The sequence below is a fragment of the Euleptes europaea genome, chromosome 3 (genome assembly GCF_029931775.1).
Source record: "Euleptes europaea isolate rEulEur1 chromosome 3, rEulEur1.hap1, whole genome shotgun sequence".
Classification (NCBI taxonomy): domain Eukaryota; kingdom Metazoa; phylum Chordata; class Lepidosauria; order Squamata; family Sphaerodactylidae; genus Euleptes; species Euleptes europaea.
The window spans coordinates 23,707,340-23,778,011 of NC_079314.1; the positions used below are offsets into that span (position 1 = coordinate 23,707,340).

General features: G+C 46.6%; 2 protein-coding genes across 4 annotated transcripts; both read left to right on the forward strand.

The window, feature by feature from the left end:
* The first annotated feature begins 7,056 nt into the window (after window positions 1-7,056).
* On the forward strand, window positions 7,057-44,490 carry ZDHHC18 (zinc finger DHHC-type palmitoyltransferase 18). 3 transcript variants are annotated; one of them, XR_008933250.1, is made up of 10 exons: window positions 7,184-7,331; window positions 16,790-16,950; window positions 19,904-20,053; window positions 28,738-28,875; window positions 29,253-29,301; window positions 30,647-30,749; window positions 33,459-33,568; window positions 36,124-36,223; window positions 40,171-40,267; window positions 44,386-44,479. XR_008933250.1 is itself a non-coding variant. In XM_056847674.1 (9 exons), exons 1-9 carry the CDS (start codon window positions 7,057-7,059, stop codon window positions 44,473-44,475), a joined length of 1,176 nt encoding a protein of 391 aa, XP_056703652.1. In that variant the 3' UTR covers window positions 44,476-44,490. The 3 variants fall into 3 exon arrangements, 2 of the variants coding, with proteins under 2 accessions (XP_056703652.1, XP_056703653.1); XM_056847674.1 differs by lacking the exon at window positions 40,171-40,267 and having other exon boundaries at window positions 7,057-7,331; window positions 44,386-44,490; XM_056847675.1 differs by lacking the exons at window positions 40,171-40,267; window positions 44,386-44,479 and having other exon boundaries at window positions 7,057-7,331; window positions 36,124-36,342.
* Window positions 44,491-62,755: 18,265 nt separating this feature from the next.
* SFN (stratifin) lies at window positions 62,756-63,669 on the forward strand. Its single transcript, XM_056847680.1, has one exon. It carries the CDS (start codon window positions 62,887-62,889, stop codon window positions 63,625-63,627), a length of 741 nt encoding a protein of 246 aa, XP_056703658.1. The 5' UTR covers window positions 62,756-62,886; the 3' UTR covers window positions 63,628-63,669.
* Window positions 63,670-70,672: the final 7,003 nt, after the last annotated feature.

Here is a 70,672-nt window from a genome sequence, read left to right on the forward strand (position 1 = left end):
ACCTAGTATTTCTATCTAGTTACAATTAATCTTTCCCTCCCTTGACATCCCAGCCACCCTGGCGTCTTGGTCTGTTTGTTACAACCCTGGCCAACCTTGGGAAGAACAAGCAATATTGTATAGCTATCTCTTCTTGAATTCTTTTCTGTCTGTCTTCTAAATATATCTGTCCAGAAGCCCTCTGATTTTGGAGCTTTTTAATAATAATTTTCAATTTTTAACTCTCACAGTCCTCAGTAGGTTGGCTGGGTGAGTGGTTTGCAAGGATGGGTTTTTTTTTAAAAAAAAAACCCTGGTTGCAACTGTAGCTCTTTTGGTTTTGATATGTGTATTGTTGCCATGTATGCTGCCTTTGATATGTAAATTGTGGCGGGCTGCACTGGAAAGGATGGTAGAGCGGAAAACTGCAACTGCCCTCGTGTTTTTGCATGGCTATGAGGGGGGCCAGAGTGATAATCAAGTCCTGCTTCAGGATGTGTATCAAAGGGGGGAATGAGACGGGAGGGGAAAAGCCTGAATTGATACGGGCAGCTCCATGAGCTTGGGCAGTGAGGGAAAGGTCGGGTTCAGCACAAAACATCTTCGTGTGCTGAGACGGGAGAGGAAAAGGGTGAAGGATGGAGGGAACTGGATGGGGCTGGAGGCAGCTTTCTGTGTAAGGTTGGAGACAGCCTTCTGTGTGTCTTTGTTTTGGTAATGTGAAACTAACCAAATAAGCTATGAAGGCACTGAATGTTAACGTGCCACTACTAACTTGAAACTAAGATAAAAGTCATTGCACCGAATTGCTCGGGGCTCAGTCTTTGTGCCTGCTAAGGCGGGCTGAGTCGCAGCTGCAAATAAATCACTGTTTTTCTCGACTCGGGTCTCTCTCCGCCTCAAACCCCCGTTTTTCTGCAACACTCTTTCAGCCCTTAAAAAAATTTGTTTCACAGCTGAGTCATGGCAATTTGAACACCATTGGTCAGCTGTGAAGGGGGAAAGGGCTGTGAGGAAGACTGTGGGAGATTATTGGCACCTCCGTGCTAATGTGATGGAGGGGGAAAGAGAGGTGGGGCGACAAGGGTTGCGAGCTGCCCGGAGACCAGACATGCAGGCACCAGCCCTGGCAGCTCCTACTCTGCCCTCGGGAGCTTTTTGTGCAAGCAGCCATAGATGTCTATGGAAAAACCCAGTAAAATCTTTGCCAAGTTGGTTGCGCTTGGTCTAATGTGTACAGCGAGCCTATTTCCAACGCCAATTGCACTCTGGTGTGGCCAAGAAACAGAACTCAAGATGGGGCAACCGTGGATAAAACAGGGTTAGTCCCCACGCCAATGGGGTCTCGGAGTGTTTCTTGTATATGATTGGTGAATATCTGTTGATTCCTGTGGGGAAAAGTAGAATACTGCACTTGGGAAATAACGATGGCAGGATCTACCTACCTGGGGGTTCACTACCTGGGGTGCTACAGGATATGCAGAGTGTGCACACGCACAGAACATATAGAGATCTCCTGCGTTCTCACCCATGCAAGGGAATCATTTCCACATACAAGCTTTCCTTATTGCCATGCCGCATCCCGAGAGCCATTTTGCTAGTAGAGAAATACAAGACGGTGTAACTGGGTAATTCTGCTCCTTAGTGAGCATTTCAAGTGGACCGGCTTGAGTGTGTATAATTCAGAAGTCAAAGCCATTTGTCTCTCTTTTGACCACATCTTTAACTGTTTACTAATGGGGCAATCCGTTTTTTATTGCTCTCTGTAAGGGGGAATTCTGTACCAGTTCCCTTAGATCTGTTTTTCAGAGTGGTGTGAACATTTTTTTTTTTTGCTTTGAAGGGGTAAAGCTTTGTTCCATTTAACCTAAAATAGTCATTTTTATTAGGGCAAACCATAAATCGATAATTGCTTCCCTTAAGTTAAATTCAAAGCAGTCATTTAGTAACGTTCCATGGTAAAAGGAATACTTACAGTATCTTAAAGAAGGTCCAGATGATAGATTTATGTTGCATGGTCTACATGTTAATATCAATAAACCTTTTGTTTTATATTCTGGGGGGCAGAGTTTTGCCTTCATTAATCTTAACACAGTTCATGTAGTTGTATTTTAATTTGGTTCAGCCGTTCCAGTTTTATTTAAATGTATTACCCGTGTTCAGCAATTCAAGTTGTGTTCTAATTTATTACTTGGATCCATTAAGCACCTCTGTTCAGTAGGCAAGCGTTATCTTTTAAGCAACAAATAATGTTTTCTCAATTGTACCTAAGTGGGCGTATTTGCTAAGGCATTCTCCATGCAGATTGGTAGAATATCCAGTCACATTATTTTTTTGCATATCCTACAATTCAGTCCCTTGCAATTACCTCTCTTGTGCAGATTTTCCTGAAGGCTAGATTAGGGTCTGCCCTATGTTCAGTTGTGTTGGCATGTAAAATCTATTTCAGACATTGTTTTAAGTAGACTTCCCAGCTATTTATACAAACTTGTGCCATTTTGTTCTAAGGAGAGCCAGAGTGGTGTAGTGGTTAAGAGCAGTGGTTTGGAGCTGTGGACTCTAATCTGGAGAGCCGAGTTTGATTCCCCACTCCTCCACATGAGCGACGGACGCTAATCTGGTGAACCCAGTTGGTTTCCCCACTCCTCCACATGTAGCCTGCTGGGTGAACTTGGGCTGGTCACAGCTCTCAGAGCTCTCTCAGCCCCATCTACCTCGCAGGGTGTCTGTTGAGGGGAAGGGAAGGTGATTGTAAGCCGGTTTGAGCCTTCCTTAAGTGGTAGAGAAAGTCGACATATAAAAACCAACTCTTCCTCCTCCTCTTCTTCGCAACAGCTTTTCAGACTCTCCAACCAAGATGCATTCTTCAGTCCTGCTACCTGTATTCCTAGAGGTGTCAGCAATTGAAATTTGGGGCCTTTTGCAAGCAAAATAGTACTCTCCCCTCCTTTCATATTGATTTGTACATTAGAGCTCTGTCGCTGTTATCATTGCCACTTAACCTCTGAATGCCTTACATGAATATTTTAAAAGCACATGAGAGAACGGGAACCTATAAAGAAATTGAGTTTCTTGGAATACTCCAGGAAACTTTCCCCCCTTTACCACTTTGCTAATAAGAGAACAACTGTGCAGTTGTGTAGCGGAAGTGTTTGTTAAGAATGAAGAAGAAGAGTTGGTTTATATATGCCGACTTTCTCTGCCACTTAAGGGATTCACTGGCTCAGCAGCTCTTGAATCTCAGCTTCTGCCCTTCCCAAATATATATGAAGCCTCTGGAACTCTGAAAGTGCTATATAAATGCCAAAATAGAAGTGTTCTGTAACCACCAATCAATAGGTGGCTCATAGGGGAAAGCAAGTTCCTGGCAGTTGATCTGACCGATTGTGACGACCACGTGCTTTCTCAGGACAGTGACCGAGGTGGTTTTTGTTATGGCGTGGATTGCAAGTGGTCAGTAAAGCAATGTTAACAAATAACTGGGCTGGATTATTTGCTGCAGTTATAGAGGAAGCCTGGGGAGGTGGAATAGGGATCTGAAGTGATTTCTGCTACTTCCACCCTCCCCTTCTGGAGTGATTCACACCAACATCTTCCTTTCACAGTGCGCAAAAGAAAGTTTTACTGTCTCTTCCTTAGAAAGGCTCAGTGTTTAGTGGTTTGGTAGATAAGAAAAGGAACGTAGTCAGTTATCAGCTCTGCTTTAGAACATTTGCAACTTTACACACGTACAGCTTTACTGAATTGACAGGGTGTTTCAGACAGAGAAAGAAAAAGAATTATGTCATTTGGAACTCCTCCTTATACCCGCGAATCTCAGCCTATTGAAATAGAGTTAGCTTGTCTCCTGGGGCATTTTCCTCACTCCCTTCACAAGTCCCTAATCTACTATCTCTAAGGTAGCACAGGATACCTGTTCCTTCCTCTCTGTCGGCTCCTGAGCCCTATGTATCCTACAGATTTCTGAGTTCTTTTCCTCCACTGGGTGAAGAGCCAGCATGGTGTGGTGGTTAAGAGCAGTGGTTTAGAGCAGTGGACTCTAATCTGGAGAACCGGGTTTGATTCCCCACTCCTCCACATGAGCGGCAGATGCTAATCTGATGAACCGGGTTAGTTTCCCTGCTCCTCCACATGAAGCCAGCTGGGTGACCTTGGGCTGGTCACAGCTCTCTTAGAGCTCTCAGCCTCACCTACCTCACAGGGTGTCTGTTGTGGGGAAGGATCCCTGCCTATAGGGCAAGTAGGCAGACACTAAATGGCATCAGCCAATGAAAGGCTGTGAAACCTCTGGGAGGAGGAGGAAGAGAGTTGGTTTTTATATGCTGACTTTCTCTAACACTTAAGGAAGAATCAAACCGGCTTACAATCAGGGATTGTGCTGGGATTCCTGGAGGGTGGAACTAGAGGCTGTCCATCACACATATGAAAAGTGCAATTCTTACTTGGGAGTGAGAAGGTGCTGTCTACAAGCAGCTGTGGTCTCCTGGCTGACAGTTGAGTGGACCAGGTTGCCTTTTCCTTCCCATATCTAGCTGCAGTACTGCAGAGGCAGACTGTCTCTCTCCACATCTGGAGAGTGGTTGGGAATATGTCTGCTGCCTGATTGAGATCTAGGCTGAGTTTCCCGCCCTGTTAACCTATTCAAGCCAGCCAAGTGAATCCAGGACCGGCCCAAGAGTTAAGAATTGTATATACATTCTTTTTGTCTACATTTTATTTTTGTGTTTGTAGGCTTGTGAGTCCCCAGTGGAGGAGGAAAAGCAAGATAGAAATACTTAAATTAATATATTAGAGCTGTGTTTCTTAACCTTTAGCCCACATCTGCCCACCACGTATGCACCATTATCTGGGAAAGCGCCCCACCCAGCTGCAAATAAAAGACAAAAGTACTTCAGACAAGGCAACTATTGTTCGTTTAGGAATATTTATGATACATGATATAAAACACAGATCCCCAGGCATTCATTCAATGAGACCCTGGTGCCAGATGATAATTCCAGAAGGGCAGCAGTTTTAGCCTGTTGCAGCAATAATGAACAGGTCCAGGTTAAAGACTTCAGCATAAATTAAGTGCCTCGGATGAAGTGAGATCTGACTCACTGACACTCCAGATGAATTACAACAGGAGTCCTTAACATGGTGCCCATGTGTGCCATGGCACTCGCCAACACCTTTTTTGGCACCTAGGGTTGCCAGGTCCCTCTTCCCCACCGGTGGGAGGTTTTTGGGGCAGAGCCTGAGGAGGGCGGGGTTTGGAGAGGAGAAGGACTTCAATGCCATAGAGTCCAATTGCCAAAGCGACTTTTCTCCAGGTGAACTGATCTCTATCGGCTAGAGATCTCCTGCTAGTAACTGGAGGATGGCAACCCTACTGGAGACCAAGTCCTATGAGAAAGGTTGAAGGAGCTGGGTATGTTTAGCCTGAAGAGAAGACTGAGAAGTGATATGATAACCATCTTCACGTACTTGAAGGGCTGTCATATAGAGGAGGGTGCCGAGTTGTTTTCTGTTGCCCCAGAAGGTCGGACCAGAACCAACGGGTTGAAATTAAAAGAGACTTTAGGAAGAACTTTCCAACAGAGCAGTTCCTCCGTGGAACAGGCTTCCTCGGGAGGTGGTAAGCTCTCCTCCTGTTGAATTTGAATTCTAAATAGATCGTGATCTTGTGGATTATTGTACACACACACACAAAATAAAGGACTCTGAACTTGTAGCTTTCTTTTAACTCCGCAGTTCCCAACCTTTTTTTGACCAGGGACCACTAGGACTTTTTTGTTCGGTGCAGGGACCCCAAGGTTCAAAATAAAAATTCCGAGAATTTGAAAATAAACTTTAATCATAACTGTTAGTTAAACATTAAACTTAGAATAATATTTGAATATATATATTTTTATAATAGAGAACTTTTAATTGAAAATATTAATTTATTATGGGTTTATAACTTTCTTTCGTGGACCTTAATTTAGTTCTCGCGGACCCCTGGGGGTTCACGGACCCCTGGTTGGAAACCAGTGTTTTAACTGAACAAACATTTACTTATTATAGGGAGGTTAAACATGGGATGCATAATAAAAGCTGTCCTGTCGCTTAATAGTTTGAGGAATATGTCCTCTTTCATAGCCAGTCCGTCTCAACAGTTTAACTGCAGCCCGTCAGAACGCAGCAGAATGTCACATACGCTGACTGTGTGCTGCAGCGCTGTTCCCTGAGATCATTCAAATAAATAAATACACTGAACTAGCATTCCTGATCCAGACAAAACTCGTCGTCCCGTTCCCAACACCTTCCCTGGAGGTTTTTAAGCAGAGGTTAGATGGCCGTCTGTCAGCAACGGTGAGTCTATGACCTTGGGCAGATGATGAGAGGGAGGGCACCTTGGCCATCTTCTGGGCATGGAGTAGGGGGTCACTGGGGGAGTGGTGGTGGGGGAGGTAGTTGTGAATGACCTGCGTTGTGCAGGGGGTTGGGCTAGACGACCCTGGGGGTCCCTTCCAACTCTATGAATCAGACCCTTGGCCCGTCAAAGTCAGCACTGTCTACTGAGACCGGCAGAGGCTCTCCTGGGGCCTTCCGCGTGCCAAGCAGAGGCTCTCCCACCGAGCCTCCACCCTTGAACCCCCAACCCTTTTGTGAGGAAAAAAAAGCGTGTTTTTATTTTATTTTATTATTATTTCTGAGCAGCCGCTTTTTGGGAAGTTCGCCGGAAACGTGCTGTTTTTTGGCTGTTGTTTTTTTTTGCTCTCCCATTCCCCCCCCCCTCCCCTCGGAGGAGAATTTGGCGGGAGCGGCAGCGATGGGAGAATTTGGCGGGAGCGGCTGCAATGGGCACTCCCGGCCGGCGAGGCTGAGGGGGGCGCTGCAGCGGGAGGCCTCAGCCGGCGGTGGGAGGCGAGGAGGAGGAGAACGGAGGGGGGCGGGACGAGGGGACGGTTCCCGTTGGCTGCCTCTCCCTCCGCCGGTGGGCCGGGGCGGGGCGACGGAGCCCGGCCCGCCCCCCCGCCCGCTTTCTTGCCTGCCGGGCGGTCCAGGCGGTGCCGCTCGGTGGGGTCTGCAGGGAGGGCCGCCGCCATCGTCGCCATGAAGGAGTGCGAGTACCGGCAGATCCCGCCGGGCACCCCGGCGGCGCCGCCCTCCTCCGCCTCCTCCTCCTCGGCGGAGCCCCCCGGGGCGGCCTCGGGGGCCGCCGCCCCCGCAGCCGCCCCGGCCGGCCTCCAGCGCCGCAAATGGGAGGCCTTCCCCGGGCGCAACCGCTTCTACTGCGGCGGCCGCCTCATGCTGGCCAGGCACAGCGGCGTCTTCCTCCTCACGCTCGGCCTCGTCGTGCTCACCAGCGGCCTCTTCTTCGCCTTCGAGTGAGTGCGGAGGCGGAGGGGGTCTCTCTCTCTCTCTCTCCCCCCCCCCGCCATCATTTCATTTTACATTGTTTTAATTTTGATAGTCCTACCCAGCTTTCCTCCCCAGTGGGCACGCCGGGCGGCTTACAGCATCCGCCTCGATTTTATCATAACGGCAGCCCTGTGAGGTAGGCGAGGAGGAGAGAGAACGTGTGGGGAGGGGCCGTGGCTCAGTGGTAGAGCCTCTGCTTGGCATGCAGAGGGTCCCAGGTTCAATCCTCCTGCGTCTCCAGTTAAAGGGACTAGGCAGGTAGGTAATGTGAAAGACCTCTGCCTGAGACCCTGGAGAGCCGCTGCCGGTCTGAGTAGACAATACTGATGTTGATGGACCAAGGGTCTGGTTCAGTATAAGGCAGCTTCATATGTTCATATGACTTTTGGGGAGGGGCTGTGGCTCAGTGGTAGAGTATCTGCTCGGCATGCAGAAGGTCCCAGGTTCAATCCCCAACATCTCCAGTTAAAGGGACTAGGCAAGTGGGTGATGCGGAAGACCTCTGCCTGAGACCTTGGAGAGCCGCTGCCGGTCTGAGTAGACAATAGTGACTTTGATGGACCAAGGGTCTGATTCAATATAAGGCAGCTTCATGCATTAGGAGGAACTGTGGCTCAGTGCCAGAAGGTCCCAGGTTCAATCCCCAGCGTCTCCAGTTAATGGGACTAGGCAGGTAGGTGATGTGAAAGACCCCTGCCTGAGACCCTGGAAAGCCGTTGCCGGTCCGAGTAGACATACTGCCTTTGATGGACCAAGGGCCTGATTCAGTATAAGGCAGCTTCATGTGTTGGGAGGGACTGTGGCTCAGTGCCAGAAGGTCCCAGGTTCAATCCCCAGCGTCTCCAGTTAAAGGGACTAGGCAGGTAGGTGATGTGAAAGACCCCTGCCTGAGACCCTGGAGAGCCGTTGCCGGTCCGAGTAGACATACTGACTTTGATGGACCAAGGGCCTGATTCAGTATAAGGCAGCTTCATGTGTTGGGAGGGACTGTGGCTCAGTGCCAGAAGGTCCCAGGTTCAATCCCCGGCGTCTCCAGTTAAAGGGACTAGGCAGGTAGGTGATGTGAAAGACGCCTGCCTGAGACCCTGGAAAGCCGTTGCCGGTCCAAGTAGACATACTGACTTTGATGGACCAAGGGCCTGATTCGGTATAAGGCAGCTTCATGTGTTGGGAGGGACTGTGGCTCAGTGCCAGAAGGTCCCAGGTTCAATCCCCGGCATCTCCAGTTAAAGGGACTAGGCAGGTAGGTGATGTGAAAGACCCCTGCCTGAGACCCTGGAGAGCCGCTGCCGGTCTGAGTAGACAGTAGTGACTTTGATGGACCAAGGGCCTGATACAGTATAAGGCAGCTTCATGTGTGTTCATGTGTGTGAGCAGCCTCAAGTCACCCAGTGAGCGTCAAAGTGAGCAAGGGTTGTTATTTGTTGTTTGTTTAGGTTCTAGTCCGACAATATGATTGTTATTTATTTAGGTCATAGTCCGACAGTCTAACAGGCTGGAGGGTGAAAGATTCAAAAGAGATAAAAGGAAGTATTTCTTCACACAACGCATAGTTAAATGGTGGGATTCCCTGCCCCAGGATGTGGTGATGGCTGCCAACTTGGAAGGCTTTAAGAGGGGAGCTGTATTATCCTGAGTCAAGCCAGAGTCATGTTCATGGAGGAGAGGGGTGTTCATAGAGGAGAGGGGTATTTATGGCTATTAGTAAGAATGGCATACCTGTTCTCTCCAGGATCAGAGGAGCATGCCTATGATATTAGGTGCTGTGGAACACAGGCAGGACAATGCTGCTGTAGCCGTCTTGTTTGTGGGCTTCCCGGAGGCACCTGGTTGGGCCACTGTGTGAACAGACTGCTGGACTTGATGACCTTGGTCTGTTCCAGCATGGCCTTTCTTATGTTAACTAATGTTTGTATCCTCCTTCTTAACCTCAATGATTCTCACAAGAATCATAAAAGTGCCGTGGGCACTGGACCTCCTGTATAAATAACAAAATAATCATTATAAGTTGGTTTGATAGTAATCAATAGAACAAAATAATCAAAGAAATGTCAGTAGTAAGGTATTGTTATGAAATATTATTAAAATGTAAAATTGATAGTAAGGGTTATAATAAAATCATTAATGTGTCCTTTTTAACAGCAAAGATGTAAAAAAGTAAAGCCGCTGAATAAAAATATTGGTACTGTGGCAAGTTCCAAAATGTTCAGGATTTAGATCAAACAGGAAAAGGAGCATCAATTGTCATGTGAAGGATTGGGCTCCTCTCCCTCTACCACTGTGTGATACAAAGAATGTTGCAATAAGTTTATGGGGAGTGCTGGGTTCAAATTCTGACTTTGCCATGAACCTTGGTTTAGCCATTCTCTCAACCACTCAAGGTTGCTAGGAGAAAATGGAGGAGATTAGAATCTGATATACCACCCATGTTTCTCTACATTTTTACGGGAGGAGCCGTGGCTCAGTATTAGAGCATCTGCTTTGCATGCAGAGAGGGTCTCTTATACAGTCCATGGCATTTCTAGTTTAAAAGGATAAAGTAGTAAGTGGTGTGAAAGACCTGCACCTGAGACCCTTGAGAGGTTCTGCCAGTCCTAGTAGACAAGACTGATCTTGAAAGACCAAAGCTTTCATGCTGTGCTTTGCTAGGACTCATCTTTCTCCCTTCTCATCTTGCAAAATTGGACCATCAGAAAATTCAGCTTCATTCAGCATCTCACAGCTCAGACTTAGGGGTACATTGTCAGGAAAAGTAAGCCAATAGTTTCCCCTTCTGCCCTGTACCCTCTTTCTCGCTCCCCTCCCCCTGAGAGCCAGCTTGGTGTAGTGGTTAAGAGTGGTGGTTTGGAGCGGTGGAGTCTGATCTGGAGAACCGGCTTGATTCCCCACTCCTCTACATGAGCGGCGGAGGCTAATCTGGTGAACTGGATTTGTTTCCTCTCTCCTACCCACCTTGGGCCAGTCATGCTCTCTCAGCCTCACCTACCTTACAGGGTGTCTGTTGTGGGGAGGGGAAAGGAAGGTGATTGTAAGACAGTTTGATTCTTCCTTAAGTGGTAGAGAAAGTCGGCATATAAAAAGCAACTCTTCTTCTTCTTCCCCTGGTTTATCCTTTATTAGCCACCCCTGGAGGGAAGGTTTGGACTTTGGCCATCCTTGAGTCTGCTTCTGCCTGATTAGGGCATCCAACTAACTGCTCTTTTGGATACAGGAGCCCTAGCTTTTCACCTTGGAAATGGGCCCCAGCCATCCTTGTGGCCCCTTGCTTTCTGGATGTGAAGATTTCATCAGTTTCTTAAGGTTCACAAATTCCTCAGACCTCTGAGAACTGAATGACAGAAGAGCCCTGCAATGTGGGTATGCACTTCGGCAAGGCTCTTGGGGTTCTGGGGGGTAGGAAGAAGAGAGAGCCCTTTTGCACAAAGTGGAAAGAAGGGTGGTGGTGAAATACTTCCTCTTTCCTCCTCCTCCTATATGCCCTGCAAATGGATCTGAAGTAATGTTTCCACAACGAACCCTCTCTGAGATGATGTGAGATGGAGAAAGCTGACCTGCATCTTATCAAGAAATTGATGGTTGTGATGACTTCAGGGGTTATCTTGGGGCAAATGATCAAGCATTCAAGCCGCTAAGTTTAATTGCCAACTTGTGAGTACCTCCAAATCCTCCTTCATATCCCTAGCACCTTGGAAATGCTGCATCTAGCTTGGTGACATAAAGGGCACTCTTTATGTGTTCCTTCTAGATATGGGAATAATCCCCACCACCACCACTGGACATCAGCTCATTCATTATATTGCTCAACAAGGATATTGCAGACCTTGAGAAAATGCAGAAAAGAGCAACCAAAATGATCAGGGGACTGGAGCAGCTGCCCTATGAGTAATGGTTAAAACACTTAGGGCTGTTTAGCTTGGAAAGAAGGTAGCTAAGGGGAGACATGATAGAGGTCTATAAAGTTATGCATGGTATGGAGAGCGTGGACAGGGAGAAGCTTTTCTCCTTCATAATACCAGAATGCAGGGTCATCTGCTGAAGCTGGAGGGTGAGAGATTCAAAACAGACAAAAGGAAGTATTTCTTCACACAACACATAGTTAAATTGTGGAACTCCCTGCCCCAGGGTGTGGTGATGGCTTCCAACTTGGAAAATTCTAAGGGGAGTGGACATGTTCATGGAGGAGAGGGCTATTCTTGGCTACTAGTAAAAATGAATATTAGTCATGATGCGTACCTGTTCTTGCCAGTATCAGAGGAGCATGCCTATTATATTAGGTGCTGTGGTACACAGGCAGGATAATGCTGCTGTAGTCGTCTTGTTTGTGGTCTTCTTAGAGGCACCTGGTTGGCCACTGTGTGAACAGACTGCTGGACTTGATGGACCTTGGTCTGATCCAGCATGACCTTTCTTATGTTCTTATCACTTGAAAGGTTGAAGATCCTCAGCACTCCGAACAGTGGAACAAGTGAATGACTGTGTAACCTTCAACTCATTGTGTGATATAACCTCAGCTTTTCCGAGCCATTTTGAGCTTGTGTGCGTGAGCAGAAGATGTTTTAGGCCATGTTAGCATCCTTGTGGAGGAAATTTGGAGAATTTGGGCTGCTTTTCAATATACGGTGGCTGTGCGGAGGTCACTTGGAACTTCCTGCTCTGTGCCATGTTGCAAGTAACATATGATATGCCGGCTCGTGGTGTTCATCAGCCTGTACTGTATGGTTCAGCTGCTGGAGTTGTTTGGCAGCAATAGAAAGACCAATCAGCGGCTGCATGCCAGGCATTTTCCAGCAGTCTCCATATGGTTACCCTATCATGAGGCTGTTAATTTCTCTCTAGCATACCTCAAAGGCTCATTTTAAGCTTCCTCTACTAGATGCTTTGGTGGTCAACAGGGTGTCTGGTCTTTTTCCAGAAAAATAAAATCAAAGGTCCAGTGTTTTCTGCGATGACAGACTAACACAGCTGTCCCTTTGCAATCATCATGGAAAGCTTCCCCCCCCCCAGAAAGACATCATATTAAAAGCCCCAGTTAATTTTTGCATGTTTTGTTATATGCACGCTCTGACCAGTGGGGCTGCAGCTGCCTTCTGGGATTAGCGCCTCCAGGGAAGGGAACTGATAAGGATGATGGGAAGTAAGAAATTTTAAGGGATGAGTGGGGAAGGCTTTTACTGCATGCCCTTCCTCAGAGGGAAGTCCAGGGAGAGCAGTATTAGGCAGCATGGTGTGGTTTTGCAGCTGAGCTTGAGAGATGCATCAGCTTCCTTTAATCCTCTTGTGTGTGGATATCAGGAAGTATAAGGGCAGCTTGCATGTGAGTGTTGAAGTCTCTGTGATTACTGGTGCTTATAATAGTAAAATCCTTTTGCAGAGTAGGGAGGAGGGGGTCAGTGTTTGGCATTTTCCTTATGTAAACAGCTGCTGGCTCCCTTGCACGTCCAGCTTGCCTTGCCTTTGGTGGTTATTTAATCTTGGGCTTGTAGTGTTGAGGCCCTTGGGTTCGGTGCTTGCAGTTCCTGATAGCAGTTTCCTGTGCAGTAAAGCAGGGCAGCTTCAGCCTGGAAAGTGGAGTCATAGGCTGCGTCTACATTACCAGAGATCCATGGCTGAGGTGTCTTATTGCATGTTTAAGCAATCTATGTGACCTGAATGGTAGGCAGTTACTGGTGTGGTTGTGGTGTTTGTATCTGCACCGTATGTCAGGAGCAGTTCTGTCCCCGTTCTCCCTCCCCACCCCCTGTTGATCGCATAGTGCATACCTTTCTTTCTTTCCCCCTGTTCTTAGACCGGGGTCTTGAACAATAAAACCATAAAACTTAAATAAGACCCATCTCTAAAAACACCTCCCTTTGACTCTTCTTTGCAGCTTCCAAAAAGCAAGCAACAAAATAAGTACGCTGAGGGTCAGGGTCCTTTAAGAGGAACTGAACTTTGTACTCCAAAGTTGCTTGAGAAGATGTGGACCATTTGTTAAAACGAGGTATAATCCATTTTAGCCTAAGTTGGTACACTTAAGGACAATGCAAAAGGATATGTACCAAGGAGTCCGCTGACTGAAGAGGGCAGGGACACAGCCAGTCTGAAAAAGGGATCTTTAGCACACAGCCCAGCAAAACCATTTTAAATGGGTGATTAAATCTTGAATGCTTAAAGATTCTATAGAACTTTGGACTAACCAGAGAATCCAGATAGGAAGGAAGATTACCCTTAGATGACAGGCCCAGGGCAAGTGCTGCTGTCGTCTTCTTCCTGTGGTTGGTTTGTAGCATCTGCACGTGCAACCATCTGTACCACTCTGCTGGTTGCTTGTAATCTTCATAGTTTGCACAACACACCTCATAAATTCTTTCAGCCTCAACGCTGCATCCTAAAAAAAAAAGTTCATTTTGTTTCTGGTGACTTGTTAGCACCCCCTTAAACTGGCTTTGTCTCTGGAATCTCTTCCAGTATTGAGAGGTGGATCGAATGTTGATGCGGGATTGAGTTCTTCCTTTCTGGAATAACCGGGGCTCTGTCCTCTGCTGCTCCTGTCGAAGGGGATGTGATCATGCAGACATGCTTCTGCAGTGATGAAGGACACATTGTGTTCTAAGAACAGTTTCAGCCACCTCCTCTGCTCTCTGTTTCACAGTTAGAATCATAGAGTTGGAAGGGACCACCAGGGTCATCTAGTCCAACCCCCTGCACAATGCAGGAAATTCACAACTACCTCCCCCCCACACACACCCAGTGATCCCTATTCCATGCCCAGAAGATGCCCTCCCTCTCATGATCTGCCTGTCATAGACTCAGCATTGCTGACAGTTGGCCATCTAGCTTCTGCTTAAAAACCTCCAGGGAAGGAGCACTTACCACCTCCCGAGGAAGCCTGTTCCACTGAGGAACTGCTCTAACTGGTAGAAAATTCTTCCTGATGTCTAGATGGAAACTCTTTTGATTTAGTATCAACCGGTCGGTTCTGGTCCGACCTTCTGGGGCAACAGAAAACAACTTGGCACCATCCTCTATATGACAGGAAGTACCTGAAGATGGTTATCATATCACCTCAGTCTTCTCCTCTCCAGGCTAAACAGTTCCTGATTGTCGACTTGGAGAGGAATCTCTACGTCCTCCCGGTTGCAAGGACAGACTGGAGAACGCTAGGCAGTGAAGGTCCTTGTTTGCTGTGGTATCTTGTAGTGTGGCTTGGGGTTGCACGACTTTCACTTCCTCCCCAGTCAAAATATTGGGGTTCAAGAGCGGTAACCTCAGCAACCTTGATTTCTATGTATAAACCATATATTCTGGATTTGAGGCAGTGAGTTCAGAAGTCATCTCAAATTAGCTTTGAGCCACAAGGGAGAGGCAGGGTATAATAAATAAAACAGCCCTGGGCCCCTTTATATAAACAAGACTGGGCACAGCTATTTGGAAGTAATTTTCATTAAAACCAGTAAGGTTTACTTTCAAGTGGTGAGCACTCCTTCCCTGGAAGTTTTAAAGCAGAGGCTACATGGCCATCTGTCAGCAATGCTCATTCTGTGACCTTAGGCAGATCATGAGAGGGAGGGCATCTTGGGCATCTTCTGGGCATGGAGGTGTGTCGGGGAGGTAGTTGTGAATTTCCTGCATTGTGCAGGGGGTTGGACTAGATGACCTTGGTGGTCCCTTCCAATTCTATGATTCTATCATTCTAAGTAAATATGGTTAACACTTGAGCTTCTAGTGTCCAGAAACATTTCAGGAGGGAGGTCTGCTCTGAATTTCCCCCAATCCTTCAATCTTTCAACCATCCTTTGTAGTTACGCCTGTAACAATGTGAAGATAACATTCAACTCCACCCTGTGAATAGCTTCCATCTGATGATTTCTGTAGATTAAACTGTTGCTTAAATGGACAAGGGTGCCCAAGACCATTTATTTTTCTGGTCAGTTGGCAAACTTTTTGGCACTTTTGCTGCAAGCTGCATGGGTATTCACTTATTCCTTGTCTCTTCCACAGCCTAGTGGCTTTCTACTGAAAAAAATCCAACCCTTATGAGCCTGTTCTCTCCTTAGAAGAACAGGACAGAAATAGTATTAATTTCCATCACGACGCACAGCTCACTCCCACTTCTAGACTCAGATCAGCCGCTCGCCCCCTTCTCCTTTCAAAAAGAATTCCATGGTTACCCCGACAACTGTCGAGACCCGGTAACAGGCACTCCGCAATTAATTTCCCCTGCATCCCGAAACGTGGCTGTCATTGGAACATATGATATTGAACTTTAAGTGAGGATTTAAAAACAGTTGCTGGCTCTGGATCCAGATGGAGCTCCTGTTCTTTTAATTTTTTTTCTAATTTTGATTTTGCTTCCTTATTTTGTGTGATCCCCCTGAACACTTTAGAGAGAGTTGCTCTGTGTGGTTGTTTGGGGGAGGGGTTGAGAGTCTGGATCGCTGAAGATTTCACCCTTGAGTTGCACAGTTTTGGCAACGAGTGGAAGTGCTGTACGAAGTTAAACTTTCTCAAATCGATATATTGATTTTGTTCCCCAGTGCCAAGTAATTGGGAACCATTGCAGTCCAATAGATAAGGTTTCACAGCCATATCGTCCCTGGATGGCCTTTGGCAAGGGAGGGGTGGAGAGGAAGGAAAGGGCAGAGGGACTCTTGAAGGAACCACCTTCTCCTGTACTGTCCAGCCTACCAGTTAAGATACTCTTCTCAAGCTGTGCTCCCATCTGCAGACGTGAGGTGGGTTACAACCTGAGATGGTGCTTTTTCAGTGGTGGCCCCTCCTCAATGTTGGGGTGTCCTCCTCCTTGAGGTTCACTTAGCACCTGTTCTACTTTCCTGAAGAAGAAGAGTTGGTTTTTATAGGCTGACTTTCTCCACCATTTAAGGAAGAATCAAACCGACCTACAGTCACCTTCCCTTCCCCACAACAGACGCCCTGTGAGGCAGGTGGGGCTGAGAGAGCTCTAAGAGAGCTGTGACTTGCCCAGGGTTGGCAGTATGGAACTGCCTCTCTTTTCCTTTCCTCCCCACTCCCCAGCAGTTTGTTGCTTCGCCTAAAAATTCTCTATGAAGGCTCTCCTTGATGAATAAAATACACTCCCAGTATGAGGGGGCCATGCTGAGGAGAGGAAGTTGGGAAAAATTGCTGCCTTTCCCCTTCTCCTGCTGTTAGCTTGCACTGGTGGAGGAGGAGAGGATGTCGCCAGATACCCCATTGCAGCCCAACTGGATCCAAACCACTGACTACGTATTGGGCTACAAATGACTACGTTTGCGTAGGATAGCTGCTGCTGACCAAAAAGTATTCATCACGTTCTCTTTAAAGATCCACAGAACATGAGAAAGAGTCAACCTTCACAGTGGGGAAACAAGAATTAAATATCCACTGGATGAAGACCTTGTGCAGTGAATGGAGACCTTATTAACATGCGTTGTTTTCTTTTCAGCTGTCCCTTCCTGGCTCGTAACCTGACCGTGGCCATTCCTATCATCGCTGGCATCTTGTTCTTTTTTGTCATCAGCTGTTTACTGCAGACCAGCTTCAGGGACCCTGGCATCCTGCCCAGAGCCACCCCCAGTGAAGCTGCAGACCTGGAGAAATGGATTGGTGAGGCTCTAGTCCTCATGATCTTTGCTTATGACAATGTGTGTGTGTGTGTTTTGTCAAATGCAATAGTTACCCAGTAGTATTCTACATCCTCGTTTGCATCTTCGTTTCTTAAATAAAGGGAGGCGAGGTAGTAGGATTATCAGATTTCAATTCTTACAAGACCTCTGATATTGTAAGCACTCTGGTGGAAACTGTTTTGGCACTGAGCAACAGCATTAGCCTTTGTGAAGTTGCTTCTGCTGCCTTTCACCCTGTTTCTTGCGTTCCATAGCCTGAGTTCCATGTGCTAGAGCAGAAGGGGAAGGGTGAAAGATGTCCAGACCACGGCAGCATTGTGCCAGGGAGTGCTGATGTTTTGTTTGGCATAAGGTGTCTTCCCCACTGTGAAACTGTGAAAGAGTAGCTGAAGTAATGTTATAGTAATGTTCCTTTGGCTTAGGGAGTGTGGAAGAAGAAGAGTTGGTCTTTGTACCTTGCTTTTCTCTACCTTTAAGGAGTCTCAGAGCGGCTTACAATCACCTTCCCCTCCCCACAACAAACACCTTGTGAGGTAGGTGGGGCTGAGAGAGTTCAGAGAGAACTGTGACTTAGCCCAAGGTCACCCAGCAGGCTTCATGTGTAGGAGTGGGGAAACCAACCCGGTTCACCAGATTAGAGTCCGCTGCTCATATGGAGGAGTGGGGAATCAAACTCGGTTCTCCAGATCAGAGTCCACCGCTCCAAACCACTGCTCTTAACCACTACGCTGGCTCTCGAGAAAGGTTTGTCCTCCTGAGCTTCCACTGCTGGCCCCAAAGGTCATTCTGTCCCCTTGGCTTCTGTGCTCCCAACAGGTTAAAAAAGGGCCCCACACTATTGAGCTTCACTGCGAGGGCCACCATGAGACTGGAGAAGAGCAGGGGTGGGGTGGAAAGGAGATGGGTCCGCCCACAGTCTTAGCTGATGTATTGGAGGGGCAGCTAGGAAGGCCGCATTTAAAACTTCCCTTGGCAGGTGGCCTCAGGCTGAGAATTTAGAGAGAATGTGACTTAGCCCAAGGTCACCCAGCAGGCTTTATGTATAGGAGTGGGGAAACCAACCCAGTTCACCAGATTAGAGTCCACCTCTCATGTGGAGGAGTGGGGAATCAAACCCGGTTCTCCAGATTAGAGTCTGCCGCTCTTAACCTGTACACCATGTAGCAGTGTAGTAGAAAAGCCTGGGGCCCGCTTTTCTTTGCTAGGGAGAGAAGCAGTGCTTTAGGGCCTGAGAATCTTAAAAGTGGGGGATATGAGTCTTCGGTGTGCTGGCTTCAAAGCAGCACAATTAACAAGCACCTGACTTCCTCTATTTAAATTAACCTGTCATAGGTAACAGGAGCAGTTTCTCAGATGACTCAACTGGATAACATTGTCAGTTCCACTTCCTTGCCACAAAGCAAATGTTGTTTTCTTGTGACTTTTTTGCGAGTAAAGCATGTGTCACTTTCTTAGCACTGCCGTTGCAGCTCAGTGAGCAGTGACCAGCTGCAGAATTATCAAGGGAGAAAAGAAATATTAATGACCTGTAAAAGCAATGGAAGTGTGTGCATTCACATATTTGTCCTATTCCTTCCAGTTCTATAATGTGTAGTGCGACAGAGTCTGAACTCTTCTTGCCTTGGAAGTATTGACTGTTAAATCCTTGAATATCCAGGCAAAAGTAGAGTAAAAGAACAAATGCTGTGTTTTCCATTCCTCTGGAGCTGTTTGAAGGGCTGATTGGATGACTTTTGTAGGGCTTGTTAAGCATTCTCTCTCTTATTCTGATCACAGAGAGGAGGTGGCCCCAGACAGCATGTTTTACAATATAGCTTTTGATGGCAAATAACTGCTCAGTGTTTGCTTCTAATGTCCGAGAACCGTTTTCAGTTGATAAGGTAGAGAAACTTTATGAGGTTGGGGCTCTGAGGCCAGCATTTTTTGTGGGATAGTAACTTTTCCAGGCAAACTTACTAGGCTGTTGTGCAATAAGTGCTTTAGGGGAGACAATCTGTTTTTGTGCTTGTAGTTTCTGTTAATCTCTTGGATGTCTTTTTGTTAGAAATGTGAATAATGATGCAAGTTAAAGATTGTGGATCCAGTAAAGCAGATGTATGGGAGATGAAAGTCTGGTTTATTTGAAAATTAACATGGTTCAGTTTCAGCTGCTGAGGAAACTCAGGTGCCAGTCCAGGGCTACTAACCTTGGCATGTTTACTTGGGGAGTGCATCCCATTGGATTAAGTGGATCTTGCTTCTGCATGTGTGTGTGTAGCCTCTACACCACACTGTAGCCAGCATGGTGTTGTGGTTAAAAGTGGTGGTTTGGAGCGGTGGACTCTAATCTGGAGAACCAGGTTTGATTCCCCCGCTCCTCCACATGAGCGCTGGAGGCTAATCTGGTGAACTGGATTTCTTTCCCCACTCCTACACATGAAGCCAGCTGGGTGACCCTGGGCTAGTCACAGCTCTCTCAGCCTCACCTACCTCACAGGGTGTTATGGGGAGGGGAAAACACTTAACTCTTTTATGATGTATTATCATCAAACACATAGCATGTTAACTGTTGCCAGAATTGTTCAGATTCAAACAATAAATATGTCCTTACAATACGCTGTAATTGTCTACAGTATACATAGTGATAATTCCTATTTAATCTTGTAGATCATTTTACATAAAAAAAACATCCTGAACGTGTTGAGTGAGTAAAACCTTACCTTGAAAAGCATTTAGGAGGTCTCCTCCATTCTGTCCCCCACTATTTTTTTTCTGGGTTTCACATCTCTAGTCCAGACGGCGTGCAGTAATCTCAGTCGGGGGCAGTTTGTAATATATGTTGTGTTGTGGTTATTCCCTTTGAACCAAGAACTTAACTAGAAGGTTGCCATCCAGTCCTGGGACTCGATTGGGAGAAGAGCGTAATATGTGGATTTTTGGTTTTGCCTTTGCAGACAACCTGGGCACCTCCACTTATCGGCCACCTGCCCGCACTATGGAAGTTGTTATAAACAAATACGTGGTGAAGTTGAAATACTGCTACACTTGCAAAATGTTCCGTCCTCCCAGGACCTCCCATTGCAGTGTCTGTGACAACTGTGTAGGTAAGTTCAAGGTGAGATTTCCTGTGACCCATCTGAATTGTATGCTGTGCTCCGTAAAAAAAATATTTTCACTTCCCTGAGGGCAAGGCTATGGCTTAGTGGCAGAGCATCTGCTTTGCATGCAGAAGTCCCCAGGTTCAATCCCTGGCATCTCCCATTTACAGAATCAGGTAGAATCAGCATGTAAGTGCCTGAGACCCCGGAGAGTCACTGCAACTCAGTGTAGACAGAACCGACTGTGATAGACCAGTAGTCCGACTCAGTGAAAGTCCTCTTCATGTACATGTTCAGTTGAAGGCAGAGGTTCTTGGGCTTCAAAAATGTGCATCCCTTTAAGCAGTCAGTGTCGGTCATTCCTGATTTTAGGTTATTTAGAGATTTGTACCCCGTCTTTCTTTCCAGTGGGTAACCAAAGTGGCGTATGCCGTCGTCCTCCTTTCTCCCAATGTTATCCTCACAACAACAGCTTTGTGAGGTAGGTTAGGCTGAGAGTGTGAGTGGAAGAGAGCACACCTTGGTTTAATACTCTCTTGATGCTTGGGTGCAAGGCAAGTTGCTCAAAATAGGTACAGCGAAGTGAGTGCCCTAACAATAGAAACTAAGAGCCTATTAACATTTTTTTTCTTTTCATGCTGAGTGTTCCCAGCCTTACTTGGGTATGTTCTCACATCGATATACATAACAGGAGTCATTGCACTTTCCTTGGTTGAACTGGCTTTTTCTCCAGCCTCTACAGTTGCCAGAGGATTGCTGCCAGTCATATCAGTGTTTGCTGGCTTTCCTGCTGTGTTTGTTCATGTAAATTCGTATCTCTGGGTGCTGAAAGGACATGGAGAAAGGATCTGTGGCCAGCAGCAAATGAACTCTGATCTAGGAGGCCCCTGATTCAGATCCCTTGGCCACAAACTTTATTAGGTGGCCTTAGACAAGACTTGCGTAGCCCCTCCCATACAAATACTGGCCTGTCTTACAAGGCAGTTGTAAGGATTACCTGTCTTAACATTTGTAAAGGGATTTGAACTATAACTAGATATTATATTGTATATGCATCCCTTTAGTTATGGGCTTCTGCTGGTCAGCTTGTGAGACTCTGAGAAGAGCTGTGTTTCTTGTGCTTTTCAGTGAGTTTGCTGCTCACGGGTAAGGCCTGGTATGTTATTTGGAATTTACTGCCTTTCGTAGACCTGTTTGTGTGGATACCTTCTACATTTTAATCCCGTCCTCCCTCTAAGATACCCTATGAACCTGTTTCCTAGCTTTCTATCAGATATAATACTTTTAGAAGATGAACAAGAGTTGGTTTTTATACATCAACTTTCTCTACCACTTAAGGGAGACTCAAACGATTGTAAGCCTTTCCCTCCCCACAACAGACACCCTGTGAAGTAGGTGGGGCTGGGAGAGAGCTGTGACTAGCCCAAGGTCACTCAGCAGGCTTCATGTGGAGGAGTGGGGAAACCAACCTGGTTCACCAGATTAGTCTTCGCCACTCATGTGGAGGAAGTGGGGAATCCAACCCAGTTCTCCAGATCAGAGTCCACCGCTCCAAACCACCGCTCTTAACCACTACACCATGCTGGCTCTTTTATTCCCTCCTCCGCCTTCAAAGAACTCAGGGTGTTATGTATAGTTCTATTCTCGTTTTATCCTTAAAGCCATTCTGTGAAGTAGATCAGGCCGAGAGAGAATGACTGGTCCAAAGTCACCCAGTAAGCCTCACAGAAGAATGTTTATTTGAACCTTGTCTTTCCCAGTCCTGTTCTGAAACGCTAGCCAGTGCATAAGATAGAGCCAGTGTGGTGTGGTTAGAGTGCTGGACTAGGATCTGGGAGACCTTGATGTGAATCCCCCATTCTGCTTTGGACTCCTTGCTGGGTGACGTTAGGCCAGTTCTCACATTCTCAGCCTAACCTACCTCACAGGGTTTTGTTGGGGGATAAAATGGAGGAACAGAGCATGATGTGAGCTGCTTTGGGGTGCATATTGGTAAGAAAGGTGAGTTATAAATGAAATAAATAACACTTCTGGAACAGAATACTTCTAACAGGAATGGGTAGTGTTTGGTGCACTCTTGAAACCCAGACCAGGGCGGGGCAGGTGGTTAAACTACATTATCCGAGCAATCAGTCTCCAGTGTGTCTGTTTCTTTACTGCCTATCCCCCCAAAGATCTGTTTTCTGTTTTTGTCTCCCCAACACCCTCCTTTTCAAATTGGAGAGTCTTAGTCTCAGAAGAACAAAGATCTGTTAGTTTTTTAATTTTCCACAAGGCTGCAATTAAAACAGTGATGAATTAATTAGTATGTCTGCCCCTCTGGAATCAAATGCATCTGTGTGTGTATGTATGTGGAATAGCTCAGTTTGCATAATATGGCTTTCTTCATGCAGGATGTTAGTGCCGTAACAGTGACCTGATTGAGGAACATTGATTTGGGTATGGGGCAGACATGTGTGTGGGACCGGTGAATGAATAGTTGGGTGTGTTGGTGTCCCTGGGAGTGCTGCAGTTATGGCACATGCTGGTATCCCTAGGTGCGAGGCAAAAACCAGCACCTATTGTAGGTGTAGAGCCAGTGTGGTGTAGTGGTTAAGAGTAGTGGTTTGGAGCGGTGGACTCTGATCTGGAGAACCGGGTTTGATTCCCCACTCCTCCACGTGAGCAGCGGATGCTAATCTGGGGAACCGGGTTGGTTTTCCCCACTCCTACACATGAAGCCAGCTGGGTGACCTTGAGCTAGTCACAGCTCTCTTAGAGCTCTCTCAGCCTCACCTCTCTCACAAGGTGTCTGTTGTGAGGAGCGGAAGGGAAGGTGATTGTAAGCCCGTTTGATTCTCCCGTAAGTGGAAGAGAAAGTCGGCATATTAAAAGCAACTCTTTGTCTTCTCCTTTGTTGTCTGTCATCTTCTTTTTCTTCTTCTGATGATGATGATGAAAGTAACAGGTTCCTTCCGTTCCTGAGAAGTTTGTTATAGCTTTCCTTTTGTGAAATACTGAGATGGAATATGCCTTAAAGGGCTTACACCCAGCTACTAAACTCTAGCCAAATATGGTGCTTCAGGGGATTGCTTGGTGAGACACTAGCTTCTTGAAGTAGATTCCTGGATTCTTTCTTTCCTGTATCTGTCTAGCTATCTGTCTAGCTTGCTTGCTTGCAGGATGTTAGTGCAAGATGCTGGAGCCTGTGAAAAGTACTTACGGTATGTAAACCTTCAAGAACCCAGCCTGAATACCAATTTCCCTTTCTAGTCGGCCGATTGCGTGTGTGGTCCTGCAAGATGCAGAGAGCAAATACAGTAATTGACCCCCAAGAGCTGACTCAGATGAGGGAGTGCACAAAATGTTGACTGGCACAGAATTGTCATGTTTAGGGCAGCGCTGGCAGGTTGTCAAAGGTGTTTCACAGTGGGTAATGGATGTGATGGGGAACCTTCAGCCTGCTAATCCCTTGTCTGTGGCATAGTGGTTGAGAGCATAGTGGCATAGTGGCTAAGAGTGGAGGTTTGGAGCAGTGGAGTCTGATCTGGAGAACCGGGTTTGATCCCCCACTCCTCCACAGATTAGCGGCAGAGGCTAATCTGGTGAACTGGATTTGTTTCCCCACTCCGACACAGGAAGCCAGCTGGGTGACCTTGAGCAAGTCACATTCTCTCAGAGGTAGAGAAAGTCGGCATATAAAAACCAACTCTTCTTTTTGTGATTGGCATGCTTATAATATTGCTTCAGAATGAAGGATATATAAACTGTAGAAGGCACAGAATATTTAAAAGAGAGCAGCATAACTGGTTTTTAGCTTTAATGTGGAAGGAAGCATAATGACTTTCGGCTGAAGGGTTAGAAAGCAGACAAGAGCTGATCGGCACTTCAGATACTTAAAGAATGTATCATGCCTGCTTCAGACATCCCCTTGTCCATCTTGCATAAACAATTAAGACATATATGGGAGCTTTGGTGCTGCTTAATTTGCCTATTCTTACCATATATGTTCTACAGGCTTGTTTAATTGCCTTCCTTTCTCGACCAGGAGCCCTAAGTCAGTTTGGTGTAGTGGTTAACTGGTGCTGGAAGATCCATTTTCAAATCCTAACTCTGTCATGAACACACATGAATGCATGAAGCTACCTTATACTGAATCAGACCCTTGGTCCATCAAAGTCAGTATTGTCTACTCTGACTGGCAGCGGCTCTCCAGGGTCTCCGGAAGAGGTGCCATCACCTACCTGCCTAGTCCCTTTAACTGGAGATGCCAGGGATTGAACCTGGGACCTTCTGCATACCAAGCAGATGCTCTACCACTGAGCCAGAGGCCCTCCCTGTCATGAAACTTGCTGGGACACCTCGGCCCAGATAGGCGCATTCTCCCTCTCTCTCTTCCATAGCAGATTGTCGATCAGGAAGGTTGCTGGCTCTGTTCCCTTTTTAATGCAGACTTGGCTGTAGGCCTTCTCATTGTGCTTCTTGGGGAAAGTAGTCATTACACTGCATCAGATGCTTATAGCTACTTACAGCGGGCTCTGTCTTATGGGGTTACTTTGTGTTGAGGTATTCCACTCCGGCTTTTGTTACTTTTCTTTTATCCATAGTTTAGGACCAGCATGGTGTCATGGCTAGGATGTTGGATTAGGATTGGGAAGGCTTGAATTCAAATCCCCACTCAGCTGTGAATCTCAAGGGGTCTCCTTGAGCCAGTCCTCTCTCAGGCTTAGCCTACCTCACGGAGTGGTTGTGAGGAAAAAATGCCACGAGAGAATGATGTATTAACCCTGCACTCCTTGCAGGAAAGGGCAAGATGATAGGTGGATCACTTGAGACTGGCAGTCTCTGCTTACGATGTTGTTTTCCTTGGCAACAAAAGGGGAGGGTAACTAATTTCAAAGTGGGTCTTTTTGTTGTGCAGTCTGCAGCACAAACCAGCGGTGTGGAAGAAAGCTAAAAGCAGCCCATGTGTCCCCCCTAAGCTTTCTTTCCAAAACTTATCCTGAAAGAGGGAGGGTTCTTCATGTCATCTGATCTGGTTCTAAATTTCCCAAAAGAAACAAAATGGCATCTGATGCCGTCAAAAAGCAGGAGGGGGCAAAAAGACCTTATGACAGAGGCTTCTGTAAGGTGTCTCTTTGTTGGATGCCTTTTGCTTTGGAACACAGGGCGGTCCACAATAATGCAAGTGTACAGATGATAACAAGGGGGGGAGTACATACAATGGAACAAGTTGTCAAGAGTCATCTGCATTAGGGCCAAAGGAAACACGATGTTGGAGTTCTGTGATTGGAATGTGAGATCAGATGGTAACCCTTAGAAGCAGCACACGGAGGGGGTGTGTGAATCTGAATTGAAGCCCTGGCATTGGAGAGGGGTTTTTTTCTGCATTGTTTCCCATTAAAAATCCTCCATCACCATAGAGATACTTGTCTCTTTCATCCCAGAGCTTAAAGCAATTTGGGTGGGGAATATTTCTGATATGGGAAATGACAAGGGGAGGGGAGAGAAACCTTCCTTCTTCCATGCTGCAATTGTGATCCTTCCCCCACTGCCGCCTTTCACAGCTAAATTACTTGTATAGATCTTCAAGTCGCAGAACTCCCCTACGACAGGTATTTTGTCTCCAAGATAGAGGAGTTGTTTAATAAAGAGTTGCCCCTACTGGCTTAAGGAAGGCCAAAATCCTGTGTGGTCACCAGTCAGTCTAACTGAAGGGGAGTTTCCCTTTTTATTTTACTGCAATAATAATAATAATAGGACTGATAAATAAGTAATCCCGCAGTCGCCTTGCAAAGCATTGTTTTTTTCCATGTAAATATTTTGCAAGATGGATGGGTGGCCTGTGCCTTTTGAGGAGAGCCTTTCTTTCTCACACGGGAGGGAATGGCTCTTCTGACAGGCCCCTGATTTACCTGTGCCTCATCTGAATCCGCCCTGACCTGGTTGGCCCAGGCTAGCCTGATCTCAGAAGCTAAGCAGGGTCAGCCCTGGTTAGTATTTGGATGGGAGACCACTAAGAAAGTCCAGGGTTGCTGTGCAGAGGAAGGCACTGGCAAACCACCTCTGTTAGTCTCTTGCCATGAAAACCCCAAAAAGGGGTCGCCATAAGTCGGCTGTGATTTGACGGCACTTTACACACACACACATCTGAATCCAAAGAGAATGCCTTTTCCTACAAAAGTTTTGTTTTATTTTTATGCAGACTTAAACAGCATGAATCAGTCTCACCATGCATCAATTTTTCTTTAGTAACCCATCAGCCTTATTAATTAGACCTCCCAAGTCATTGTTCTCGACTTCATTTTCTTTGCATATATTTTCTAAGATCAGGAGGTTTGCTTGTCTGAGAACCATGATGGTGAACTGGAAATAATCAGGTGCATCTCTTCCTGCGACTTCCTGAAACACGAATGTGTGCAGGAACATTGACACAAGCAGGTGCCCCGGGTGCTTCAGAAAATCCATTTGTCGGTTTTCCTGGAAAGATGGTAGAAAGGGTGATTCGCCTGACAATTTGTTCCCTCCTCTCTCCCCCACTCCTCCAAGTTAACCTTTTCAGACCGTTCAGGTTGAGCAGGCATCTTCCTGTGTCTTGGCAGTGGTTCAGTGTGACTCACAAAAGTTCACATTGAAGTAAAATTTGTTAGTCTTTAAGGTGTCGCTGGACTTCTGTTTCATTTGCCACAGCAGACTAAATATGGCTTCCTCCTTTGCCGTCATCCACATCACAAGCCAACCAGATGTCCTAATTGCTTAGCTGGAAAAGTCAGAGATATGAATTGGTTTTTTGCCCATCACGTTCAGTACTGCATCTCAAAACTGCGACCAGGAGCAAATGCTCCAGTGAGGCTCCTGAAGGCCATTTATCTAATCCAAGTATATTCTGACTCCCCCCCACCCCCAAACTGATATGGCCACATCCCCCTGTCACGGTCTCTGACATAATTATGGTAATTTGTGTACATGTGCAGAATTAATTCCATGTAGAGCTTGAACACAACATACAAACTGAACCACAAACTGCAGAGGTTTGTGTAATGAAGAGCCTGGCAACAGCTTGCAAAATGCAAATGTCCTTAGAACAGGCTGACTGAATTCTCTCAAGGTCTGAATTCTTTCAAGAGCTAACTAACTTACCCTGGTCTTGTCCTTGAAGGGAGAAGAACAGAGTCATTCTTCACTATGTGCCAGAAAGGTGTATCTGAAATTACCCTTCCTGATTCAGCTGCCAGCTGCTCATATCTCAAGAGCAGAAAAGTCCTGCTATCCTCAAACCTTGAGAAGGTCTACTCAAAGACCTCAAGGCTATAAGTGCAGTAAGCTTCTTGCTTTCTATAACCTTGCCGAAGGCTATGTTTTCTACCAGATCGTTACATGTTACAATGTGAGCAATAATTGTGTTTTATGATTTATATAGTTATATATTGTATTGTAGATTTCTAAATAGTCTCATTTAATGCGTATTGTACTGAAGATGAGAATGGTATGAAAATTGAGTATATGGAGTGATCATGGAGCTCAGAAATGATTGTTTATACTTTAAGCAAAATAGACTGAAAGGAAAGGAAGCCCATATTTGGTCATGGGGAGAAGCTAATAACCTGAACAGCTGCAACTAAGACATTATTGCACTGCTCATGTTATCTGAAAGTGGGGAGGAAGATATCCCTCCTGATGGTAAAATCAACAGTCTTAATGAGTCTGAAACAGTATAAATACAGCCACAGTAAGCCCAGAGAATCAGAACCTTCCAAAGGCTCTCAAGAAAAGACTGACTGGTATGTATGGCTTAAATACATTACTCTAGACTTTATGAATTAGATACTTTGAACTGAATCAGAATAATTTGACTGTTATATTTTAGAAGTTGGATTTTGAAACTAAATAAGTATGTAAGACTTGCTTGCTTTTACTTCATACATTGTAAATACATTCATTGTACTTTGACAAGAGTTTTTATAGAAGTGTTAAAGACTTGATAATCTGCATTTACACATATTTTACTAGAAGTATTTCAATAAAAAGACTTGCTTTTTAAAAGCAGGTAAAGTTGTTGAGTCCTGCTTACTCGATGACTGGCTGAATAAGCTAACTTCACTTCTCAGTAAGTGATACATTCTAAGAGCCTGTCATCTGAACAGCACGATTCGCTTCACCCTCTTCTAGAAGGCTGCACTTGAAAGGACCAAGAGGTACCCGTTGATTTCAAGTTAAAATGACTGGCATCTCTCTCTGCCTTTTTAAAAAAACTCTGTGTCTGTATTAATAGAGAGCTAGTGTGGTGTAGTGGTTAAGAGTGGTGGTTTGGAGTGGTGGACTCTGACCTGGAGAACCGGGTTTGATTCCCCTCTCCCCCACATGAGCAGTGGAGGCTAATCTGGTGAACTTGGTTGGTTTCCCCACTCCTCCACATGAAGCCAGCTGGGTGACCTTGGGCCAGTCACAGCTCTCCTAGAGCTCTCTCAGCCCCACTTACCTCACAGGGTGTCTGTTGTGGGGATGGGAAGGTGATTGTAAGCCGGTTTGACTCTTCCTTAAGTGGTAGAGAAAGTCAGCATATAAAAACCAACTCTTCTTCAGAAAGAAGGCCTCATCCTAAGACTGGCATCTGTTTCGGTCAACCCTGTGTCTTTCTTTGCAGAGCTTCTTCTGTTGGACTGTGTAGTACATAAACCAACATCATCATTTTTGCCTTTTTCTTTTCCCAGAGCGCTTTGATCACCACTGCCCGTGGGTGGGTAACTGCGTGGGGAAGCGCAACTACCGATACTTCTATGCCTTCATCCTCTCTCTCTCCTTCCTGACAGCATTCATCTTTGCCTGTGTTATCACCCATCTTACCCTACGTAAGTAGTGCTTTTTTTGGGGGGGGAAGCTTTCTGGGCAAAAAGGCCTCAGTAAGAACCTGGATAAGCACACTGCAAAAATACCGTGTTGACTTGGAAAACCATGTTACATGGGTAATCTCAAGAGGAGGATTTCGAAGTCCTGGACAGCAGTGATAGGTGGTTGGAGGGCTGTAACAACAATTGGGGAAAACTTGGCAAGGGCTAGTGCAAACTTTGTCTTTGTTTCTGTCCTCCTGAATTCCTGGGTACGAGGAAGGGATTCCGCATGCATGTGTTGTCACTTTGTCATCAGTGCTGTTTTAATATTGTCTTTTTGCCTAGGTAGAGAGAGAAACCAAAGCCTCCTTCAGTTTATTTTGTTCTTTGCTTTGCAGGCTCCCAGGGAAGTGACTTTATCACTACTTTGAAGGCAACACCAGCCAGATATCCTTTCAGTATCTTTTGTCATCTCTTTCCTTTCTCCATCCGCCCCCCCTTCCCCCCCAAAAAAAGAGCAAACAGATTTGGAAGTGCCCCTGAGAAGTGCTCTCTGTGTTCCCTGTAGCAAGGAATAGCCAAACTCTTATAGCCATTCAGGCAGAGAAAGTAGATAACTGGGAGGGGCTGTGGCTCAGTGGTAGAGCATCTTGCTTGGCATGCAGAAGGTCCCAGGTTCAATCCCCAGCATCTCCAGTTAAAGGAACTAGGCAAGTAGGTGATGTGAAAGACCTCTGCCTGAGACCCTGGAGAGCAGCTGCCTGTTTGAGTAGACATTACTGACTTTGATGGACCAAGGGTCTGATTCTGTATAAGGTAGCTTCATGTGTTCATGTGTCCTTGCAGGAACCATAGAAGACCCCTGCTTTGGGCAATGCAGTTTTTTTCAGGGTGTTTTTCCCCTTTGGTAAAAACTTCAACCTTCCTAAGGCTTATGACTGATACAAAAAATAGCACTGCATGGAGACCTATACCAGGCCATTTTGCTGAGCATCCTCAGACTTGTGTGTGTTAAGTGCCGTCAAGTCGCTTCCAACTCACGGCAACCCTGTGAATCAGTCTCCAAAACGTCCTATCGTTAACAGCCTTGCTCAGGTCTTGCAAACGGAGGGCCGTGGGCTTCCTTTATTGAGTCAATCCATCTCATGTAGGGTCTTCCTCTTTTCCTCAGACTTACCTAGTCTCAAAAGTGAGTCTAACCTGAGTGTCTTCAGCCCTGCCATCCAGCATTACTTAATTGGAGATCCCAGAGATTAAAGCCTGGTTATTTTCTGAGTAGAACATGTCTTATTACAGTTGACTGATCACGTCAGTTTCTGAGGTAGGGAAGACTTTCAATGGTTTTGCTAGGCTGTATGCTAAGGCTCCCTTTTTCAGACCGGCTGTGTCCCTGCCCTCTTCAGTCAGTGGACTCCTTGGTACATATCCTTTTGCATTGTCCTTAAGTGTACCAACTTAGGCTAAAATGGATTATACCATGTTTTAACAAACGGTCCTCATTTTCTCGAGCAACTTTGGAGCAAAAGGTCGAGTTCCTCTTAGAGGACCCTGGCCCTCAGCGTAATTCTTTTGTTGTTGGTTTTTTGGAGGCTGCAGAGAAGAGTTGAAGGGAGGTGTTTTTAGAAATGGGTCTTATTTAAGTTTTATGGTTTTCTTGTTCAAGACCTCGGTCTAAGACCATGGGGAAACCAAGAAAGGAAGACTAAGGGAGGGGAGCTTAGTCTTTTGGAACGCAGGAAGAATGAATTTTCACTGATAACACATCTAGGTCCTTCCTTGACTCTCCTCTCACCGTGTTGGAACTGGTGATCTGCTTTTTCTCAGTCTGGTCTATTTTTGGCCTCTCAGGGTTTCACACTTACTTAGTTGCCTCCAACTTGACAACCAATGAAGATGTGAGTATGGATTTTTTTTTTGCCTCCTTCCATAAGTCCAAGGGACCATTTCTAGCACTTTAAACAAATACTTAATGCAAGGTACATTGCTGGTAGCATCATAGAAATTGGATTTGATTTCTGGAGTAATGGGCATTCTTAGGTTCCCATGTAGGGAAGAAAGGAAAGACAAGTCTCTGCAGTGAAATAGATGGTTAGACTTCGGCAGTGCCTGTATGAACAGATAAACCACCTGTAAACATAAGATTCCTGCCTCCAGCTGGTGACTCCCAGCCAATATGTTTTAATCAGGGTGCCACTTGATTAAATAAATTTTAGGTGATTAATTATACAGCTTCTAGTTAGTAAATCAGCCTGAATGTGTTTATGAATAAACAGGTCAGAAGGAACCAAGTCCTTATTTGTGTTTACATGTCTACTCAGTGTTGCACTGTTTCACCTTGTAAGGGAAAGAAGAAGTGACACCGCAGTTGGCAGGGTTTTTTTGGAGGTAAAAGTAAAGGGAGTCCCCTGTGCAAGCACCGAGTCATGCCTGACCCACGGGGTGACGTCACAACCCGACGTTTACCAGGCAGATTGTGTTTACGGGGTGGTTTGCAATGGCCTGCCCCAGTCGTCTACACTTTACCCCCAGCAAGCTGGGTACTCATTTTACCGACCTTGGAAGGATGGAAGGCTGAGTCGACCTTGAGCTGGCTGCCTGAAACTGACTTCCGTTGGGATCAAACTCAGATCGTGAGCAGAGATTTTGACTGCAGTACTGCATCTTACCACTCTGCAAGTACTTACATTTAAAATATTTCTCCTTTAAAAAGATTGCTGCCAGGCTATCTGGGGGCATTTCCCCCCCCCCCACAGATTGTAAAGCAATTAATGTAGCTCACCATTCATCTGAATGTTGAACATGATTTACCATGACTTTGCAAGAGTAAAATCTCATGAAGACTTATTTGCGTTTTTATATATGAATGTAGTGACATTTCTGTTGAAAGCACTCAGAGAAGTTTAAAGTCAGGGGACTTAAAAACAATGAACAATAAAATTCAATATATTAAAAAAAAGTTTAAAGCAATTCTCAATATATTAAACTCAATCTAAATCTACTCAATATATTAAGCTGCAGTACTGCAGTACAAGCTCTGCTCACGACCTGAGTTCGATCCCAGCGGAAGTTGGTTTCAGGCAGCCGGGTCAAGGTCGACTCAGCCTTCCATCCTTCCAAGGTCGGTAAAATGAGTACCCAGCTTGCTGGGGGTAAAGGGAAGATGGTTGGGGAAGGCACTGGCAAACCACCCCGTAAACATAGTCTGCCTAGTAAACGTCGGGATGTGACGTCACCCCACGGGTCAGGAATGACCCTGTGCGTGCACAGGGGACCTTTACCTTTATAAAATGTGAAAAATACCCTGGGCACCAAGGGGTGGTAGGCAAACTCAGTATGTTAAAAAAAAGTTTTAAGCATGTTAAAATCTGAGAGCTAAAATAACTACAGTAGCTAGTGGATAAACCATGGTCAGTAACCACAGAAGGGTGTTGGAAACAGGGAAATTTTCATCTGTGGGTGGAAGTTATATGGTGAGGCAACCTTGCTGTTCTTCTGGGCAGTTTCACAATAGAGAAGGCTACCGCGGTCATTTCGTACACAATTGCTTCCAAGTTTTTTTCCCTAGTGTTGGATTATGATGCTTGTCCAAATGAGTGTATCCCCATCTGTCTCGACAGATATAAAAGAGCAAAACTGGAAAAACAGCAAGGCCTTCATCACCGATTCTTGATTTGGTTACCGGCCTACAGTTCGTTCAGTAACAGTTCGCAGCTGTCCAAATCTAATAGTGTGAAAAATACCCCGTTGAATCTGGGCTCCAAGGGGTGGTAGGCAGACGAGCAATGAAAAACAAGCCGTGTGACGTAATGGGACCCTTTCGGGTGAGGTGGATGTGATTGTGGCTGTTGTCTGTTGGCAACAGGGAAGATAATTCAAGAGAGGTGTGTGTGTCAGAGGAAGCTTACCAGAGAGCAAGCCCAAGTTGGGAGAAGCAAGATGTTTGGTTATCGCAAGAAGCAGCGGTTGCTTCCAACCCTGTCGTTGGCTCAGGAACACCTGAGCTTCTTGCAAGTAAGGCTGCTTAGAATCATAGAGTTGGAAGGGACCACCAGGGTCATCTAGTCCAACCCCCTGCACAATGCAGGAAATTCACAACTACCTCCCCCTACATACCCCCCGTGACCCCCTACTCCATGCCCAGAAGATGCCCAAGATGCCCTCCCTCTCATCATCTGCTTTAGGTCATAGCATCAGCATTGCTGACAGATGGCCATCTAGCCTCTTCTTAAAAACCTCCAGGGAAGGAGAGCTTACCACCTCCTGAGGAAGTCTGTTCCACTGAGTAACCGCTCTAACTGTTAGAAAATTCTTCCTAATGTCTAGACGGAAACTCTTTTGATTTAATTTCAACCCGTTGGTTCTGTATTCTGCGGACAGTCCATTCCCCCCCCCCCCCGCTGTAGAAAGTCTTCTACTGCTGAATTGTCATGTGCTGTCACAATTAATGGGCTCCGTGCATAGGTCCTTGTAAGCCAGAGTTACACAAATACGTCAAGAGGCAATTCCAAAAGGCTCACCTGAGCCAGCTCAGCAAAGGATTATCGTTGACTTCTCCCTCCCATGGACTTTCCTAACCAGTTCCTTTCTTTTTTGGGGGGTTGTAGCTCAAAGGGGCGTGGTCGAACAAGGGAGGCTCCGAATTTACCAATCCATACAGCCATAAAAGCGTCCTCACCAACTGCTGTGCAGTGCTCTGTGGACCCTTCTATCCCAGGTAAGGTCATCTGAATGAACTTTACAGCTAGATACTCGGAGCGTAATTTCGAATGACGTTTGAGTGTAGAGAGGCGATTCTCAATAGCAGCCATTTTCAGCTCTCCCCGTCAGGGAAAGCTGACTCTGAGGCAAGGCCTGTCTTCGGGAGCAGGACAACTATTGCAGAAGCCGGAAAAAGGCATTGCTAACAAAATCTGGGAACCAGTTTGCAAGCCTAGTGGTGGCGGGTTTTGAGGCTGAGACGGGTGTCGCCTCCCTTTTGCAGCAGCCTCCTCCTGCCGTTCTTCCGTGCTGCTGTTGATGCAGAGCAAGCAAAAGAGGAGTTGCTCTCTTAGGCAGTAGGCCCCACCACCCAGAGTGAGGGACAGATGTGCACATGCTCCTAAAAGTGGGTGTTAATTGTAGAAATTGTCCTTGTGGCTTAAGACCGGTGTTGGCTTTCTCTTCCCTGATTAGGAGATGCTGAGAAACATATTGGTAGTCCGGTATCTGGAAAGACAGGGGCAATGGGAAATGAGAGGGAAGAGAGCAAAGTTTAGGACTCTAATCTGGAGGACCGGGTTCGATTCCCCACTCCTCCACATGAGCGGTGGATGCTAATCTGGTGAACCGGGTTAGTTTCCCCACTCCTACACATGAAGCCTGCTGGGTGACCTTGGACTAGTCACAGCTCTCTCAGAACTCTCTCACCCCCATCTACCTCACAGAGTGTCTGTTGTGGGGAGGGGAAGGGAAGGTGATTGTAAGCTGGTTTGATTCTTCCTTAAGTGGTGGAGAAAGTTGGCATATGAAAATCAACTCTTCTTCTGGGGGTGGGCTGGGGAGGCATAACAAGAAATGAAATCTTGAAAAATACAGAACTGAGATTGATTGGGGCCTTCACCAAAAAGAGCCCCAAATCATTTTGACCCCATTGCATTAAAAATACACTAGAAGAAGAAGAGTTGGTTTTTATATGCCGACTTTCTCTACCACTTAAGGGAGAATCAAACCGGCTTACAATCACCTTCCCTTCCCCTTCCCACAACAGACACCCTGTGAGGTAGGTGGGGCTGAGAGAGTGTGACTAGCCCAAGGTCACCCAGCTGGCTTCGTGGGTAGGAGTGGGGAAAGAAATCCAGTTCGCCAGATCTGAGTCCACCACTCATGTAGAGGAGTGGGGAAATCAAACCCAGTTCTCCAGATCAGACTCCACCACTCCAAACCACCTCTCTTAACCACTACACCATGCTGGTGACATGTGCCCTTTTTAATGGCAAGCAAAATCCACAGCCTGAAGCCGCCACGTCACTGTGCATAGTATAACAGAGCTGGGCTTGGAAGGCTGTCTGGCTTTGACGGAGTCCGCAGTAGTCTGAAGTGCTGACGCTAATATGGGCGTTGACATGGTTCAGCAGGTAACATTTCCAGAGAATCCTGTATGTCTGGCTAGTACATGGAGCTCTTATGTTTGCAGGTCTATATTTGAACTTCCTGCTGCCTTAATGATAAACCCTTCATACTTCATGTAGTCACAAGAGGGCAGGCTTGGACAAAACTAAGGCTGATGCCAACGTTAACACTTGGCATTTTATGGGATGACTTCTGGAAGGAATCTCTGAAAGCACATGTGCAGAAAAGCTGCTGGCAGGAGTAGTCCGTCTAACCACTGGGGTGTTGAAATCAATTGTTACAAGGGCCGGATATGACATAAATGTCAGACCCTTAGTCTGTCAAGGTCCGTCCGGCCTACTCTTGACAGGCAGCAGCTCTCCAAGGTCTCATGTCAAGGTCTTTCACTTCATCTGCTTGCCTGATTCTTTGAAGTGGAGGCGCGGGGGGGGGGTTGAATTTGGGACTTCCTGCAAAGCAGAGGCGCTACCACTGAGCCACAACCCCTTGTAAACATCCCTATCAGTTTCATTCCATTCTTAATGCATGACTGCGGAGCAAAGAATTCCCGTGGTGTGCAGATACACAGTGGATAAACATTGTTAAAATGGATCAGTACAGAGCCAAAATTACAATTTTGATACGCTAACCAGAGGTCTCCGCACTCCAGTGGCAATGTAACAAAACTTTGCCACTGTGTAGGAAATGTTGGCATCTTTATCCTCCAATAAATGTTTAATAATAAAATCATCCGAAAGTCTAAAAACTCTGGTCAGTAAGGGCAAAATCAGCCTATTTCTGACATCCTGATAAAATTCACAATACAATAAAATATGGGTAATTGTCAGAGTGACAGGGACATAACCTAGACTCCAAAGGTAAATGCTGGAATCTCCCGCTGAGCAAGGCCGACAGAAAGTCATTAAAATGAGCTCTTGAAAAAGCCCATCGAAATTTGGTAAAAGTAATGGAGATCAGATAAAGAACTGAAGAGAATCCCTCCCAACTCTTTAGTAATCTGCATGGTCTTGGGAGTCCCCAGGTGTGTGTTTGTCGACAAAATGCTCCTCATCCGTCACCAGGGTGACAACAAGGGTCTGCTGTTGCTTTAGCTGCTCCTTTGACCAGTTAATTACCAGTCTAACTCCCTCCCCTTTCTTGTATTCTCTCTCCCTCTGCCAGTTTAATAGACACAAGAGGATTCATTGAGCCAGACGCCGGGACCCCGTCCACTCCGAAGAGCGAAATCCCCTCCTTTGGAACAAAATCCGATGCCAGCATGGTATGATCCATCCCTTAGCAGTGGTGCCACATAGTCCTGTGCCTACCTCCAGCCGGTGCCTCTCTTCCATTTACCATTTCCTGAGTTCCACGCAAGGCAGCTTTGTGGGGTGGAGCTTCTTGTGCCCCCTTCTCAAACCATATGCCATCGTCTCTTGCATTGATATATATTTATATATTTTTTGTAATTTGGTTTGGGTTTTTTTTAATACAATGGGACTTACCTGGACATTGTGGACTGCCGCAGTTAAGCCTCTAAATAGACATTTGCTGCCACTTATAGGAAAAAAGGGGGTTGGTGCTGTTCTGAGCGGGGAGAGCCATGCGCTGGGCGAAGCCAGCTTTTTGAGAACTGTCCATCCTCTGAAGGCCTGTTCCAGAAACCAGCTGGACGATCTGCACAGATTGGTTGAGTGGGACACAGTCACTTGCATATGGAGCTGGTATGGGGGAGTAGGGAAGCAATGGTACCACCCCCTGAACTGCACTTCAGATTTTTTTTAATGATTTCTCATCCGTGGAGGGTAGATGTCTTAAAGTTAGTCTGTCTTCCCTGCAGTCCTGAATGAGCACCGCAGAGGTTTTAATTCAGCGCTTGTTTGAGCTGTGAAGAAGAGTAGGGGGACTGTTTAAGGATGGGGCCCTCCCTGCCCTAGCAGCAAGAGTGGCCCAGCAGCTCTCCTGTTTCCCACTAGCGGAGGGGAGAAAGCTGCAAAGAGCAGAGGATTCCTCGGAACGATCATGTGACGAGAAGAGGGTCCGCTGCAGATCATGTTTGTGCACTCTGAGAACTGATCCAGAGTAGGCCTCGATTGTTCCCGCTGAATCAGGCCTCCGGCAACAGAGGGATCGCAGCCCGGTGAGATTCCCTGGTTACTAGTTAGAAGAAAATTAAGCGATGCAATTTACAGTTCTTAACGGATGCGAATGGAGGTGGGCGATCATTACCTTGTGCGTACGGCTAGCGAAGAAACCATCTTTTGTAGCAGAGGGAGAACTGTTGACCAAAGGGTTTTGTTTGAGGAGGAATGCAGGGAGACACCCCCCCTCCTGACCCAGATAGGCTGTCCAAAAATAAATTTATTCTCTCTAGAAAGTGGAGCCTGTAGTCTGGCTTCTTAATATATTGCCCGAAGAGGCAGGGATTGTGTTTCTTAGCACTGAGACGCCTCTTGCTGCACCTCCCATCCTGTTGTGTGAGCCCTTATGTATATTGGAAGGTTGTTAAGTAATACTTGAAATGTGTTTATTAAAGCTGCTGGGTATTTTTTTGCACATATTTTGTAAACTTTTCTAAGAATTTTTTAAATAATACTTTGCTGTAGATAAACCTGTGGTTACAGAATTCTTACGTTAGGGTGGTGTTTTTTTTTTTTAATACACAGCATTGGAATTTGTGCATCAAGTAATTGCATGCACGAAGATCAGTAAGCCAGCATTTTCTGGCCTCTGGCATAAGAAAAGATGAGGCTCTTCTGGGGAAAGTGTAGGGAAAGCTCCTCCTTTGGCATATCCCTGTTAGCTGAAAGAAACTGCAGGGTTGTAGGCAGACAGAATAGGATCTTGGTCTTACCGGGACAGGTCAAACAGATATGAGTGTGCCATTCTCTGTCCAGAGAATCAGGAATGTCCAAGTTAGCGGGCCACATAAAAAAAAGAAAAACAAAACCTTGGTGGTTGAGGTCATATCTCAGGAAGGCGCTTTTCCTTTGTACTCTTTGCCCCTGCTCTTCTGGCTGTGGGATGTGTCCATCATCAGCTTTCAGTAGCCCCGCCTCCTTCAGTTGGCTACCATGCTGGTCTTCATTCCCCGTAGGGCCAGCCGTGGGGTGATGAGCAGCTAGTTTCCCAACCCTGTTAAAAGGGGGTCATCACAGTTCCCTGCTTCCATTTTGGGAAGGGGAAGCCTTACTGTTTTAGTCTTGCACTCCACCTTAGTAAGCATTGACTAACCTGTGGGTTTCCTCCAGTCCTAAGGAACAGGGAGCGTGTGATGTTAATAGAAGGAGTGCTTCTGAAATTTGTGTCGAGCCTACACCCTGAGCTAGATTTGTCTTCTACAGGAGGTCAGAGGCTCACAACTACCATGTCATTTCCATGATCATAATTTTATTTGGTTTTTAAAATTTGCGTTCTTGTTATTATTAGCATTCCCTGGCTGCATTGTCTGTTGGCCTAGCAAATCAGTATTGTTACACTGAGGCCGGAGAAGGCAGAGTAGACCATCCCTTTTCTAGAATTCAGATCTGCACTTAAATTTGTGTGAGCAAAAGATTTTGATGACATTTTGATGGGGGATCTGAAACCTGGCACATCACAGAACACAGCAGCTTTTAGCAGTCAGGCTTTGTGGCTAGAATGCATTACTGCATGGCCATAACTGTAACACAGAACTGGTTGAGTATTGTGTTTTGTCCTGATTGGCAGACTTTGTCTCATTAGTAGAATGGTAGGTCTGGGTAATTTAAGTTTTTTTTTAAAAAAAATGCAGTTTTACAGCCCCCCCCCCCCCAGTGTATTGCTCATTGTACTTGAGGGAATCTGCTGGTCTTAAGTTTCGTAACTGTAGGATACCCCCCCTCCACACATACACACATATGCAGGCTTTGTGAGTGTCCTAAGTAGCTCTGCCTGACCCATGGAACACTGTTGCAAAGGCAGCCCCAGCATGTGTGGGGCAGGTGCTCACATTCTGTGCCTTTTAAGCAAGTTCCAAAACTGTGGGTGGAGTCAGGACATTCCTCAGTGACAAGGGCGGAGTCAGGACATTCCTCAGTGACGGGCTCACACGTTCCCCCCTGCAAGTTGCAGAGGCAGCTATAGGAAGGAAGTCACCACAGTCTTTCTGTGCTGGCAGCTGTGACTCGATTTTGGCATCCCACCTTGTGCCCTTGGACCTAAGACCAAGGCTGGCAGTTTCCTCGAGGGGAGCAGGAAACAGTTTTTAAGCTCTTGTGCTCTGGTAGCCAAGTGGCGTTTTTGAAACCAACAGAGAGTATCTCTGCCACCCCTGCTTCTGTCCTGCACATTTCCTGACCAGCTGTTCTGTTTCCAGAATATCCCCGATAACCATCTCATTAGCGATGGTGCTTTTCTAAAGCTAGCCTTGCCAGAAAAATGGTTTTGCCCAGGTGGTTAGCCAAGGAAGTCTCAGTGGCCATTGGAAGTACCTGCTGGAAAGATCGCAGCTTTACTTTCAGATGGATTCTCAGTTTGGTTTGGAGTGGGGGACACAATAGTCTCATCTCCCTCTCCAATACAATTTTCCAGGAGCAGAATCAGGAAGGAGTGAGTGGGTGGATGGGTGGGAGTGCCTGGTATCTGAGCTACTAGTAATTCTATTCAAGATCACCTTCTTATTCCCTAGGGATTAGATTAGTAAGCTTACCAGGGGAGAAAGTGGCACGGCCCATCTTCCAGCACACTAACGTGTTATCCATAAAGCTTGGGTGGGGAAGGGGTAGGGGGGAGCAGTATGGAAGACTGTACCAGTGTTACATTTGTGACAGGTAATTCTCTTAACCCAGCTTTTGTTGTTTACTTTGTAATAAAGATGTTTATTTTTTAAAGAGCGAATTGCTTTGGGTTTTATGTTTTGCATTTCTTTATGCTAGTTTTAAGTGTTTGGTTTTTGTTTTTTTTAATGAGCGGGAGGGCTGGGGTTAGGCAGTCGGAGGGACGTCTGTCTGTTTAGACTGTTGCCCAGATGCTGCTGTTTAGAACTTGCTCTGGGCTTGGGAATATAAACCAGGGGGGGTGCCTGTGCTCTCTTAACATAAGTGGTTTTACAAGTCAGGAGTTTGAAAATGGCGGTAACTTTTAAAGCCGATCTCTCCCTGCCCTTACAAATGCATTTTAACAACGGTGGAGAGCCACCTTCCCTCCTCTGGTTCTGTTTCCCCGCCCGGAGGGCTGCCCACGGAGCATAATCTCTGGTGTCTTCTCCAGGAGGATGCCTGCCAGGACTTTGCCATATCTTGCACAGCCTGATGGGATAGCCCCTCCCCACGGGATGGGGTTAGCACTGCTCTCTGAGGGTTAGCTGGTAAGAACATGCTCTTTTCTTCTCGCCCTCATCCAGTGAACCATCTCATTCTCACCACCATGTAGTTGGTTCGAGCCTGGGTTCTTCCTACCCACCCACCCCCTTCCAGTCTGTGTGGTTGTTGTCATTTGTTTTGTGCCTAACCAACCATCTCACTGATCTTGCGACTGGCTCTCTGTGACAGGAAGGTTGCTTGTTGCCTTGAGGGCCAGCTGAGCTGGAGGGGTGGGGAGGGCTCTTCCTCACGTAGGTTGTGAGCAGAGAAGATGTTTGTAGTGGCTTCCAGTATCCCACTTAGGTAGCAGTGACACGACCTGTGACGCGAACAGTAGAAAAGAGCAAGAGTCCAGTAGCACCTTGAAGACTAACAAAATTTCTGGCAGGGTATGAGCTTTCGTGAGCCACAGACTGTGGCTCATGAAAGCTCGTACCATGTCAGAAATTTTGTTAGTCTTCAAGTTGCTACTGGACTCTTGCTCTTTTCTACTGCTAGTGACAGACTAACACCGCTACCCATCATGATCTGTGATGCTAAGACCATCCTTACCTGTGGCGTTTTCTTTCAGTGTAGTGGTACCATTGTTGCACTTTCGTCCCACCTCTTCTGATTCTTCCCACACGTTGGACTTTGAGTGCTAGTCTGGCCGGAAGAGGTGGGAAGCAGCACTACAGTTTTTTCGACAGATCTGTCCACTTCTTTTTGACTTTTTGGAGGGCTGACAGTGATGGGGGCGCTTAGTCAAAATGCCATCCCAGCCAGCATAAAAGGAAACAGGACAGGAATCATTTCGTAATCTCTCGACTGTGAAAACGGGGTTATAAACTGTTGGCAGAACAAAAGCATTTGAGCTAGATAAAATGTCAGGTGCCAAGCTGCAATTGGACATTTGTGTGTTAAGATCTCAGTGGATAGTGCTAAGGAAATTGGGGCATGGAAGAAGGACCATCATCTTAAAAAATACAGCTCTGTGCATTTCAATCCACAGTGGTCATCAAAATACATAAGACACACTATTAGAAGATAGCACTCAGCACGTACATAGTGCTGTAGAGTACTGAGAAGGTTTTCATGTTCTGATATTTTTTCTAGCAACTCTGTAAGAGGTCAGTATTGTCTCTGTTTTGGAGCTTGGAGGGCAGGGAAGGGACTGGCGGAGGAGAGGCTTGCCTCAGGTCACCTAGTGAGTTCATGGCTCAAGCGAGATTAGAACCATTCACAGCTTGGCCTTTAGGCACTGCACCACACTGGCTCTCAAGATATGATCCTTACTGATGTGTAGGGTGTCCCTATCAAAACCAGACCCTAAAGTAGTGTCTTGGCTGTTGCCGACTACGCCCCCACCCTGTGCTTATTTTGTCGCTGCCTCCGTTTTGCCAGAATGAGCCTTAATCCTTTACTCGCACACGTAAGTATGTGTTGTTGGTAAGTAATGTTCAAAGTACTTTGACAAAAGCAACGTTTCTGTGTTACGTGCTGAAATGACAGCATTACAAATACTTTATTTATTTAAAACATTTCTGTGTCACTTTTCCACCCAAATACAGTCCCCAAGATGGCAAACATCAAACGTTAAAACATTTCAACATTAAATCAGCATTTAAAGTAAAGTATATAGAAAATTATTCAATAAAAAACATATAAACACACATAACACCAAAAGCAGAGAGAGCCAGTAACAATTATAGAAGATATGCAGAACAAACAAACAAAAAAGTCTTTACCTGCTGGCAAGACAGAGAGAGACAGGTAACCCTCCCTAGGGGGGGAGGGAATTTCAAACTTTTGGCCCCATGACCCTGAAGGCCCTTTCTTGGATAGACACCCATTTAGCCTCAGATGGCAGCGATACCTGAAGCAGGGCCTTTGAAATTGACCAGAGTGGATGAAGAGGTTCATATGGAAGAAGGTATGCTGCCCCCAAGCCATATAGGGCCTTAAAGGTGGATACCAGCACCTTGAATTGGGTCCCTAAACAAATTGGGAGACAGCATAGAACAAGACGGAAGTGCTACAGTCTGTACAACCCATTCCAGTCAACATTCTGGACACCGCATTCTGTGACAACTGTAACTTCAAGACAGTCTTCAAGGGCAGCCCCTCATAGAGTGCATTGCAGTAATTAATTATACCACAGTGGCAAGGTCTTCTCCCTCTACCCCCCAGCCAGCTGGTTCCCCCCACTGAAGAGGCTGAAAGGCCCCCCTGGCCGTTGCTGTCAACAGGAGGCCCAGGTCCAGCAGCTAGGCAATGAACCTGCTTCTTTAGAAGAAGTTCAACCCCATCCAACACAGGGGATACCTTTTTCTTGTGTCAAACGTTCCCACCACCAGTAGCATAGTGATATAACTGTGGTTATAATATAACTATCATAATATAACCACTGTCAGTACTGTCCATTTAATGCCCTTCCACGTTGCAGCCATGTTTTACAACCAAAGTTTGAAAGGTCTGTGTTATGGGGGTTTAATGTCATTTTTAGAAGTTGGGGCGATCTCTTATATGATCAATGAAAGAGGTTGGGTTGGACCTAAGCAGTTTTTCCATTAATGAAAAAGGACCACCCAAAAAGACTATGCTGATGATCATGGGATCTGCATGGACAAAAGCCAAAAAGGGTAGGAACTATAGTAAGGAAGGGAATAGGATGAGATTGTCGGGGTTCAGCCTAGTATCTGCCTTGGGACGGATTAAAAATCTTCATGTTCTGGAAGCAGCAGCGCTGGGCAGCCCCGTGTTCTCCTCCCCAGGGAACCATGTTGTACTGCAGCATTTTTTTGGTTGGAATTGCCTCTTGCCTCCAGTGGTTTTCCTTTGGGCTGGTTTATGTGTTTGTCTCGATATGGGAAGCGCATCTTGCCCATATCCACTTCTGCAACTTCACTCCTTCTATTTCAGTGGAACGGGAGTGCCGTAGTAGTTTTTCTCTCCATTCCAACATGCCTTTATGGTACAAAAAAATAGAAAACCAACACCACATGAACACATGAAGTTGCCATACACTGGATCAGTCCTTTGGTCCATCAGAGTCAGCTTTGTCTACTCAGACCGCAATCGGCTCTCCAGGGTCTCAGGCAGAGGTCATTCATATTACCTCCTACCAGATCCTTTAACCGAAGATACTGGGGATTGGACCCCGGGACCTTCTGCTTTCCGAGCAGATACTGTACCACTAAGCCACAGCAACGTGGAGAGGCAGCATCAAGCAGGAGAAGGGTGGTGGAGACCAGATGTAGAGTAGGTCTTTCCCTCTCTCTGTTCTTGAAGCAGAAACTGACAGAGAACAAAATGTGCAAAGCACCAGAGGTTACAAGGCATTTATCTAATCACTTGTAGCTACTCCAAATCTTTACAAAAAACTAGTAACAACAAAGGTTCAAATAAATTACAGAATATAAATAATGAGCAAACGCAAAAAGCAAAAGTGTGGATAATGTAACTTAAAACCAAAGCAGTGACAGGTTTTCTCTGTCAGAGGTTTCTCCCGCCTTTTTTCTTGAAGCCGCAACCAACAGAGCTAAAGCTGGATGCTGACGGGGGAAAAAGGGCTTGGAAAGCAATTGGTAGCAATACAGGGACCAACACACCCAGCTTATGCCTGTATCTTGCAAGCAATTGATTATTTTGCCAGCCTCTCTTCTTGTGTGATCATTCTCTCCCCTCTTTCCAAAATACATGGCCCATACATTTCACGCATGAGGCCGTGCAAGAAAATTAATGCACGGAGAAGTAATCGGTAGCTTTGTATCTTGGCCCAGAAACATTATCTTAATGGTAGAAGGTGTTCTCATCCTGTTTCTTACACAGTCCAGTAATTTGTTATAGACTGAGTTAATAGGATTGGTTTGAATTCCTCTGTGGTGTTTGGGTGTACCTGACGCGTCCCCTTTCCCCAGCATTTCACCCTCATCACAGCCTTTATAATGAACGCACGATCCTTGTTAAGAACAGGACTTGTTCCAGATTTACCCTGGTTTGCACATTGACTTCCTCCTTTCTAGCTTGCCTGCGGGTTCTCCACCTGCGATCTTCTTCCTGTCTCTGGTGTCTCCTTAACTAACCCTCTTTTTTCTCTTCTTCCTTTTCTCTCCCACCGCCCTACCGTTGCTTGGAAACCCAGTGTGTCCAGGGCACTAAAGAGCTTTTGAGGACCCTCTGCGCCTCGTGGCAAAACCCAAGGCGATCCCAAGAGGCCCCGGCCAATCTCTGAAAAAAATACAGCCATTTGCCACCACCTGTGCCTCTTATCCTCCAGGGCTATCTATTTTTTTTCCTATCGCCGTGTCTCTTCCCCTTCTCACCGCAAGGGTAGAGAGAGGCCACCATGCACAAGGGGAAAAAAGCTGTTCCAAACCCTCAGCGCATGGGAGTTGAGAGGCTTCTGCCTCCTGTAGGGTTTGAAGCTTAAAAGCCATACAAAACCACCTGCTGTGAGTGCAATAACAGGAGTTTCTTGTCGGCTCCTGTAATCTGGGAAAATGGACTCCAGCGTCTAAGCACATCGAGGCCGGGGAGAGGATCGTTGTATCTAGCCTTATTCTGCAGTAAAGACATCTCAAAGCTCTGAAGCGAGATTTGTTTTAGTTTATCTATGCTAGTCTAGGACTGTCTCTTTTTTTGCTGTTCTCTTCCCTACCTTATCTGCTCGTGTTGTCAAGATTCGGTGTGTCCATGGGCATGGCGAAGAAGGCACTGTTAAAGGCAGCGTTTGCGCTAGTGCTGTTCTTACTTGGTGTGCTAGGTCAAAGTTGATGTCTTTTTTTTTTAAAGGACCATGTGATGAATTAGGACTGGGAACTAATTCCCAGGGCTATAATGTGTGCACTCGCTACGCTTCTGTAGGAGCACAGGAAGGAAGGAACTCAGAAATGTGGTGATGGGTGGGGAATGCAGCTTCCTAAGAACGCCAGCTGTCATTTGTTTTACAGGGCAAGTTTCTAGACCTTATAGGTATGAAGACTTTGCACAATACCGGGTGGAACCTGGGAAGCCAGAAAGGTGGCACTTAAATTTCCAGTGATTCCCTTCCAGATGGATCTTCAGCGTCCTGCAGAAGCCCTCTGGCAAAATTATGCAAAATAGTAAATGTAAAATAAATTGTGAAATGGGCCCAATTGACATGATTCTGGTTTGTAGAATTTTGTTTCTCTTGGTGCAAAACGTGTGGACTCTTTTCAACAAAATGAAAAAAGCACAGTGTATGTATCCCTGCCACATTTAATACTATACCACACCCTGCCCTAGGATGCTGGAGCCGGATCAAATCAGTGTGCGGCAGCAGCCTGCAAAGCAAGATTTTTGCAAAGATCTTGGCTAAAAACACAAACTGTGTTTACTGACTGTATTACAAGGGAAGACGCACACTCTCTGGGCCGTTTGTGTATGTTGGAGGTTTGTCCCTTTCAACATTTAACCTGCTAAAAAGATATGTTTATAGGACTGCTTTGGATTTCCCCTGTTCCCTCAAAACAGTATTTTGTAGAACATACCTAAGGAATCCTATACAGAACTCTGCCCTCGCTGTTCCGACTGAAAATAATGTTTCAGGGAGAGGGCTAAGGAGCAGAACGGAGGACGAGAAAGGCACCAGAAGGCTCTACACATAGAACCAAACCAGATCCAGCTGGCCCCCTTGAGTATTGTTTGGTAGGGTTTGAAATCCATTAATGCCTTTCACTTTTGTAACAATAAAAGTTCTCCTATCCTACTGCACGTTTGTCTGGTTTCTGTGTGCTCAGCTGTACTTGTGGCTCTTCCCCCTTCTCCTGTTGGAGTGTAATATAATATATAGGGAGTGTAATATAATATATATATACATGATGATCCTGCAAATTGGACCATGAGACTCTGCAGCCCGCCTTAAAGCACAGAACTGTGCCCTTGAGACTTTTGGTTCTGGATGCGCTTTGGCAGGCAGCTCCTGAGATTCCAGAAAGGATTGCTGTGGTGCTGGGGAACTCTTTAACTCCACGATCTTCATCAGACACGAAGAACCACGGAGCTGCAGACATCTGACAGGAAGTCATGCGACTTCAGAATCACATGGCAGAGAGGGGAGAAACCAGTATAAGGATCTCACCAGGTCTGTGGGCAGCAGACCGAGAGAGCTGGGGAGAGAACACATGAACACCTGAAGCTGCCTTATCCTGAATCAGATTCTTGGTCCATCAAAGTCAGAACTGTCTACTCAGACCGGCAGCGGCTCTCCAGGGTCTCAGGCCGAGGTCTTTCACATCACCTCCTTGCCTAGTCCCTTGAACTGGAGATGCCGGGGATTGAACCTGGGACCTTCTGCATGCCAAGTGGAGGCTCTACCACTGAGCCACAGCCCCTCCCCAAGAGAAACACAAGATGAGTGCTGGAGGAGTGTAGCCCAGCGGGTCAGAGCCACATTTGCGGCCGACTTGGCCTTGCATCACTAGTTCTCCATTCCTCTTCATTTGCATGCAGAGAGCCTGAACGCCAAGACTATGGAGAGCCGGTTAAGCATATAAACCAGGGGTGGAGAACCTTATTTCCGCCAAGGGCCATTTGGATATTTATAACATAATTCACGGCCCATACAAAATTATCAACTTAAAAATTAGCCGACTAAGCCCCAAGCAGGCAGCTGCCCCAGCTGACCCCCACCCGGCACGGGCAAGCAACGCAAGCATCCAACCGGTAGTGCACTCGCCCACCTGGTGGCACAGGATGGTCTGTTGCACCAGCCGGGTGTAGCCGTCTAGCTGCACGCCGGAGTTGCTCCTGCTCTGCATGGTCAGGGCCGGATTCTACATCTGGCTCCTGCTACCTCCTCCTGCAGGGATGAAATGAGGACACACTGGCTCTCCCCCCGCCTGCACATTCTGGCCCTGCCCCCTTTAACCCCACCATTGTCACCACTTCTGCCCCCAGCCCTCTTGTAGTACAGAGGGAACACATTTCTCCATGGCCCAGGTGGGAAAGGGTTAACACAGTTTCTTGGGCGGTCCTAGCAGCTCCATAGCTAACGACTTCTGCAAGGTGGAAAAAAGGTTCCTTTTCTCAGCAAAACAAACTCACATCCGCCTTGAATAGAGGCTATTCCTGTCCATGGGAGGGGGCGGATCGCCAGTCTTAGATCCTTCTGACCTAGAGATCTGACAGGACCCACAAAAGGCCAGGCCAAATGATTTCGCAGGCGTTATACGGCCCCTGGGCCTGACGTTCCCCACCCCTGATAAAACCTACAGACGTTTTGTCAGACAGGAATGGGCTTACCCGGCCTTTCTCTGGGCTGCAACCAGCACTTGAACGCTCATCTTCAGATTGTGTTGCAGAAGCTTATCCAAGACAGTAGTAGCAAGGAAGGTTCTGTGAAAGACCCCTTCCCACCACAGCTGTTCTTCCCTCTCCATTGTGCACCAGCTGGAGACCATGGGGTGTGCGTCATAAGTCACAGTTGGATCAAGCAGGGCCGTGATGAGGTCCTGGCCCAATGTGCAGAAGTCGACAAGCCGAATGCAGAAAGGTTGCTCTGAATGCAGGAAACTTGGATACATCTCTGTGCGTGTAAAGTGCCGTCAAGTCGCAGCCGACTTACAGCAACCCATCAGGGTTTTCAAGGCAAGAGACTAACAGAGGTGGTTTGCCATTGCCTTCCTCGGCGTCACAACCCAGGTATTCCTTGTCTCCCATCCAATTTCTAACCAGGGTTAACCCTGCTTAGCTTCTGAGATCTGACGAGATCAGGCTAGCCTGGGCCATCCAGGTCACACCAGGCTTGAAAACCCAGGCCTGCTTTGCCCTCATGCTCTGTTAATGAGGCTAGAATTCAGAGAACCTTGATGTAACATTTTAGATACATTTTAGAGTGCAGAGAGAATGCTACCCTGGAATATTTTGGATAAGTAGGAAGGGCTTCCTACTTATGACTTCAGTAATGTCAGTAATGCTTTGGTAACATTGAATGCGGCTCATTTTTTGGCCAGAGTGGTTGCACTTAAGAAGAACTCTCAATGCCTACTTCTGGCAACTTTTAGTCAGATCGCTCTGCCCCTAGTTTATTTTAGCTAGGAATTTTATCTATCGGGCTGACACCTGGTTTTTAGCACTGTTAATTTAATATTGTCTTATGTTTGCTATGTTTACTTCGTTTTATGTTTTCTATCCTTCCTTTGTGTTCCCCTCCCTCTTTCCTTGGTTCAAGACTGTGGTCATAGACCTAATAAATTATTATTATTATAGACTTCAGTAATTACTACAGGAGAATTACACAACTTTAAGGTTGACAATGAGGAAATTGAAATTGTTGAAGACTTTCTATTCCTTGGCTCCATCATCAACCCAATGGGAGACTGCAGCCAAGAAATCAGAAGGAAATTAAGACTGGGAAGGGCAGCCATGAAAGAGCTAGAAAAGATTCTGAAGTGTAAGGATGTGTCACTGGCCACCAAGATTCATGCCTTCGTATTCCCTATTACTATGTATGGGTGTGAACGCTGGACATTGAAGAAAGTAGATTCCTTTGAAATGTGGTATTGGAGGAGAGTGTCATGGATACCGTGGACTGCCAAAAAACAAATCAGTGGGTTCTAGATCAAATCAAGCCTGAACTGACCCTAAAAGCTAAAATGACTAAACTGAGGCTATCATATTTTGGTCACATTATGAGAAGACAAGAGTCACTGGAAAAGATTGTCATGTTAGGAAAAGTTGAGGGCAGCAGGAATAGAGGAACACCCAACAAGAGATGGATTGACTCCATCAAGGAAGCCACAGCCCTCAATTTGCAAGATCTGAGCAAGGCTGTCAAAGATAGGACATTTTGGAGGACATTGATTCATAGGGTCACCATGAGTCAGAAGCGACTTGACGGCACTTAACACACACAGGAAGTAGGGCCTTTGCTCTGTCTATTGGAATGGCAATTGAAGATAGCTTTTTTGCGGGTATGAATTCTCCACCCAGCTGCTTTGCATTCTAGCTTGCCTTGCTGAATGGGAATGTAAGCCTTACCTCATTATTATTCAAACAGCAGAAGGACGAGGTGCTTTATAAGCCAAAAAAATATTGCTTGCAGTTCAGTGTGATCATGGGAAGGCAACAGGGATGAGAAGGAAAGATGGGAGCAATTACCATTTATGTAAATAAGGAACCCTTCCCCCCTTGTTGATGGTAATTTTTTTTGTTTATGCAATTTATAAACCACTTTTAAAAACCCGAGTTCCAAAGTGCCACACAACAGAGAGAATAAAGCAAAGATAGGAATAAATTCAAGTTTATTTCAACAAAACAACGTTGAAATAACAGCATAAAAGAGCAGGCAGAGAGAATGACATTTAATTAGAAGCCCAGGAAGCATACAGTGTATACGCCACAACAATTGTGAAACATCCTCAAAGATGGAACAAGCTGACTTCTCAAGAGAAGGTATTCCCGCATCCTGGAGCAACCACTGAAAAGGCCTTGCCACGGCTGGAAGTGCGTACTAAGCAACACCCCATTTAAATCAGCTGTTGGCCATGAGGTCAGTGGAAGGGCACAGGTAAGCCCTTTCTCCTAGCCTCAGCCCCTGCATCTGCTGTACTGTATTGTCTGACCTTACAGGGCTGTCGTGAGGAATAGTGTGATGCTTTGGACACAAACAGCTACATAAATGCTAAGTTAAAAGAGGAGCCCAATATCACCTTAAAAGACTAACAAAACTTCTTCCAACATAAGCTTTTGTGAGTCAGAGTTCACTCCATCATATGCATTGAGAGTCAGTGCGCTATAGAGGTTAGAGAGTCGGACTAAGATCCAGGAGACCCAGGTTTGACTCCCCATGGAAGCTTGCTGGATGACCTTGGGCCAGTCCCACACCCTCAGCCTACCCACCTTACAGGATTGTTAGAATAAAAGGGAGGAGAAGAAGGTGATATAGGTCATTTATGCATGGGAGTTTTACCTGAGGTTTGTTGCTTGCTGGACCCACACTTTCCTGTAGAGAGTCTATGCACCAGCAGTCTCCAAGCTCAAATCAAGTCCCGTCCCTTTAAATGCTGCTTTGTAATGGGCTGACTTGTAGTGCTTACTGTGATTGAAAATCCCCCCCTACCCAATTGCCACATAAAAAAGCATTTTAAGAACAACAACATAAAAAACGGAGCAATCTGAAAGGGTGGGGGGAGAGAAATCCAAGCCTGTTTTAAAAAGATTTTCTGCTCAGAAAGAGCTCCGAGGAAGCAGGAAGCATTTGAATTCCCGCCTCTGAACATGCTGTTTTGTAATTGGCTGTGAGTGAAACCAAGCTTGCTTGCCCCACACTTTGCCTTCTGCATGGGGATTTCACCCGGGCTTTGCTCAGGGAAGATGGAAGAATCGGGTTAACAGAGGAATGGGAAGACCCGGACTTTACGAGGGCTGGCAGCGAGGTAATTTCTAATGGACGGAAAACTCATGCATAACTCCAAGGAACAACCGAGACAGACCGGGGGCAAACATGAGTGAAAGTATCCATGTATAAACGACCATAAGCAGCTTTGGGTCCCAGTTGGGATGAAAGATGAAGTAAATAATAAAATAAATAGTGAGCTCTGACCCACAAAAAAACCTGATGCTGCAATGAATTGTGTTAGTCTTTGAGATATTGCCGCACTGTTGTTTAATTGTGCTGCACATGGTCTGCAACATGGCTGTCCCTCTGGAATTATGAATACTAAGTATTTATTCCCTACAATTGTTGGCTATGGTAGATGTAACGTGCATGTTCAAAGGCAGCATACCCAATGCTCGGGGGACAAAGGATTGAAAGGGTTGTCCAAAGAGCATCTACCTTGAAAAGCAGAACTGAGCCGGCACGGGGCTCCTTGTGTGGCCTGCGAAAGTTCCTTGGTGGCGTGATCACAAGCTATGCGTTTGTCGTGAAAAGACACAGCGCAAGCATGTAATTAAGTGTGCCGTGATTCGCTCCTCAGATAGAAGGCACTCCCTTGAGAACTTACCAGAGTTTGAAGACAGTGCTCTAAATCTAAACAAAAAAACCTGGTGGGTGGCTGCGCTGACTACCAAGGAATTCTTTTGATTTGATTTTTCCAGTGATTTTAATTTAGCGATCTCCAGGGGAAACAAAAATTTGAAAACAGGTGAGCCCCAGTTCTTGAAGGACTGTCTCTCTTCATCCATCCTGTGTACTAACAGCTGCCTTCTGATTTCCACCTTTGAACACATGAAGCTGCCATATACTGAATCAGACCCTTGGTCCATCAAAGTCAGTATTGTCTACTCTGACTGGCAGCGGCTCTCCAGGGTCTCAGGCAGGGGTCTTTCACATCACCTACTTGCCTAGTCCCTTTAACTGGAGATGCCAGGGATTGAACCTGGGACCTTCTGCATGCCGAGCAGAGGCTCTGTCACTGAGCCAGGGCCCCTCCAAAAGGCCTAGCAGTGGGGTCTCCAGGGTCTCCGGTGGAGGTCTTTCACATCACCTACTTGCCTAGTCCCTTGAACTGGAGATGCCGGGGAATGAACCTGGGACCTTCTGCATGCTGAGCAGATGCTCTACAAACTGAGCCACAGCCCCTCCTTCTAGTCCCCTTGCTTAAGGGGGCCTACTTGTCATCTGCTAGAGCTGGTTCCTTCTCTGTGGTGGCTCCCACCTAGTGAGGTGGTCTGCCTGAGAGATGCGGAGAGTACCATTTTTAGGAATTGTTTTTGGGAAGCTCTGGGAGGCAATTTTATCAGCGAGGCCTTTTCATAGAGTTTAAGCTTCAGGTCTTTTTTGGGACGGGAGGGAGAAATGAGGTTTTAATTACATTGTGCGTGGTTTTAATCAAGGAATCGTAAGCTGCCCTGAGACATGAGAGAAAGGCGGGGTATAAAAAATACTGAGGGTTTGGTTGGGGAGTGGCTGCATGTATACCGCACAAGAATTCAGCTTGATCTCAGCGGCAGCAATCAGCATCTTGACTTTCATTTCGTTTTTTTAGTTTTTTTAACGTTTCTAGCCCTCATGGTGCAGACAGACAGGAAAGCAGGTGAGGTAATGTCTGGAGCCATCTTACTCAGGGTAGCTGAGTAAGATGTTCAGTCATCTGTGCCATGTGTCATTTCATTTCATAGTATGACTAGTTAGAAGCAAAAATAGTCAACGTACTGCAGAGGAAACACTTTTGATTGGCATAATTTATACGCATTCAGCTTTCCCCAGCATTTCCTGTTTTGTTTTCCTAGCGCAGAATCCCGCTCTGGAAGGTCGAGAGAGACGTTTCGCTAAATCAGCAGAGTAATGGTGATCAATGATATATAGGCCACCTATAAAGTAAGTAAAGGTCCCCTGTGCAAGCACCGGGTCATTCCTGACCCATGGGGTGACGGCACATCCCGACGTTTCCTAGGCAGACTTTGTTTACGGGGTGGTTTGCCAGTGCCTTCCCCAGTCGTCTTCCCTTTACCCCCAGCAAGCTGGGTACTCATTTTACCGACCTCGGAAGGATGGAAGGCTGAGTTGACCTTGAGCCGGCTACCTGAAACCAACTTCCGTCGGGATCGAACTCAGGTTGTGAACAGAGCTTGGACTGCAGTACTGCAGCTTACCACTCTGCACCACGGGGCTCCTAGCTGGCAGCTTTCCGTGCTCCTAGTTTTGGAACCCTGGTACATTTCTGTTCTCAATAATACAAGAAAAAAGAGGGGAATGAAACCCAACCTAGAAAACAGAAGCTGGGCACCCAAGGTTGGATGGGATAAATAAAATATATAGATAATGAAAATATAATTTATTTAAAACACTATGTCAAGATAATTTTTTTAAAAAAAATGCTAAAACAGCACAATGGCATTTCCTAAGGTTGATATCTATAACCACACACCAGACGCGTTTCGGCCTGTTTGGCCTTCCTCAGTGGTCAATTGAAACCCATGTAAAACACACACATTTACATATATATATATATATATATATATATATATATATATATAATATATATATATATATATATATATATATATATATATATATATATATATATATACACACACACATAAAAAGACAATATATATCTGACCAGGCATGTATATAGGATGTATAATTTGTGTGTGTGTAAAGTGCCGTCAAGTCGCAGCCGACTTATGGCGACCCCTTCTGGGGTGTTTTCATGGCAAGAGACTAAGAGAGGTGGTTTGCCAGTGCCTTCCTCTGCGCAGCAACCCTGGTATTCCTTGACAGTCTCCCATCCAAATACTAACCAGGGCTGACCCTGCTTAGCTTCTGAGATCTGACGAGATCAGGCTAGCCTGGGCCATCCAGGTCAGGGCAGGTTGTATAATACATTACCAATTATACAAACATCTGGTAAGATTGTCTCAAGTTGTTATACTGGGCTGTATATGTCCCCCATATAAAATGCGTGCAATTATCAACCTTAGGTACCTAACATTTTCTATTCCCACCACTGCAAACAGGCGGCCTCCCTTCTTAGTTAGGGTTCCAACGTGGGCATATGAACACACGAAGCTGCCTTCTGCCTTGCCTTGAGATGGACAAAACCAGCATGACGGGGCAGAATTTTGGGATCAGCGATGAGTCTCTGGGATGGTTTAGGGGACAGTCGCGTCGCAATGGAGAAGCAAAGTAGGGTTGTTTTTAAAGGCTTTGCTGAAAAGTCTGATGACCAGCAGAAGGACATGTTTAATTGGAGGGAGGGGCTTTCTAGGGTCTTGGATAAAGAGAAGCCCTCTCATCACCTGCTACTACCCAAGGTGCCTTTTTAACCGGGGATGCCAGGGGCTGAATCTGCATGGAAAGCACACTGAGACTCCCCATTGGAGTTTGGAGGATCATACAATCATAGAGTTGGAAGGGACCACCAGGGTCATCTAGTCCAATCCCCTGCATGATGCAGGAGATTCACAACCACCTCCCCCACACACACACACCCAGTGACCCCTACTCCATGCCCAGAAGATGTCCAAGATGTCCTCCCTCTCGTAATCTGCCTAAGGTCATAGAATCAGCATTGCTGACAGATGGCCATCTAACCTCTTCTTATAAACCTCCAGGGAAGGAGAGCTTACCATCTCCCAAGGAAGCCTGTTCCACTGAGGAACCGCTCTGTTAGAAAATTCTTCCTAATGTCTAGACGGAGACTCTTTAAATTTCAACCTGTTGGTTCTGATTTGACCTTCTGGGGCAACAGAACTTACATCCCTCATAGGTAGTTATATCATAGGCGTTATTCCGCCATTGCTTTCTAACATAGCCTGCAACCCTTGATTGGTTGATTTTAAAAGCTTTTGATCCATGAAGGATGCAACTAATTTACAAAAAACACTCGAGTACATGTTCTGACAAAAACTGCACATAAACCTACACGTGACATTCCTCACACGTTATGGCAGCAGTTCCCAAACTGCTCCACGGAGCACTTGGTGCTCCACAAAACATCTCCTAGTGCTCTGTGAAGCGATTGGAAAGAAAAATACTACTGTCGTTCGGTTTAGTATATAGGTGCTAGGTGAAAATCAGTGCTCCGTGATGAATTCCTGTCCTGAAAAGTGCTCCATGACTCAAAAGGTTTGGGAACCGCTGCATTACGGTGTACACAGGGTTTGGGTCTCCCACCCTGCGTCAGAGGAAGTGACACAATCACACATGAATTGCGGTTGTGCCTCAGTTCCTGAACATGCAGCGTCCAATTGGGATCAGGACCATGGTGCACGTGGAGAAAGGCCTTCAGCTTTCCCTCAGTGCCATTTCCCCCAGGGAAAGTGCTATTTGGGGAAAACTTGCATTTCCTGGTAGCATCCCCCAGGACTGTTCCAGGCTGGGAAAATGGTGTAGAGAAAGCTGAAGCCCCTTCTCTATGTGCCAGCGTGGTGAGGTGGTTAAGAGTGGTGGTTTGGAGCAGTGGACTCTGATCTGGAGAACCGGGTTTGATTCCCCACTCCTCCACATGAGCGGCGGAGGCTATTCTGGTGAACTGGATTTGTTTCCCCACTCCTACACCCGAAGCCAGCTGTGTGAGCTTGGGCCAGTCACAGCTCTCTTAGAGCTCTCTCAGGCCCACCTACCTCCCAGGGTGTCTGTTGTGGGGAGGGGAAGGAAAGGTGATTGTAAGCTGGTTTGATTCTCCCTTAAGTGAGAGAGAAAGTTGGCATATAAAAACCAACTACTCCTCCTCCTCTTCTTCTTTCATCATGGTCCTGAATCTTACCTTCACGATGCACATGCAGGAATTGAGGCAATTGTGCGGAGACCTGAAACGAGATTAGGACCCAGACTCAACTCGTATGCTTTATGATGTGTGAGGAGGAACATCCCACCTTTAGAAGAGGAAATGCCTCTTATAAAGCAGACACATGTAGATGGACCATTTTTTAAAGGGTGCTTTTTAAAGCACAGTGGTGATTTATTCATTGGTAAATGTATGCAGATCAGTTCAATTATTTCACTGGTTAAAACATGTATGATTGATTGGCTAAGGTTTCTGTAACCGGATGACATTCCTGCTTGTTTCATTTCTATGTCTCCTTTAAAAAAACACTCAAGGCCATGTACAATGAACCCATAAAGACATAATAAGTGCTTTTGACATGTAGCAGAACCACTGTTCACACCCCATTCCGACTCACAATAGCCCTCCTAGCTGGAGAAAGAATAAGTTGCAATTTTGGTGCTGGGAAAAATGCCCCATCCCTGAAGCAGAACCACTTCCTTGAGGGGAAATGTCTGGATTTGTGTGTGCACGTGCGCACGTGTTATAAACCTGAAATGCCCGAGCTGTCCCCTGAGGAGCCGGGTGGGGCCGGACCCAAACTGGGATCAAGTGAAAGTAAAAGTAGTTTCACTCCTATGGAAAATGCTGTCAAATTGTAAGGAAATTGTAATTCAAATTGTAATACATACATTCCACACCGGAATGCTAATCTTTTAAGCTTTTTATGGAGATGCATACACAATGTGTAAATCTTTTGTCTTCAACGCTGTGCTGGAGAATATTATAAAGCCTTGACCCGCTTGTGAATGGGATTATCGATTACAATGGAAACCTGGATTGAAATCCTTGCTCTGCCATGTATTTTGCCTACTGTCCATGGAACCAGACCATAGAACCAACATCTAAGCCTGGCTTACTTAACAAGCTTGTTGTGAGAATAAAATAGGAGGGGAAACCATGTATGCTGCTTTGAGATTGGAAGGATGGGATGAAAATCTGATGAATCTCCAAACCCCCAACGTAGTGCCTATGGGCACTGTAGCACCTGCCTGCATGTTTCTGGTAGCCAACATCTTCCCCAAATTAGACAGCTAATCCTGGTTTCCCTCCACTAAAGGTTCTTCAGAAGTGCACATAGGATTGCCAACCTCCAGGTACTAGCAGGAGATCTCCCGCTATTACAACTGATCTCCAGCTGATAGAGATCAGTTCCCCTGGAGAAAATGGCCGCTCTGGCAATTGGACACTATGGCATTGAAGTCCCTCCACTCTCCAAACCTGCTGGTGGTGAAGAGGGACCTGGCAACTCTAAGCGCACAGGAGGCATTCCTTTTGGGTCCGTGGGGGAACATCTGTCTTTGCAGAGGGAAGGCTAAATGGAGAGCAGCTCTGCGACCCATCCGTTTATGAACTATATGTGAAGTAGGGTTGCCAACCTCCAGGGGGTGGCTGGAGATCTCCTGCTATTAGAACTGATCTCCAGCTGATAGAGATTAGTTCCCCAGGAGAAAATTGCCACTTTGGCAATTGGACGCTATGGCATTGAAGTCCCTCCACTCTCCAAACCTCGCCCTCCTCAGACTCCACCCCCAAAATCTCCAGGTACTTCCCAACATGGAGCTGGCAACCCTAATCTGAAGTACGATGTCCCTTTCAAACTGCACCTCTTTTTTCTGGCACTGGAAGTAGCCACCCCCCCACACACACACATACCAAAACTAGCATTTTAAAAAATTGGCATAAAATATCATTGTATCGATATCAGATTCTCTGAATCCCCAGCTTTTATTTTTTTTAAAAGGTAATTCCCCAGCCCTATATAAGGAAGAAGGAGATACAAGGAAAAAGGCAGATCTCCTCAAGGGAAAGGGCTAGAGACTTATTTTTGTTCTAAATGAAATCAGGGAATTCAGAGAACCTGCTAAATCTAACTTGTGTGTTTGCATGCTTATATTGATATAAGGGTTGGTGTTGTTTTTTAAAATCCATATTGAAACCACACGTCTTTAGGCCGGGGGAAAGCGGGAGTGGTTTGACAGCGATGACAGTCCAATTATCCAAAAGTGGAGTGGAAGTGGGTGGGGGTGGTCAGGACAAAGGAAGTAGACAGAAGCATTTTGCCCGAGAAAAAAGGCGACTCAGAATTGGCTTCCAGAAAAAGACATCGGGGTAAAAATCTCAGCAGAACCGGGGGGGGGGGGGGGGAACCAGGAAAACAAGCAAACAAAGTGAAAACTAAAGGCACCAAAAATGCATGAAGAAATTGTGAGGTCAATCGAAGCGGCATGGGGCCACAACCCACAAACCCCATGCAGTAGGGTTGCCAGGTCCCTCTTTGCCACCAGCGGGAGGTTTTTGGGGCGGAGCCTGAGGAGGGCGGGGTTTGGGGAGGGGAGGGACTTCAATGCCATAGAGTCCAATTGCCAAAGTGGCCATTTTCTCCAGGTGAACTGATTTCTGTCGGCTGGAGATCAGTTGCGATAGCAGGAGATCTCCAGCTAGTACCTGTAGTTGGCAACCCTACCATGCAGAGAAGCCTAAGTTTTGGGGGGACCCCAGTAACAGACCAGCTCGCCTGGCAACATGCACTCCTGGCCTCTGGATCACCGTCTAGAGAAGTAGCGCGAAGCCCCTGAGAATGCAGAAGATGGCTATCTGTGCTATAAACTGGAATTTCTGGGAAGGCCTGGGCGTGCTCCGGTGTTACCGCCTTCTTTATCCCTGCGTCCCCTGCTCCCACCCAGTCTCTCAGGCTGAGAAGAAAGGCTCCGAACCCAGCCGTGTGTCACCGGAATGAGAAGTGACGGAGGAATTTTGCCCACACCAAAAAGGAAAGCTTAGTGAGTCACCTGGTGGAGCAAGTCACTCTCACACTGGAGCAGCTGAGTTATCGGGCCCCGCCCGTCCCCTCCCCTCGTGCTAACCTGGGATGCATCACCGAAGGGCCACAAAGCAGTGCAAGAAGTGTGTCATAAAGCCTTTTGGTGCGGTATTGTGTGTGTGTGTTTTAGCAGTGTCAGAAGGACGGAATCACCTCTTAGCAAGCGGGAACAGGTTTCCTTCGGAGAGTGAAACTTCACGGTGACTGTGCACACTGTGACTGCCACGAGCAGACGAGCACACGCAGAGAACATGTTTATTAGGGCCCCTTTGCAGCAATTATTTCGATACTGAGGGAGCGGGGGAAGCAGAATTAAGAGTGGCTCAGTGGCAGAGCCTCTGCTTGGCATGCAGAAGGTCCCAGGTTCAATCCCTGGCATCTCCAGTTAAAGGGACCAGGCAAGTCGGTGGTGTGAAAGACCTCCGCCTGAGACCCTGGAGAGCCGCTGCCGGTCTGAGTAGACAATACTGACTTCGATGGACCAAGGGTCTGATTCAGTATAAGGCAGCTTCATGTGTTTTCATGTGTAGGTTCAGGTTAGGTTTGCCAGGTCCCTATTCACCAGCGGGAGATTTTGGGGGCAGAGCCTGAGGAGGGCGGGGTTTGGGAGGGGAGGGACTTCATTGCCACAGAGTCCAATTGCCAAAGCAGCCATTTGCTCCAGGTGAACTGATCTCTTATCGGCTGGAGATCAGTTGTAATAGCAGGAGGTCTCCAGCTTGTACCTGGAAGTTGGCAACCCTAGTTCAGGTAGAAAACTGGGCTAACTCTAGAAATGAATTTGAATGCAGGGGTTATATGTGTTTTAAATCAGAAGGTTTAGTGCCCTGTGAAATTATCCCCAAGGGAGCTTGCAGTACAGTAGAACTGTTCAAGAAAGGTGGCCCTAGGTGGAATGGGGCTCCCAGTTCACCTAGTGGTACAGCTCATATAGAGGCAGGTAGGCCTTGATGTTAAACTTTTCCCAGTTTTCCCAGTTTTTCCCAGTTTTCTGTTGCTTCCAGTATTATATTTATTGGAATAAATATAAAGTTGCTTTTGAAAGCAAAACTCCCGGTTGGATAAATCCTATAGAAGCATTTATAAGAAGAGGTGCACATTTAAATTTGGACTGTAATAATTACAGAGAAATGATAGAGTATAGAGACGGGATATGGGTATTGAAAACACGAGAAGAACTTCAGATTAAAGATTGGTTTATGTACTATAAATTAAGGGATGTTTTTAATAAGGATAATAGGTTGGGTTTTAATCAAACCAAATCTAAATTTGAGATTATATTATCCAAGGGTAATAAAGGATTGATAGGTAGGATCTATAAAGTACTTATAGAAATGAATCTAGAACAGGAAAGGATTAAACCAGTGATGTTGAAATGGATGAGAGATTTAGGTTATAATATAGATTTGGAGACTTGGGAAAAGTTGTGGGAAAAGGAGTGTAAGTTTACTTTTTCAAATGAAATAAGAGAAAATTTATATAAAATGTTTTATAGATGGTACATAACCCCAGTATTATTAAGTAAAATGAAAAAAGAAGATAAAGCTTTTTGTTGGAAGTGTGGTACGGATATAGGTACATTTATGCATGCTTGGTGGTTTTGTAAAAAAATTAGGAGATTTTGGCGGTTAGTTTTGAATGAAACTAACAATTTGATTACATTAAAAATTAAGAGAGGTCCCACCTTTTGTTTATTGGGTATTCCAAAAAAAGATTTAGATAAAGGTGACAGAGTCATATGTCAATATAGTTTTGCAGCATCAAGAATTACAATTGCTAAAAAATGGAAGCAAACAAATAAACCTTCAATTAAAGAGTGGAGAGAAAAATTATGGATGTATATGCGGATGGCCAAAATTACAGTCTCTTTACATGGTAAAGATATGGAGGAATTTAAATCTACATGGTCAAAGGCCGCCGCATATTGGGATAAATTGGCAAAAACGAATTTTGTAAGTATAGTTAACGAATTATAGTACAATTGGTCTTTAATTAATGATATAATAATAGAATTTTTATGTATTGTCATAACATTCCATCGGAAGTCCAATGGTGAAGGGCACTGTGGTGGGGGGTGAGATTTGGATCCAGGGCACTACGGGGTTTTATAAAGAGAAAAGGATAATGTATTAGTAGAGAATTAGTGCTCTGTATTTGTATTTTTTTCCTTCTTTTTTGTGTATTTTATGTTTCTTTTTTCTCTTCTTTTTTTCTGTATTTTTTGTATGTTTTATTATAAAAATGCAATAAAATATTATAAAAAAAAATAGAAGTCAAGCCGGGGGAGTACTTATCAGGAGCGAGGCAATAGCTTGAGTAGGCAGGTCACAAGCAAGGCAGTCCGTAGTTCCAAGTCCAGGCCGAAGTAAAAAGCAGGCAGGGCAATCCGAAGTAGAGTGTCTGATGCCAGAGATCAGTAAGTTGCTTCCACAAACAGCGTCTGTCTTCCTGTTCCATAAATCAGGCCGGTTTCCAGAAGAGGCAGGTGTGGCAATTAATCACTGTCCTCCTCTTCTGCAGCTGTTAATTCTCGCCGCCTCGCTTGGAGGCGTGCTGACCTGCGTCGGTCGCTCATTAGCTGCCTAATCTTCCTCCGTCTTTGTTCTCCCGTAGAACATTCTTCCGAGGGGACCTGCAACCCCTCTGACGGCTTTGTTGTTTCCATCGGCTCTTTCTCATCATCTGCTGCTTCAAGAGGTTCGGCCACTGCAGTCTCCAGAGAGACTGCTAATTGTTCTGATTCTTCCTGGAACGTGACAGAGCCTGGAGCCATGACACTGGGTGACCTTGGACAAGTCACATTCTCTCAGCTTCGCCTACCTCACAGGGTGTCTGTTGTGGGGAGGGGAAGGGGATTGTAAGCCGGTTTGAGTCTCCCTTAAGTGGTAGAGAAAGTTGGCATATAAAAACCATCTTCTTCTTCAAGGCAAGATATCTTCAAAAGCGGTTTTCTGTTGCCTGACTCTGCATAGCAACCCTAGACTTCCTTAGTGGTCTCCCATCCAAGTATCAACCAGGACCGACCCTGTTTAGCTTCCGAGATCTGACAACATTGGGCCAGCCTGGGCTATCCAAGTCAGAGTGCTACTGGACATAATTCAAACATCACACATTCCCACTAGCAGCCCAAAGTAGTACAGCCTAGGAAATCATGATTGACCTTAAGTGTAGAAAGGGAGGTAGATTTCAAAGGATTTGATGAGATAAGCTGGACTTGTAGGAAATGCAGGGTAAAAAAATTCCAGTAAAGAAAGAAAAAGCACCATGAGGCCACTATATATATAGAAAGATCCTAATATATATATATATGCATATTATTTCAAGTCTAATGTTCGTGATAAAATACTGGTTGAAACAACACTGATTAAAAATTGAGGATGGAGTTGAGGATGAAGGCTACAAGCTGAAGATGACAGTCATTTCATCTAGCTTCCTCAGTTCAGACTGTATCTATTAAAAGGGAGACTGCAGCCAAGAAATCAGAATGAGACTGAGACTGGGAAGGGCAGCCATGAAGGAGCTAGAAAAGATTTTGAAGTGTAAAGATGTGTCACTTGGCACCAAGATTAAGTTAATTCATGCCACAGTGTTCCCTATTACTATGTATGGGTGTGAAAGCTGGACACTGAAGAAAGCTGATGGGAAGAAAGTAGATTCCTTTGAAATGTGGTGTTGGAGGAGAATGTCACGGATACCGTGGACTGCCAAAAAAACAAATCAGTGGGTTCTAGATCAAATCAAGCCTGAACTGACCCTAGAAGCTACAATGACTAAACTGAGGCTATCGTATTTTGGTCACATTATGAAGGAAGACAAGAGTCACTGGAAAAGACAGTCATGCTAGGAAAAGTTGAGGGCAGCAGGAAAAGAGGAAGACCCAACAAGAGATGGATTGACTCAATAAAGGAAGCCACGGCCCTCAGTTTGCAAGACCTGAGCAAGGCTGTCAAAGATAGGACCTTTTGGAGGACTTTGTTTCATAGGGTTGCCATGCGTCAGAAGCGACTTGACGGCACTTAACACATACACATATGCATGAAACATCTTCCCTGGCATTCACAGCATAAACTAACAGCTTTAGAAATGCATTCTGCTGAAGAGACAGGAAGGGTAAAAGAATTCCAGCAGTAACTGCAGGACCAGTAGTGGGATAGGACAGGTGTATGTACACTGCCCCCTGGAGGGGAGCCGAAGCTCCTCGGGCTCCTTCCGTCGTGGCCCATCTTTTCTACTGACGCCTGTGCCAGGGCTGGTGATGGCCCCTTGCCCAAGATGTCTCCAAGCAGGCTGTGTTTGTGCATCCTTAGCAGGTAAGCATTCAGTTCCCTCTCTTGTTCCAAGGTGAATCATTGTGACTTTCCTTTTAAGGAGAGGCTGAAAGAAAGGAAGTTGGGGGGGGAGGGTTCGCCGAGAGCTTCTTTGCCACGCCTTGTTCTTGCTCCAGGCTGAGACGCCAAGCCAAAAGCCGATCCCAAGAGCTGAACTCAGCAGAGACTCTGACGGCTCTTGGAGCAGCTGCCTGAATCCTCTCATAGCCAGCCTCCCTGCCCCATCGGCTCTCCCTCGCGCTGACCCCCCCAAAATGGCAAGGAACCACCAAGTGCAGAAAGCCAAGCTGGCCGAACAGGCCGAGCGTTACGAGGACATGGCTGACTTCATGAAAGCGGTGGTGGAGGATGGAGCCGAGCTCTCCAACGAGGAACGCAACCTCCTCTCCGTGGCCTACAAGAACGTGGTCGGCTGCCAGAGGTCTGCCTGGAGGGTCATTTCCAGCATCGAGCACAAGACCGAGGAAGGAGATGACAAATCACAGCTGGTCAATGAATACCGGGAGAAGATCGAGAACGAACTGAAGAACGTCTGCAATGTCGTGTTAGGTCTCCTGGACAAGCACCTCATAAAGAAAGCGAGCGACCCGGAGAGCAAGGTGTTCTACCTGAAGATGAAAGGCGACTATTTCCGCTATCTGGCTGAGGTGGCCACCGGGGACGACCGCAAGCAGATAATTGACAATGCCCGGAAAGCATACCAAGAGGCCATGGACATCAGCAAGAAGGAGATGCAGCCCACCAACCCCATCCGCCTGGGTCTCGCCCTCAACTTCTCCGTTTTCCACTACGAGATCGCCAACGCCCCGGAAGAGGCCATCAAGCTGGCCAAGACCACCTTCGACGAGGCCATGGGTGACCTTCACACGCTCAGCGAAGACTCCTACAAGGACAGCACCCTCATCATGCAGCTTCTCAGGGACAACCTCACGTTATGGACGGCGGAGTGCGCCGGAGAAGAAGGGGGAGAAGCCGGTGAAGATCCCAGAAACTGAATTTTGCAGACCACCGAACGACGGGGACTCCCCGTACACCCCTCTTTTCCCCCTCCTTCTTTCCCAAACCCATCCTGTTTTTATAAGGAGGCAGCGCCAGTTCCTGGAAGCTCCAGCTGGATTTCGACTACGCAAGGGGACTGATTAATTGGCTTGGGATTCAAGTTCTCGCCTGACCCCCTCCTCACATGACAGCTTTGGGTGGGGGCATCCCTGTCTGCGGCTGTTCCTGGTACGTGACCTCTACTGCAACTGAACACTCCTAGCTTAGTTTTGTTTCACGTTTCTAGTTCGGCACATGCTTAACGCAAAGGTCTTCCTGACCTGCAGTGGAGGACTGCACTTCCTTTTTGAGTATTTAATATTGAGGAGGTGGGGAATAAAACCACAGGAAATGTCAGTTTTGTTTGAAATGGCCAGGATCTCAAATACCAGCTGGACAGAGTTAAGCAAGAGCGATCCTTTGCTTCTGTCAGGGTCTTCTTCTGCAAGGGGAGGGGTTCTTACTCGGGACATCCTGTCGTAAGACAACAGAGGTGGTGGGCCTTGGGGGGGGGGCTCTTCAGAATGGGTTAAGAGTAGCAATCTCAAGAAGATCTTTTGCTGTTCGTGGTGATTTGCTACCGTGTTCTTCCCCAATAAAAGTTCGTTTTCATGCCTGCCCTTTTTTGTAGTTTTTGGTCTCCAGTTCTTCAAGGGGCCAGGGTGGTAAACGCTGGAATAGTTTGCATCCTACAGCTCCTGCTGTCTAGCAAGCACTGTAGGATGGGAAGAGGAGAAATCCCGAAGCTCACAAGTCTCAGCAGAGACTACAGAAAGCAGGTTGACGCACGCCAAGGCGGCTTTTCAGCTCTTCTGAAATCCGAGGTGCTCCTGAGAGCTTCAGGGGGAAAGGTTACGCCTGCAGCAAAAAGCAGCACGGCCTGAAAACGTGGTTTGGCCTTCCCTGGGAAAGGAAGAAAGGAGGGTGGAGCAGCCGAAGCTCCTTGGGGAGAGGCTGTCAGTGACTGGAATGGCTTTGATCTGGGTGGGAAAGGGAAGACGCTGCTTACTCGGGAGAAGAAAGGCGGTGCTCCTTTTCTCTGGGTCCCCAGCGCTTCTCTCTTGCTGAGCAGGCAGAGAGGAGGCCACTGATCCGCTACTTAGCTCAGTGGCTTTCTGACCATCCAGCTGCAGGAACCTTAGGGCTGGATCCTATCTGCTTTTCCCGAGGCAAAAGAGAAAGGAGGGGATCCTTTTGACCATTGGTGTGGCTACGCTGGGGACTGTGGGACCCACAAGGGGAGGGGCTGTGGCTCAGTGGTAGAGCATCTGCTTGGCATGCAGAAGATCCCAGGTTCAATCCCTGGCATCTCCAGTTAAAGGGACCAGGCAAGTCGGTGGTGTGAAAGACCTCCGCCTGAGACCCTGAAGAGCCGCTGCCGGTCTGAGAGGACAATACTGACTTTGATGGACCAAGGGTCTGATTCAGTATGAGGCAGCTTCATGTGTTCATGTGTTCAAACAGGGTCTGCGAGGAGGATGGAAACCAGGTGAGATTGAATGGAAAAGCTGATGGGATCCAATCCTTCCCCTTTACATTCTCGGCCAGAGGACCCTCATCATTTCGCAGAAGATTTGGGTGTCTTGTCCAAGAGAAACTGCTCATGTGGGGTGCCGGCCAGGCCTATTGGACCTGCCTGCTGTCCCACAAGGGTGAGAATTGACCAGGAACACACCCATTCCTCTTATGTGACTGCACGCTACAGGTGGAAGATAAGTAGCAGTGGGAAAGCAGCCTCTCAGTAGCAGCTTTCTCCTTGTAGGAGCCTCTAAGAAGTTTCCCCAAAAATGCTCACGACCCTCTTTTACAAATCATTTTCTTCAAAAAGTGACTCTAGGTTTTTGGTGCTTTTGGAATTAAAGGAGTAGGAGTCCAGCAGCACCTTAAAGACTAACAAAATTTCTGGCAGGGTATATGATATTTTGTGAGCCACAGCTCACCTCTTCAGATACAGCTAGAATGTGTGTCCATCTAGCCTTAAGTAGAGAAGAGTGAATTAGACGCCCGTTCTAGCTGTGTCTGAAGACGTGAGCTGTGGCTCACGAAAGCTCATATACCCTGCCAGAAACTCTTTAAGGTGCTGTTGGACTCATGCTCTTTTCTACTGCTGGTGACAGACTAACACGGCTACCCGTCGTGATCAATTGGAACGAAAGGGTTCTAGGAAGCTCCATGACCCTCTATCCCCATCACAAAGTGGCCTTTTTAACCTACAGGAAATTTCTTGGGGGTAGATTATCCAGAGGCCTTCCCAGCCTCTTGAGGTTTTCGTTGTTCTGTTAAGAAGCAGAAAGTGGTTTGCGAATCTACACTCTTGTCTTAAAACAACCGCTGGCAGTTTCTGATAAAGGTGAAACTGGAAAGGGTGTGGCCCGGGCTGGAAGCTGCCAGAACGCTTCCTATCGGCGCAGCAATTCTGATATCCCAGTGGGGAGGGAGCTACTCTGAACCCACGAACACATGAAGCTGCCTTATCCTGAATCAGACCCTTGGTCCATCAAAGTCAGTACTGTCTACTCAGACCGGCAGTGGCTCTCCAGTGTCTCAGGCTGAGGTCTTTCACATCACCGACTTGCCTAGTCCCTTTAACTGGAGATGCCGGGGATTGAACCTGGGACCTTCTGCGTGCCGAGCAGATGCTCTACCACTGAGCCACGGCCCCTCCCCGGTCTTTCCACCATGGTGGCCCAGAAGCCTGGACCATAGTGGAGAATCCCCAATTGTGGCTTCCCCCCAGAGATTCTCCAGAAACTGGAGCAGTTCTGTGACGAAGAGACGTCCCAGTGTGAATGTCTCCCGCATGGTCCAAGGTACCTCATGCTACCTGGCTGGGAGGGAAGGAGCAGCAGGGCAGCGTCGCCCCCATGAACACCAGGACTTTTTGCTGCTACATGACAATTCTCCATTCCCTCCCACCCCCCCAAGTTCCAAATACAACAGCATAAAGTGAAGCATTCGGGTTGGGCTTCTAGGCAAGGATTGCTGAACGTTCTGGATACAAAAAGTGCTGAGCTTGCAGGCTTTTCTGGTTGCACAGAATTCCAGTCTCCTCCCTGCCTCTCAGGACCAGGAATCTACACAGTCGTTAAAGTCACACCCACTACACCCCTTTGTGTGTCGTTAGGGTTGCCAACCTCCAGGTAGTATAGGGCTGCCAACCTCCAAGTAATAGCTGGAGACCTCCTGCTATTACAACTGATCCCCAGCTGACAGAGATCATATCACCTGGAGAAAATGGCCGCTTTGGCAATTGGACTCTATGGCATTGCAGTTAGGGTTGCCAGGTCCCTCTTTTCCTCCGGTGGGAGGCTTTTGTGTTTAAGCATGCGTGTGCGCGCACCGATGCAACACGCTGCACTTCCGCTTTAGAACTGGAAGTGCCTCCTCGCAAGAGGCCTTTACCGCTTAGTTTGAGTGGTAAAGTGGCCCTTTACCACTCAAACTAAGAGGTAAAGGCCCCTCGCGAGGTGGAACTTCCGGTTCTAAAGCGGAAGTGCCGCGCGCGGTATGCACACATGCGTGCATGTTTGCCCACCGACCCTCAGGTGGTTGGTGGGCAAAGGGGGCAATTGCCAGGGGTTTGCCCGCCACCAGCGGGCACCTGGCAACCCTAATTGCAGTCCCTCTCCTCCCCAAACCCCGCCCTCCTCAGGCTCCACCCCAAAAACCTCCCGCCGGGGGCGAAGAGGGACCTGGCAACCCTAAGGTAGTAGCTGGAGATCTGCTATTACAACTGATCTCCAGCTGATAGAGATCAGTTCACCTGCAGAAAATGGCCGCTTTGACAATTTGGGGAGGGGCTGTGGCTCAGTTTGTAGAGCATCTGCTTGGCATGCAGAAGGTCCCAGGTTCAGTCCCCGGCAACTCCAGTTTGAAAAGAACTAGGCAAGTAGGTGATGCGAAAGGCCTCTGCCTGAGACCCTGGAGAGCCGCTGCCAGTCTGAGCAGACGATACTGACTTTGATGGACCAAGGGTCGGATTCAGTATAAGTCAGCTTCATGTGTGTTCATGTGGTCTCTATGGCATTGAAGTTCCTCTGCCCAAAAAACCTCCCACCGGTGGCAAAGAGGGACCTGGCAACCCTATATGTCATGCATACAATCTGCATGAAGTTTTCCTGCACAGTCCTCCTTGAAATGGCCAAGAGTCAGAACTCTCTCCTGTTCTTGTGGAACTCCCATTCATTTCCAGGAGGCCTGCTAGGTTTACCTTCCCTGCGGATTATACACCACATGTATTTCAACACAAAAGAGGGCTCTCGGGTCCTGCGGTGGGCCTGTTGGTAGATTGATGGTTGCACTGCTGTTTCAGGGGCATTTTCTCACCGCCGTTAACGCACCCCACCCAATGTTTTCGCACTGCAAGGTTTGCCACTCTCCAGACTTGCAAGATTGTGTGTGTGTATAAAGAGGGAGGAGGAGGAGGAGAAAAGAAGAAGAAGGAGGAGGAGGAGGAGGAGGAGGTTTTTATATGCCAACCTTCTCTACCACTTAAGGAAGAATCAAACCAGCTTACAATCACCTTCCCTTTCCCACAACAGACACCCTGTGAGGTAGGTGGGGCTGAGAGAGCTCCAAGAGAGCTGTGACTCGCCCAAGGTCACCCAGCTGGCTTCATTTGGTGGAGCGGGGAAACCAACCCGGTTCACCAGATTAGCATCCACCACTCATGTGGAGGAGTGGGGAATCAAACCTGATTCTCCAGGTTAAACACCACTCCAAAACACCGCTCTTAACCACTACACCATGCTGGCTCTCCATGTTTAGGTCTGCGAGGACCTTTTAGTCTGCCCGCACGTTCCAAGGTAAGGGCCACCCTCTTCTTTGAAACATTATTTGAACCAAATGCCAGCTTTGCAGACCGTTGGGTTCTGACCACTTCAAGGGCTTCTCAGTCAGTAGGTGAAATTTATTGCTGGGCGGAGATCAGGATTGTTGCTTGCTAAATAGCAGAGCTGCTGTTTAACGCTAGGCTACAGGGGCAGGTTGGAAAGACAGCCTCCCAGCTCCAGGTGCTTCTCCAATGTCTCCTCCAGCTGCATCTCTGTCAGTGGCTTTTCAGTAGTGATTTTTTTTTTATTACACCAAGTCCCGCTTTTCTGGATTGCTCGTTCTTGGCAAGTCACTGTCTTCTCTTGCCTCGTGGCCACCACATGCTTCCAAGTTGTTGGCTGCAGTCCAACAGAGCTGTTTGCATCTGCTTGGAGGAGCCAAGCGCACTACTGGTGGGTGGGTTTGAAATATTCCACTGCAGTTGCTTGCAATTTGCATTGTAAAATACACTGAGAAGGGGGTTGCCTCTTAAGCAGATAATAGAAATTTGGAAGACACCTTCCCTTCTCCTCCCCACAACAGACACCCTGTGAAGTGGATGGGGCTGAGAGAACTGTGACTAGCTCACGGTCACCCAGCTGGCTTCATGTGTAGGAATGGGGAAACAAATCCAGTTCACCAGATTAGCCTCCCCTGCTCATGTGGAGGAGTGGGGGATCAAACCAGGTTCTCCAGATCAGAGTCCACTGCTCCAAACCACTGTTCTTAACCACTACACCATGCTCTTACATTTCCTTCCTACCCTAGGAGCTCAGAACAGCATGCATGGTTTACCTTCCCTTTATTTATTATCACAACCACCCTGTGAGGTAGGTTGAGAGAGAGTGACTGTCCCAGTGCACTAATCGAGATGACCCAAGGTCTCTGTCCCCCCCCCCCCCCACAAGCTTCATGGATGAGTGCAGATTTGAACCCAGGCTGCCCCGATCCTTGCCTGCCATTCAAACTACAACACACCATCCTGGCTCTTTGTTGAAGGAGTCTCCTGTGCGAGTCTGTTGGAAATCAATTGGAGCTGATCCTAGTGTGATCCACATGGAAACATCCCACGCTCTGTGGCTCAGATCTGTTCATCTCCTGCTCAGGCTGCCCTTTGCTGTCCCTAACTTCCACTGCTCGAGGCCATCCTTGAATTTCTGACACCAAAACAGGCATGCTGACTGGTATGCACTTCTAGAAGCTGTCGCATAAAGGCCAAACAGTCATCGGCTCATTCAGAAGCTGGTTGTTGGAGCAGCTGATTCCACCACCGCAGGTGGACGTTAGAGATGCAAAGGAATGCAAAATGTACTTACTCATCAAATTAGCTTAATAGAAAGATTCTTCTGAAGGGCATAGTTGCTGACTCAAGTGCACTAACTGTGATGGTGTTTAATTATTATTAATAGAGCATTAATGGAGTCCGGGACATCATAGGTGGGTTTCTGGGGCTGTTGATACCTTCCACAGGTAACATTTATGGCAACTGATCTCTGAACTGATTAGTTCACCAGATTAGAGTCCGCCGCTCCTGTTGAGGAGTGGGGAATCAAACCCGGTTCTCCAGATTAGAGTCTGCCATTCTTAACCACTATACCACGCTGGAGGCAGAAGGACCAATTGTCTTGATTTGGGATCAGGCAGAAGACATTGGTGGTACAACACAAAGAAAAGATTTGTAACAGGACTGAGAAAGATCTGGGAGACCCCAAGCATGTAGTCATCCTATTTAACTGATTACATTAAAATTGAGCGGCCTCACTCCTCTCCCATCTCTCACAGAGAACTGCAGTTCAACACTAACTCCAGCTACTTGCAGGTAGCTAAATCAGAGTTAGTTCCTCTCCCTCTGCTTGACTGGGGCTGCTTCCACAAGGAGGATTTGCTCCTCCTTGGCTCTCAGACAGGAGCAAAGTTTGTCGAAGCATCCAAAGGCAACAACCTGAAATTGGGATTGCCGGTTTCCTCCCTCCCTTTGATAGCTGCCTAGAATGAAGAAACAGAGAAGTCGAAGCATTTCTTGTCTCCTACTTGTCTCCATAACACCACGTTCTGTGCAGCAGGTTGCTGTTAATTAAAAAAGAAAGTAACTGCTTGCCAGTACATTCAAGCAGGGGAATAAAACAAAACACGCCAGATGTACAGAGTGTATTTGAAGCTAGTCAACAATACACTCTTTTTCTCCCACTT

What these genes read in the sequence shown, in the direction of transcription:
- ZDHHC18 (XM_056847674.1), top strand. Translation starts at nt 7,057, where the DNA reads ATGAAGGAGTGCGAGTACCGGCAGATCCCGCCGGGCACCCCGGCGGCG. An exon ending in TATCACCCATCTTACCCTAC is followed by an intron (nt 28,876 to 29,252) that starts GTAAGTAGTGCT and finishes TTTGCTTTGCAG; the next exon opens with GCTCCCAGGGAAGTGACTTT. An exon ending in ACTTGACAACCAATGAAGAT is followed by an intron (nt 30,750 to 33,458) that starts GTGAGTATGGAT and finishes GGGGGGTTGTAG; the next exon opens with CTCAAAGGGGCGTGGTCGAA.
- SFN (XM_056847680.1), top strand. Translation starts at nt 62,887, where the DNA reads ATGGCAAGGAACCACCAAGTGCAGAAAGCCAAGCTGGCCGAACAGGCC.